This window comes from Parambassis ranga, chromosome 6, assembly GCF_900634625.1.
Source record: "Parambassis ranga chromosome 6, fParRan2.1, whole genome shotgun sequence".
Classification (NCBI taxonomy): domain Eukaryota; kingdom Metazoa; phylum Chordata; class Actinopteri; family Ambassidae; genus Parambassis; species Parambassis ranga.
The window spans coordinates 8,117,740-8,180,897 of NC_041027.1; the positions used below are offsets into that span (position 1 = coordinate 8,117,740).

The window sequence follows — 63,158 nt, forward strand, 5'->3', positions numbered from 1 at the left end:
ATACCCCAAAAGTTATTGACTTCAAACTTTCAGCACAATCACTCAAACTGAAAAGAGCTATATAAGTCATCGTACTGTAGGCCACAAACTTATCAATCCACCCCATAGAAAAGGTGGCCTGTGTCTTATTAAGTTTACAGGACACACAGCACCTGCGCTTTGCACTATTTTTGTAGGGGCTGGTGTTTAAGGCCAAATCATACATCATTGTGCACAGAAAATAACCAACAGAATTTTCCTACAGAATGACAAATCACTTTGTATAGCGACATCACCTGACCTGTGGATGCTTTTTTGTACTATTTAACCTGCTTCCACCTGAGACCTATGACACATAATTTTCTTATTACACATTCTATTTAGGCATAGATCCAACAATACTTTGGAGCATTGTTGGATGCTTTTTCAGGCAACAGGCTTTCCAAATGAACGAACAGGCCAATCTGTCATCAGATACATTTCCACAGTACATCTGATGATAGAAAAAAAATAACGATCCAAAAAAACTACACCTGATGAAGAACAGCATGTGTGAAGGGATGTTCACAGCTGACTGAAGAAGCAAGTCTGAGCTGCTAGCTGCCACTGAAACATCAAATAAACATTAAAAAAAATCTCATTCCTCATACAGCCCTTTGAGGTCATACAGCTATAGTGTTATGATGGCTAGAAGCAGTTTTGTCAAATATTTTAAGTGAGCTAGAAGAAATTGATCATGATATACCATTTTTACAACATGACACGTAAACCTATTAAATGTCTAATTAAATAAGATAAGATGTGTAGCTTCGTCTTTTTTACAGCTTCTAACACTTGCTTCAAGTTATGTTCAAAACAAATAAAAAATAACCTAATCCATCTATTCTGCCTGAATGTTTCTCCATTGTGTAACCAGTAAATGCAGGGCCACTGATGTATAATACATTATAAACTGCTTCAGGAATACAAGCCTAAGCTTAATTGCTTCCACACACTGAACTGCACAATGAGAATTAAGAGTCTATATATATTAGCTGAGGTGGATGTTTGATTCTGAACGTTAGAGCGTCAGCCGCTGAGCAAAAGTGGACCAATAGGAAACTACTACTGGTTGCACATCATCACTGCTGTAAGACTAATGGTGTAAGACACTAATGTGTGTGGAAGAGGCTGATAGGAGAAGTGCTTGGTACAAACAGGCGTAGGTTAGGGGATGCACGCCAGGGAAATTATGGTGCTTCAGTAGTCCCTCCACTGTGTGTTTGGTGATATAAATAACAAGGAAAAAACTGAAGAAAAATGAAGTACCGACTACTTAAATGTCTGCTTAATAATGTGCTTTGAGTTTTTAATAAGGCTGCATATATAAGAGAGTCATGCATTCTCTATTACATAAGCACAAAAATCACTTGAAATGCACTTATGATTCAAATTAAAGTCACACTTTAATAATTCACATAATCCCATGACTTACATTCTTTCAGTCAGCTTTCATTCAGTATTTTACGAGAGAGAAATCTGTAACCCACAGCACCACTTACAGACTGACAGAACAGAAAAGAAGATCCATCATCTGTGCCAAGAGAACATAAAACCTTCCCCTTTGATCCTCAGGACAATTACTATATTAACACCTTAGAAGCAGATCCACCACTCTGTAACTACCTGGTGTGAAATCCCCTTAACTTAGAATAAAAAAATTTATTCATCCCAAAGTTGCAAAATTCAGCAATATTGCTGAGAAACAACATATGCTAGTGAGCACATTCTTCAATTTTTAAAGTGTACTCAGATGCTGCTGGGTAACATGTTATAGCATTCTTTCAGCCTTTCTTATAGCTTACTAGACATTATTAAGGATGAGAGAGAGAGAGAGAGTAAGAGTAGAAGAAAAAGAAGAAGAAGTCAAGGCAGGGACAAGAAATGTAGACCCTTTGGCAGGACAATAATGAGCTTGTGCTTTGCATGATACATGAGATAATGCATTCTGGACATATTTATGATGGCAAGTCCTTTCAGAGCCTGTGAACAAAGGCTGCAATGTGACGGCTTAAAACGGATGAGCATACTTAGCTGGGGGAAAGCAGTAATGGAAAGTAGAAATGGACGCATCTACATATATACAGATCAGGAACAATGGGTTTTTACATTGATGTAATGTTATTAATACACATATGATAACACTACACTACAATCTAATCCTTGTTAAATCAGTTCCTATTCACATTCAAAACGTGTTGGTAACAATACATGTGATCTTGTAAAAGCTTTATACAAGACACCTCTGTATGAAATTATATTTGCCAATATTTGTGCCTCCAATCTGATCATAAATTTGAACAAAGAGCTTCAATAAGAACTGATCAGCCTTCATAAATGTAGGATTTATGGTGTATTTAACTGATGGTTTGGTTTAGTTTCAGCTAATGCAGTCTTCATTCTGGCAAGATGTTTCTTAACTGGCATTAGGGAATGTGGCAATTAGAATACTGCATCTAATAAAAATGATCATTTTCAGGTAATCTGCGTATGAACTTGGAATCGTTGTAAAAGTGCCTGCAAGATATTGATTGGGATTTCAGCAGAGCAGCACAGATGGCAAAATCCCTGATGTAAAAAATGAAGAGCTCAATCAAACATCTGTGAAATAAAAATCTGCAGTCACTTTATTTATGGCTTTTATCTTTCATTCCTTGTCATTTTGTCTTATTAAAATGTAGATCATGTTTACTTACTAGCAGCCAAATGTCATCTAAAGACTGATGTTGCTCTGCTGTTTCTGGTTGTCATTGTAACCTTAGGTTTCGGTCGTTTGTATATAAGTCACACATTTTCCAAGCAATAATAAGGCTGGTGGCTGGTGAATAGAGAGAAAAAAAAGATAAGGTACTTTTCTTTTGCAGGTTGAAGCATATTCACAAATTGAATGTGTTTTAAGGATGCATTTGTATTCATGGGAGAATATAGAAAAATGTTGATTGTCCAGTCTCTAAGATGACAAGGCTTTTAGAAAATGCTGCTCTTTACCTCTGTCCCCTATGTGCTCTCCTGTTACTTCACCTGTATGTCACCACTCACTGCCTCTGATCAGTCCTGACAGCTGTCGTTCCCTTGATTTGCCCTACACACACACACACACACACACACACACACACAGAGAGAGAGAAAGAGAGAGAGAACAAACATTACTGAGCAAGTGTAGCACTGGAGAATGCTCCTAAACATTACTAATTCAGCTGGATAGCTGTGCACAAGTAAACTCATGGCATTTTTCACCTGCGTCCATGTTCAAGACCATGTTTAAAGGTGCTTCATTTGTTTATTTATCTGCCTCACCAGTCAAGGTTTTGGAATCTACAGACAACCTCACGAAACAGCATTGATTCTGTTTTATGTTTCCCAGCAATGAGCAGTGGATAAGTCATTCAGAGAGTGATCCAAAGGGCAAATGAGGAGCTAGGAGACAGAATAAAATATCAACTGATAGTCTAAAAGAGGGAAAAAGAGAGAGGAAGGGAGGGAGAGATGGTTACTCTTGAAGAATTCCCCCCCTGACAGACCACCGCTGATGCACTGAAGGACATTTCATCTTTAGACCAACGACTGACCTCATGCCAATAAAACAATGTTAAAACTGAGGCATTAGGTAAGTGTTTTCTGTCTGCCCTGCCAGCCTGCCAAAGCCCCCTCCCCTTCACTCTTGGCTGGCATTTCTGAGAGCTTGATCTTCTTTGTGTTGCCAACAGCATCCATGCACAGGCTTTTTCTGAGCTGCAGAAACACAATTTAGGTAAACAAATTTAGCTTCTATTGAGTGTCACATCTTGTTTCACTACAGATTCCCAGCAGATAAAGAACAGATCACCTATCAGTAGCCACATATTGTAGTTTTATTGAGTGCTTATTCTAATGAATTGCAAGTCAATGAGCCTGTTAATTGTTTTTGCTTTCATGCAGAATGCAAGATGATGCTGTCTTTAACTGTGCAGCAAAGTTTAATGCAGTGAGTGAGTAAAAAAAACAACATTCCAGATGTTTTTAACATGCATTATGGTGATATAAAACAATAAAGACACATGAGGCAAAACCATGGGGGCTCTCGATTACAAATCAGATACTGCTCTGCTCAGAATCATACATCTGTTACATCCTCTGGAAACACTGTTTGCTTAAGCCACTCAGCAGGGCTTAAGTGAGTCTTATTCAGAGACAAATTTGCTTTTTGCCAGTTAAACATGTTTTCATTGAGTCATCCTTCCTGTTTATAGTCTTATAATAAATCTTTCTAGTGGCAATCTTTCTGTAAGAGCAATCCTCTTTAAAAGAGCTCAAAAACTTTGGCAAAAGCAGCAGCAGCATCCATATCGAGTGCATGCTGGAGGCTTTCTTGGAACGTGGTTCATGGTTATTTATGGCATGCCATTCATATCAGACTAACAGTCAACAATTATTTGGCAAATACCACTTATGTGAAGCCTAGCTCAATAGCCTTTTTAGATCTCTCTACAGAGAACAGCTTGTTTTTTCCTCATCTCTCCGTATCTCTCTCCAGACCTCTAATCCAGCTCCATTGTTTCTCAGTGCTGCTTTATGGAGGGTAAGGACATGCACAGAAGGGGAAGCAGACATCATAATTAGAAACTCCCCATTAACACTAGTGTCAGAATACACAATCTGTTTACTCTTCCAGCTCAACCTTTTTCTGTATAATATGGACGTGTAGCTGTCATTCATATTGATGTAATCATGTATGCATGGGCAATAACGTACTCCTGCTTCACGGATGCACATGCACACTGTGAAAACACAATGCACTCTGTAATGGGAGCACATCCTGCTTCTGCTGATTTGCCTAATCCTCCAAAGAAGCGATCCCCACACTACAAACATTGCAGTTTTTTTAAAAATGGTTGTATTGATGATTACCAATAAAACGAAAAGTCCAGAAGTATTAGCAGAACCATAAATAGCCCCTTTCACACAGAGACTGCACTGCAATGCCACAATAGGTAAACCCCATCTAGATGCCATCCTTGCTTGCTCACAAACAACAACCAAAGGCAGTGTAATGTCACATCAGTACACACTTTCAAAGGGCATGTGTACCGGCTCACCCCTTGATTCAGATATAGAAAATGCCCTGTCATTCTGCCTGTATATTGTTCACGCAGTAATGCATGATAATAGCAGCACACCCCCACTCTGGGGTTTGACAACAACAACAAAAACGCTTGTTGTTGTTGTTGTTGTTGTTGTCAAATATAATATGTCTAATTACAGACGATCATAGTTTTTTTTCACTTTTTTATCTATATGTTTATGTGTCATTCAAGGCTATTATTAGGTTTGAATTATTTAATTTATAAAGTTCACTCTTCTTAAATGTGATGAGGAAATATAAACTTTGTGAAAGAAAGAAAGAAAAATAACGAACAGCGTTAGTATCGTATACAGTAAATATCTAGATGGATAACAAAATGATTTTAACTGTGAGTATCTGCTTCTGTGCGCAGTTTCACTTTGTTTGCTCAGCTTGTCAAACGAGTTTTCTCTCCCCAGCCTCTGCGTGTCTCTGCCGTTCTCAAACGCACAGGAGACTACAAGCAGGAAGTAGAAAAAAAAGTAGACAGCAGCTGATGAAAATAAGGAAGTAAAAACGCTGTCGGGTAGGAGCTGGATGCCTTCTACTGCTACTGTGAAGTGAACGTTTATCTGTCGAAAGCACAGTAATAGGATTCAAGGTTCAGCGGCCGTGCTACGGAAGTTAGCCGTCAAGCTAATTCTTCCACATTACCTCTAAACAAGTCCTAGACCGAAAAAAACAAGGGGGACGAGGACGCAGACGAGTAAGTACACACTGCAGACAGCAGCAAAGTGAGCCGAAGGATGAGGGAGAAAATGCCGGTGTGTTGGTGCGAGGAAGCGCTGTGTGAATGTGTGTGTCAGGGACAGAAACAGCAGAGAGGGGCGGTGGGAGATGGGGGGAGTTCACTGCATTACAGCGCTTTTTCTGTCGGTTGTTTGTGTCAGCAGTGGGGAAGAGTACACACAGAGGAATGCTTCGAGGAGAAAGAGAAAGTGAGAGAGTGTGTGTGTGTTAGTGTTCTGTGCATGCAGCTGCTACCTCTGTTTTTAGGTTCACTCCTGCAGAGTGGACAGAAAGGAGTGTGAGTGTACACACAGAGAGAAAAATGATCATTTTTATGAAAAGAACAGGGCCTGATGACATATGCATGGAGATTAGAGAGTGAGAGGAAGACAGCGACTGGTCATGCTGAGGGTACAGGAGTACACACTCAGCACTTTTGTTTGTGAGTCAGTAAACAAAGTGAGTGTGTTTGTACACAAAGGCAGTTCAGTGACTGCAGATGGGGTCTTCCTGTTTATTGCCCTTGCAGAGAAATGCCTTTTTTAGCAGCTTGTGTTATGGTGTGGCTCTGACTGTTGTTTCCTGTGGACTTTGGCTCTTCAATGTCATCTGCTGGGAATATTATATCAGATGGGATTAGTCCTGAGAATCTTGGACTATCCCTTGTGCAAATATGAGATGTGTTCTCAGAAAGGTCATATATTTATAACCCATCCTCCTCTGTGTCTCCAATAAGACTTCTCTGATCCCTGGAATCTTTATCAGTCACCATGGACCACAAAGAGGGGAGACCTGAGGAAGGAGCCATGGGGCTAAAACAGGAAGAGTTGCCACAAATGGATGGGTCATGTGATGCATGTGAACCTGATGAGCCCCAGCCAGCAACACAAGCATGTCACACCTGCAGCTTCGCCTTCTGCCCTCTCCATGCTGATCAACACGCCAGCAGCACACATCACACGCTAATGCCTTATACTTATGAGGCAACACAGGCTAATGGTCTTGGCAGAGACAGAGACTCCAGAGTTGGAGGCAATGCCGAGGATGAGGCTGCAGCTGGGACAGCACCATCTGAAGAGGGCATGGCTAACGGCAATGACTGTGGTGATGGTGAGGAGGAGAATTTTCCACCTCTGGTAGCTGCTTTTGGTGAAGGAGCTGAAGCGGAGCCAGAAGCCATGGCTGCTGGAGAGGCCGTGAAGAAGAGAGACACTGTGACAGTGGAGAGACTGCGGTGCAAAGAGCATGGGCAGGAAGGCTCTCTTTACTGTAAATATGATGAGAAGATAATCTGTGTGGTGTGTGCTGTGCAGGGTGAACACAGGGGACATGAAATCATCACTCTGCATGAGGCGTACATTTGGCAAAAGGTGAGGTGCACACTCAGAACATGACAGGCTTTTATATAGTGGGGTTTACTGTCTCTTTTATGTTACCTAATCACTGGTGTGCTCCACAACATCTGCAGCTTTGCAGTGTAATGTATTCAGTGTCACCTATACCGTTTGCATTGCTAATTCAGTATTAAGTAGTATGCCAATAGCTGTAGGCTCTGTAGTCCTTAAGTCAACTCCAAAGGGCTCTGTAAGTGCTCTATGTAATATTTTAAACATAACAATATCCCATCATCGTCCACATGACTTCATTAATAAATTAATTTAATTATACAGGCACATAAATAATTTCAGTGGAAAATGGGAAATGGAAATGAAACATAAATATACCAATGTCCATTTGGCTTGGAGCCAATTATGGCTTCACCCCTGCATTTCTCCCATGTGGCATTTTTCCTCAAGCATACTTAACAGGTCCAATGAGCCAGTGGTTGTTGAGTGCCTGCAGTCCAGTAATAGGGGTTAATGTTATTTTCAGAATAGCTCTATCAACATAGTGTTAGTCATGATTACAGTACCATTTTGAGTCTGATGTTCAGCACACAAAACATTCAGTCTCTGCATTCAGAGGGGAATGATATGATCGGTTGTCTTTGTAAACATTTGAATAAACCGAAACAGAGAATTTCAGCCTCCTTTTGAAAATCACTGCATTTACAGAGCATGAGTGTTGTCCTCCACATCTGGAAAAAAAAACTAAACAAAAGCAGAGCAGCACACCTCACTGGCCTACTCTTACACCACAGCTACATATGGATTGATGAGAGACAAAGGGGGTCACATTTACAGCCCGAGGCCACATTATTTACTCTAAACGTACCCTGGCTTCTATCCTGCTTCCTGTATCAGTGTATTCATGTGTGAATAACCCTTTATCCACAGGAGCAGTGATCTGATTTTGCATCACATGAGGGGATGTGGTGTCAGACTTTATGCTGCATGTAAAATTGCAGCTTGTAAGTGTATATTAAAATGTATCTTGATAGGTTAGCAAGTGATATTTGATTTATTGTAGAATTTGCAATGGTATTGTTTAGTACACTGTATGCTCTATATTAAGTATTATTTGAGTTGCAGAGGGAAAAAAATCTTTGTGTACCTGCTCTGTTTCATGTCATGGCATGCTCTGTTGTGTTGACTTGCTTGTTTGTCTGCTCTACCTCCAGAGCAGGCAGGGTTATGACCTACTGGGCTGTACACAGCAGATGGCTGAGAAGATCAAGACTAAGTGGACCAACCCTGAGGTGAGTGAAAACTCCTGTGTGTGGAACACTAAGTCAAATATAAACAAAAACTTTTTCTCCGAAAATATCTCCCAGGATGCACGCTGAGTTGTTCTCATTTAGTAATGAGTTCTTACCAACTCTTATCAAATGAGATGGGAATTGGTCTCTAACAATTGGCATCCTTTTAAGGAATGACAGCGTACCATGCGCAAATGACTTTCATTTTCATTATGTGATTGTGCCACACGTTGTGATTGAATTTTCTTTCAATCATATCTCTCAGTAGAGTTACCAGATGTCAAATTCACTTTGCAATTTAGACAAAGATGTGTAGCACACATTGTAGTAGTATAGACAGTTTGCAAGAAGCATATGAATTAAAGATAAAAAAAGCACGATTTTAGACAAACATTTTTCAAGTAAAATGTTGCATAGGTTAATAAACAGTAGGTAAGCATCACATAATCTGTCCCACAATTGCTTGAAGGTCTGTCACTATGGATTCTTGGGCTGAATCCAGGAAAATGTCAAATATCAGTCATATCCATAGACATAATCAGGCCATGCAGCCTGAGTTGCTCTGACAAATTGACACTGCCATTGAAGGGTCCATTTTTATATTTAAATGCAAATGTGGTTTTCATTTGCCCCATTTACCGTGTTTTTAAACTTTTATATGTCTTTATAGCTTAGTGTTCATATGTTTTCAAGCTATTTTTAAGGGTTTTAAAGATTTGTATTTTCTAAAGCTGTTTTCAAACTGTAACACAGCAAAAAAAAAGTTAACCATTACTTATTTCTAATTCTGAGGGTATAGCTGTAAGCAGTGCAGCTAGACACTACAGTGGTGGAGACACAGCCGTCTTGAACGAGATAAAGACGGATTAGAAAGAGATTATGTCATAAAGGCATTCAGCAGCTAACGTGATAGCCTATTATTCCACTCCATACATTTTTTCCGCTGTCTCATTTCCAGATCATGGATGTCGTTCATTAGGCTAGGTTTCTGCAGATATGTTTCTCCTTGAAGCATGGCATCATCGTGTGAATACTGAGTCAGGATCTTTTTTAGATGTCAGTTCCACGTCTGTGAAATTTAGAGCAGGTATATTTTAAGGGACTATTATTTTGGTAAAGTCATGTATACAATAAAAAGGAACATGTATTCTGTAGATCAAAAATATTATATTCAATAAACAGAAATTGCCATAGTGATGAATCCATTCACAACATTCAGAAAGTGGGTGTGTATATATGAATGCTGTATTCCAGACTCTACAGGAGTAAGGTCAATACTGATAGGAGTTTTACAGAACCAATCCAATCCAATCCATCTTTATTTATAGAGCACCTTTTAAAAGACAACAGGGTCAGCCAAAGTGCTGTACACAGCCTACCAAGCATAGAATAATTGACTAATAAAATAGAATAAAATGAAATAAAATAAATATAAGTTGATAAAACATAGGAATATACAACCATACAATAAAAGCACCAGTCAGGGGTAAGAACAATAAAACAAGTAAAAGTCAACAACTCAAACAGAGTTAAAAGCCAGAGTAAAAAGATATGTTTTAAGTGATGACTTAAAAACCATAAAAGAATCCGTCTGTCTAAGGTGCAAAGGCAGTTTGTTCCACAGTTTCGGACCTGCGACAGAGAAGGAACGGTCCCCCCTGCGTTTTCTCTGTGTTTTTGGGACGACCAGGAGAGACTGGTCAGCTGACCTTAGAGAGCGAGCAGGGCAGTGGGGCTGGAGCATGTCTGACATGTACTGAGGGGCGAGACCATGAAGGGATTTAAAAACAAATAAGAGAATTTTAAAATCAATGCGAAAAGGAATCGGGAGCCAGTGCAATGACTTTAAAATCGGAGTAATGTGCTCACGTTTCTTAGCCCCAGTTAAAAGCCGTGCAGCAGCATTCTGTACAAGCTGCAGTCGTGCAAGTGAAGCCTGGCTGAGCCCATAATAAAGTGCGTTGCAGTAATCTAACCGATTCGTAATAAAAGCATGAATTAAAATCTCAAAGTGATGCCGAGAAAGGAACGGTTTGGCTTTGGCCAGTTGCCTCAATTGAAAAAAGCTCGCTTTGACAGCTGCACTGACCTGAGCATCAAGTTTCAGGTTGGAATCCAATTTTACACCCAGATTTGTCACTGTGGACTTTTGATATTGTGTCAGGACACCCAAATCTATATCAGCAGCAGAGGCATCACTGGGCCCAAACAGTATGACCTCTGTCTTAGTGTCGTTAAAATGAAGCAGATTTGCTGACAGCCAGGATTTAATTTCCTCAACACAGTCTAAGAGTTTTTGAACAGAATGAGTTTGGTTTTGTTTTAAGGGCATGTAGATTTGAGAATCGTCCGCATAAAAATGGAAAGAGACACCATGTTTACGGAGAATGGACCCGAGAGGAAGGAGGTATAGGGAGAAGAGGAGTGGGGCCAGAATAGAGCCTTGGGCCACTCCACAGGTGAGAGGGGCAGCAGAGGACTCAGCAGACCCCACACGGACATTAAAACTTCTCCCTGTCAGGTATGACCTAAACCACTGTAACGCACTGCCCTGGATTCCCACACAGTCTTTCAATCGAGACAGGAGGATGTCATGGTCCACTGTGTCGAAGGCCGCAGTGAGGTCGAGCAGGACCAGGATGACACAGTGGCCAGAGTCTGTGGCTAAAAGAACATCATTAAAAACCTTCAGTAGTGCAGTTTCTGTGCTGTGCTGAGTTTTAAAACCTGACTGGAACACCTCAAAGATTTTTTGTTCATCTAAAAACCCATTCAACTGACTAAAAACAACTTTTTCTAAAATCTTTGAGATAAAAGGGAGTTTTGAAATCGGCCTAAAATTTGAGAGGACAGAAATGTCCAGACCAGGCTTCTTGATTAAAGGCTGCACCACGGCATGCTTAAAACCATCAGGGACCGTACCATTTATCAGACTGCTGTTTATAATATTGAGCACATCTGGAGCTACTGTTGGAAAAACCTCTTTAAAGAGACGGGGTGGAAGGAGATCCTTAGGGGAACCAGAGGGCTTCATATGACCAACAATGTTCTTTAACAGAGGCAGACCAACAGGCTCAAATTGGTCTAATACAGCAGGGTGCGTGATCGGGTTTGATGGGTTAGATAAAGGGGGGTGTATGAGGGCTCTGGTGCTCTCAACCTTGCTAATAAAAAAGTGCAAAAATGCCTCACATAATTCATCAGAAGCTTCCAAGCAGGCTGTTTTGGGAGCATTAATAACATTGTTGATGGTTTTAAACAGAACACGGGGATTATTACAGTTGGAAGCAATAATGTCAGAGAAATATTTAGTTCTTTCAGTTTTTACAGTTTTCTGATAGTTGCGCCAGCTGTCTTTTAAAATTTGAAAAGACACCTGTAGCCTGTCCTTTTTCCACTTTCTCTCCGCTTTTCTACATTCACGCCTGGCTGCGCGTGTGACGTCATTCAGCCAGGGCTCAGGACTAGGTTTTGCATGCCTAGTTTTCACCGGAGCCACAGAAACATCTCACTGGTGGTTCGTGCTCAGGAATGGGGAGGTGACTTCAATATGTTTGTTCCACTCTGATTGTTTCAGTCATCGTGTCATGATCCTACCATTATTTCAGCATTTCGCACACAGTCACCTTTCTCTTGATGTCAGCCAAAACAAAAACTGCTCAAACTGAATTTCCATGACAAGTCAACCTTGAAATCAGTGGCTGTATTTCCATTACAGATGCCATAGTCAGGGCATGTTCTGCTGCTGAAAATAAAGCCGGACCACAGAGTTACGGGTTGTGCACTGAGAGATGTAACAATGAAAAGCTGGATTGGGAACAGCTACGGCCTCAGCTATTTACCATTGAAAGCGGCAGCACCTGTTCCCTCAACCACCCTTTTAGCCCCTGTTCTGCCTCATGCTCTGCTTTTATAACTGTGTCCGAACCCATCTGAGAGCAGTGGCACACAAGTGCACAGCTGAATACCTGCAGAGATGTGACCCGAGCACAGTGGCATAATGTAGAAGGTTAATTCGGCTGGCCTGTGAGAGATAACACTTTTTTTGTCAGCTGACACCCCACCCAAGTTCACATGTGTTATCATATTGAAATATCAATGCTGCCCCAAGGACTTCCTGGACATTTAGATTTACGTTGATTCACCACATAGGTGCAGTGGGCATGGCCAAAAACACTTACCTGCTCACTCACAGGGCACTGTGCTAGAAACCATTATGTGGATTTGTCAGCATGTCCTCCCTGTGCTCTCAAATGTCAGCGTTCCTTATTATGCATGACAGGCAGCCATCAGAGTGACTACTCCTGGTGAGGAAAGTTCAGTGTATGTGTGTGTGGTTGTGTGTGTGAGTGAAAGAAGAAAGACAGAGGCAAGGGAGAAGGTTAAATTGCAAGGTATTGACATCCTAAAGGACTTAGGAGAAGAAGAAGTCTGAACAGCTGTCTGTGAGAAGGTGAGGAGTGGATGAAAAGATTTAACCCTTAGCGTGTCTTTGCTTATTAAATCTGGCCTGCTTAATTATGTTCTTTGCCATAGGCAAGACGATTTTAATCTCTCAAACACCATATTGTCAGTCTCCACAGGGGAGTGGAATATAATGCAAAAAATGAATCTGCATAAATATTAATGGAGGAGCAGAGGCTTAACGTAACACTGAGGTGGCTGTTGTCAGTCAGCCAGTCAGAGTCTGTTACCTGTCATGAGAGAACTGGAAATGATGTGTGAATCATGTTGTGTGTTCGGACCATGACAGCAGGGAGTCGGCACATACAACCTCATCTCATGTTTTATTTACCGTCATGTCTGCCATGTAGTGTGTCATCACTGCCGCCTCTCTGCAGCTGCAGACAAGGGAGTGCAATACCTGGAAGCAGCAGCAGCATCACCCCAGTCACAAATGTGTGCAGTGGGTACATCCATTTTCCCTGCCTCATAAAACCTACAAGAGCAGCAGACACATTAAAAACCAGGGCTTCAGCTGAGGCTGAGGAAAAGACAGGAGATGCGTGAAAAAACTTGGCTGCAACTGTTAGGTTTATTCTCGTTCTGGTCTTTCTCTACTTTATCTTTTTCTTACTCCTCCTCTTTCTATCCTCCATTCTCCGATTTCTCTTTTAGGCTGTCATTCTCTTTCTATTTCAGCATTTTAATTGAATTACTTGGTATCATTCCCCAACAAGTTTCTTGGCTGACATTGCTTCACTCAAAACCAATAAAAAGCTACTGATATTGAAACTCTACTGTTATAAAACCAAATACCTCCCGTCTCATTTTTCCTCCTCTCTCCTTCTGTTTTTCTGTCTCCCTATTTTTTACGACCTTTATATTACTATTGTAGACCTGGCTTTTTTTTTCAAATTAACTTTCTATGTACCGCTGTGTTGCATTAGAGGCTAAATTGGAAAATCTAATTTCTGGGAGAGATAAAAGAGAGCGTGATAGAAAGAGAGAGTAGTGTTCATTTGGAACAGGGCCACTATTGCCAAGGGCAAGGACAGTTCAAATCCATTTACTCCTAATGTTCTATTAATGCTTTTAAGCCTTTTTAAAAAAGCATCACACACCACAAAGCATCAAAAAGCATCAGGGTCAGATGATTAGGAAGAAAGTCAAACATAGATGCCGATGTTTTCAAAAATAGCTCTTACTTTACTACTTTAACTTTGAATTAGTTAAACTTAGGTAATAATGCCTTTAATTTAAAAAGATCAGAAGCTTTTGAATGGGAAAATATTTATGTAAATTTAAGACTGTAGTATTTTAGGATTGTTGATTTTTGGTCAATTTTAGATGTCTTGACCCTTATTTAGACAAACGTATCTAGAAATTAAAATACATTTGTTATGATGCACTATGATGAGCAAAGTGTGTAGTTGGAAAGGTTAAGATGAAAAGCTGAGAAGGAAGCTTTGATATTGTTGTTAATTATTTTCAGTTCTAACTAAAGCCGTGTGACACACTGGTTGTTTTTACACTGATCTATTTTTACTCCTTTTTACTCCTGAAGTTTTTTTCATCAGTGCTAATAAGTAACACAACCTTTTTCATATCCAGTCACAAATTGCATTACAAGTATGAAGGAAATTGTGTTGGCTGTCTTGTCTTATTGTGATCATGTGGAAAAGGTTATTATTTTTAGTAACCCACAGAGCCAGCTCTCTGTTTCTGTAGAAATATTTTTAGCAGTAGGTGTTTGCACTAGTAATAATAACATGAGGCTTGTTAGAAACATGTTGATAAAGAACTTACATGTTCTAAGATGTAATCAGCTTGACTAATGGCCCACCTTTACTTGAGTAAGAAATGATTGTGTAGTCTGCCGGCCTGATGTTATCCCTGCTTGCACTCTGTTGCTCATCCTGTGCATCCCCTACTCTAACTCTGCCCTTGTAAGTGCAGTGCGGCTGTCTCTCCTGAGGCGTCATTTTGTGGCCTCTGCTTGCAGCAATGCAAATGAAGATTAGCACGCATGACTGCTCCTTCCTTGCGATCAGGACAAGAAACTCAGTCACCAACAGAAAGGTCAGGTGGCGGAGGGCTCCTGTGTCGCAAACACAAAGAACACTGATGCAGGATCACGTTCTCCATCTGCCATGTGGGCCATTGGGACTAGGGTTGGTACGAGGGCAGGGTGCTTTGTTTAGGTCCTGGAGACTAGGAGATGTGGTGATGGAATGTGTCGGATTGATGACAGCTATGACCCCAATAACACTAAGTTGGAATTCTGTCCGCCCTGTTTATATGAATGCTTTGTGCAGGATTGTATATAATGGAGTATTTATGTAAAAAAGGTATCCTAACAATAGAAAATTATGTGTAAGGCTGTGGTAAAAAAAAGGACAAGGAGAGGCAGTTAACCCAGGGCAGATTGATGGACTGGAGCTGCAAGCTAACCAGGTGTGCTTGCTAACTTGGTATAAGAGCCAAGATTAGGTGATAATTTCTTTCTCATATTTTTAATCCAGGTTGTTAAATTAATGCAGAAGTAAAATGTTTCATTCCATTCTAGTGTACAGGCTACTTTTCAATTAAATACAATAAACCACTTTGAGATTTTTGAAAATTAATTAAATGGTATTTTCAATTTATCAGCATGCACTAAAAACAACAATCCTCATGTGACATTTGTTGTCTCTCCCAGGGCTTAATAAATGTAAATGCTGGAGAACTGGATGTGAATATCAAATCTGAAAACTGTTCCATCATAGTAAAGAAGGACAATCTAGTCCCAGTGTGAGATAAAGCAAATGCATTTCTTTATGTGTTTTTTTAAGTGCTCACTGCTGATATCTAAATGGTAAGACTTCTGAAGGTCTCAATCTCTTTATATTGTAGTTTTATAGGTTTTATGCGTCAGTCCAAGTAGAATAACTTGGGAGACTTTTAGAGGCAATTCACATCAACATGTTGCTAGTCTAATCCATTGTTCCATCAGACATATAGTCACAGCATTGATTTTAACTGAAGCAAATACACAAAACAAGTCTTTTCTCTCCAATTAGATGTAACTAACTTGCTCTGTCTTATTCGGAATGAATGATGTTCATGTTTTTCTCTGCTCATACAAAGAAAGCAAATTAAAAGTTATTGTTACTCCATGCGCTTGGTTTAATGGGCAATTTGGAGAATCTGATTGCTTGTGCAGGAATGGCAAATATGCGATAAAACTTTGGGCCCCTAGGGGCCTTGGCTCTGCCAGCCTTAGTAAAGACTGATGATTCTTTGCTTGACTGGAGCTGGCGAAGCTGAGGGGAAACAAGATAAAATAGATGGAAAGGAAAAGAGTGAGGTTCTGCTCGGGGGTAAGGGGAGACAGAACAGCTGATATTCTAGATTGGAGCAATTATAACATATTCAGGAGCAAACATCATGACGAGGGGCTCTGGGTGGTTTTACCTCATGACAGCATCTGCATTGAAGGTGGGGCTAGTTCAGCAGGAAAGACTGCAGGGAGGACTCTGTTTATTGAGGTGTTTTAACGTAATGAGTCGAAGCTAAAGAGAGCCTCGATAGGGAGCAGGGAAAGGAATTCAAAAGGTGTTTCAGTGAGCAGTTCAGCTGCCTTGAAAAACAAACAGATGGCTTGTTGTGGTAGAGGGAGCCTTTGAGATCTCCATCTACAGATGGGATGCATGGAGTCTGCCTCCAGGGGATCGTCTTCATGCTATCAATTAGCTACTGCATGACAGAGACCTGTGGGCTCATTAAAATAATATTCGCATGTCAAAGTAAAAGACAGACGTGTCTGTGCTCCTACATGTGCATCTTTCTAATTTCCTTGGATGTGTTACATAGGGTACCCTTCCAATTTTACTTGTTTTTGAGTTTAGTGCCTGTCTCAGTTTCTCTGTTCTATGTATTCATCTTCAGGATTCATACCTACACTGATGAAGTTCATGCAGGTTAATTCTTGGCAGCTCAGAGTTATTTTTTTACAGCTCATAGAATTCTTTACTTACATTTTATTAATTCATTGCTCTTTCCACCTCTGTCTTCTGTAACTAATCTCCACAGATGTCTACAGAGGAGCTGGAGGAATATGTGAACAGTCAGTTTGATGAGCTCCGCAAACTGGTGCGTCTGGAGGAGAAGAGAACCCTTCACCTGGTAGACCTAAAGGAAGCATTCCTCACAGCATCAGCTGCTGAGAAAATCGCAGAGATCACTGTTCAAACCGAAAAACTGCAGGAAGAGATGGCCAGCATCACACACCAGCTTTGCTTGCTGGAACAGGCTGAGGCAGTAGGCCCTGCTATGGTAGCAGAGGTCCTTGTAGCACGACCTGGACCAGCCCACAGAGTACCAGTAAGAATCTTATTTTGGCTTCAGCTTAAATCTCACTCAATACAAAGAGAACTACAAATGTCATGATTTATGTTGGGTTATGTTATGTAAGCTTGAAGGTTATAGCTACTTTCACTTCATATTGTTAAATTCATTTGACTAATTATACCCAGAGGTCTTATTGAGATGTTATTGTAGGTTTAGCATTAGACTCACAGAAGTGCATATTTTACTCTCTTAATGACAATGTAACATCACATGATCTGTCTAAAGTACACTGACACAACACAAGCAAGCAGTCAATGATTAATTAATATAAACTTTGATTGCAGAGAACTGCTGCCAAAATCATTACTAAGCGCAACCTTGTAAAAATGGCTGCTGTTGCTCTTATCTACAAACAATTAGGAGCAGGTTTTCTAAGCAAGCACACTGCTGATCCTAAATAGCTGATTCAGTTTTCTGATTAGCAGTAGCTCCTCAACCATCTTGTGATTTCCCTGTTCTTGATATGGGACACGATGTCTTGCTTAAAGACACTACAGTAGCAACTCATGCAGCCATAGAGGTTTCACCCAGGCATTCCACTTACAGGATTAGCTTTCTAATGACTGTGGAACCTGCTGCAAACACTAAAATGAATACAGAGAAGAGGTGTCACAGCTTTGTTCCAAACAAATAGAAGAGCCTGGCTGCACCCTATTTATTCAGCCATACAGTATTTTCAGATGTTTTCTTATCATGCGCTCGACTGTGTCTGTATGATACAGGTACTTAGGTACAAATAAATTCTGCGATGTTGGCTGAAACGTAAGTGTGTTTGCCCACTGTCTATTTGTGTGTTATGAGAATAACCACAGCAGCTGGGTTCCTTCTCTTTTTACACATCAACCCTTTGGTGAAAATCTCCCTCACTGTTTGCACCTGAGTATGTGCAGCCTCACAGTAATCTGGTTTGCATTATGTAAACGTGCACAACAGGTGCACCTTATGTCCTCACTCTTATATCCGATGCTGCAGCAATCAGTCCTGTATGTCTAATTTGAACACTGAAGAGAATACTTTTCCCCCAAATTAAAATATCCATTTGGTCCATTTGTCATTTGCTATATTTTAGTCACCACAGTCAAGTATGGAAGCTTGAGTGTTCCTTGGAGAGGCACTAATGGTGGTTGCTGATGTGGTTCTCTTGCTAAAAAATGAATTCATGGCTTGTCAGGTTCATTAAAGCCCTAATTGAATGCCGATGGATGCCCTGTTTGTTCTCATTATTGCTGGAGTAAGTAATAGGCAGTGTTATTTGGAGAGGTATCGTCAGTGCTCACATGAGGACAGAGGGCTTATGTAGTAGTGCACTGATCTGTATCTAAACGTGTGTATGTGTGCACACAGAATTCAAATTTGTACGGATAGCCTGGGAATGACATTGCCTCCAGACTGCTGTATGATACATCATCTGCAGCAGCTGTGTTATTTTCAAATTTGTAGTAAGCCAAAAAATTCTCCTTCCAGCTCACACCTTCTTTTAGCTTGCCTGTGTCTTATAGGTAGGACATACAGTCCTTTATTTGACCCTTTACTGCAGTTTTGTGAAGTCAGCTGGAAAGTATACCCTTTCTGGGCTATAACTATGTTTGTGATTAATCCATCATTAATTGTTGTCATTAATTAGTTCCCATTTAGTTGAGTGCATTAGCCATTTTTTAAAATGTCAAGCTTAAAGTGCTGGAGCATGTGTTGTTTTCTTACCAACAGTGAGGGGAAAAACTTATATATAAAATATGCACTGTTTTCAAAGAAAATAGTTTTTGGTTAAGCAGAGTCATTTCTGTTCCAAATGTAATAATAAAATACAGTGGATTTTCTAGAAGAAAACATATAAGCCGATTTGACTCTGTGACTGAAAAGAACAATAAATAGAAAACAAAGCCTTGTGTTTTGTTGCATAGAGAATGCATATTTAAATATGTTTACCCTGTTTGCTGTTTATTTCACCTTCCGTAAAACCCAGTGTAACAGTATGACAGTTATACCCTCCAGCCATTTTAGAATTAGTCCTTTGATTTACAGTTTTCCACAAGAAAATAAAGACATCCAGCTTCAAAGAAGTGCTGCTCTATGTGCATATCAAGCTCAAATACTTTAGCCAAGTAGCAACAAACCTGTGTTATTTATCTCTCATTTATAAAATGTATCCATTTAACAGCTTCCCAGAGAATAAATCACATATTCCTACAGGAGACAAGAATACATGCTTTAGGACAAACAAATTACCACTAACGAGTAATGCTGACATAAGAGCACATAAGTGTAGTTACACATAGACTTAAGAGCATTAACAGGCATTTAAAGGCCATTATGAAAAGAGATAATGTTAGTAAAGACAGTTGAAGGTTTTTTTCTTTAATCTGAGGTGTTTTCTTGTCAAAACTCTTGATCCACATTGCCATTTAAAATGCCATTAAGTACAACCATTCAGTGTATTTACTGTAACGCTCACTGTATATTAATTAAAGGAGACACTGATGCGCATCTGGGCAAGAAGAAGTACACAAATAGCTTAACAAATGCACTGACGAAGAGCACACACTAAAAGAGACCATCCCTTATAGGTACACAAGATACAGGTAAAATGTAGATAAAACTGTTAATATGTGTGAATATATAGGAGTAATGCATTACTGACTTTATGTTTCCTTACCCCCGCTGCTGGTACATATGTGCACCTGCGTACATACCTGCACACTTGTGGTTATACTTCATTGTAGAGAGGTGTCAGGCCACAGCATAAAAACAAGGACAGGATGCCTCATTGCAATGTAACCTCAACCCTTAGATAATTTATGCAATACAAACCTTTCTGCAATTTGACTATTTGTGAAAATAAAATATCAAGTGAAAGGTTGTTTTGTAGAAGTAGGCCTCCTTACACCTGCGCTGCACTTTTCAATGTAGCTGAAGTAAAGAGCAACAACAGCAAAGTCTAGATTGTTCTCAGCTTTGAGAGACCAGTTTTTTTTCTGCACATCATGACTGGACAGCCTTAGGCCATGTGAATAATGCAGGAAGTGTTGAATTTGGACTTATTCAGCCTTTAAGGAATGTGTTTTGTTTTTTTCCCACAAAACTGTTACAGAGGTAACTGGTAATTACAGCTGCAACAACAGTCTTCAGCTGTCAGCTCCTCTCTGCATATTTCATTCACTTGTGGGCAGTGGCACACTTAATCTGACTAAATATAAACAAAGCATGCAAGCGGGACAAACTAAACATTAGTATAGTTGTAATGTACTGCAGCAAAACAAATATTTAAATACAGTATGCATAATTGACTCAATACTTACTTATATTATGTGTTATAGAAAAATGAAAAATTGAGTGGTGTGATAAACATTTAAAGGTAGTTGTCTGTATATATACCAGCCACATCTCTCTTGCAAAAAAAAAATCCATAACATGTCCATAAACCATTTTTGATTTAGCGATGAAAAACTTTAGTGCTGTCACCACTAGTAATGATCACACTGATAATATCATTCATACTGAACTAAAACTCCCCACAGTTTACTGTCCAGTAATGATGGGTCATTCAATATCAGTAGAGAAATTTTGTTTAGCAGCAGCCAAGATATCAGTTGATATCAGTTGTGTTCATATCAGTGTTTGACAAGGAAACCAAGAAATATCTTATTGACTTCCAAATTTTAAATTATGTGTTTGTCCAGATCTGCAGCTAATTAATTGGGAGCCAAACCGTAGTCAGTGAGGCAGACAGCCAGTCAGTGCTCCTCAGCTTCCACTCATGAGCTCTCCTCTCATCTGCTGTGTTGCCAAGGAGCCTTACTGACTTTGTTAAATACTGTCAAAATCCCTTTCTGGTGTACCCGTCTTAGCACCGGTAGTCATGGTCCTGTGCTACAGTAAATTAAGTGCTGAACAGTATTTAGTCTCGGAAAGGTGTTTTGGTCATTTTCTTAGGTGTTAGCTGTGTGTGTTTGACACCCTAAAGGTGTTCAACATTTCTGTTAGCTCATTTGTAATTTAAAACAAGTGAGAAGTCAAACCTGGAAGACTGTATAGCACACTCAGTAAGAATGAATTTACAGTGAGAAATCTGTTACTCTGGGTATAAACTTTTTATTCCAATCATGGGGGAGGTGTAGATTTCATTTTTAGAATTTCTAATGCAACATTTTTGTGGAAACTATATCTGACAAATTATTATTCAGAGCATCTTTTTATACTGTGCATCTTGCTGGAAAGTGATCTGTACAGGTAACAAAAGAGGACGCCCTGCGCTGAAGGTTATTTTGACGGAAAATAGACCAGTTGAGATTTTGATTTTGAATTTTATGACAAGCAGTTTCGCATGCCACATGCCTATCACACCTGCATGTATTGCAAGCTAAATGCTAATGCAGAGTTTGTCCTCATCTGATCTTTGTAAAATAAAGCCTTTCATGTTCACAATTTAGTCCAGTTCTTGAAAACAACCGTTAGAACAGTTGTGTTACATGCTGGCATTAAACATTGCATTTTGCCCTATTTGACATTGAAAAATCATTCAAGTCCTCATCAAAATTAAATACAAGAGCCAGCACATGAATAATGTCTGCAGTTCATTCAGTGCTTTATTCCAGATTGCTCCTTTAAAAGCTCATGAATATGCATAAAAACAACTGGTGGATGAAAGTGAAAATTAATTGGTCAGATTTAGCGCCACACCAGCTGTGGACCAAGCTGATGTAAGTTATGTTGTTTACCTTTTATTTGTGATCCACAGCACCTGTGCAAAGATTTTAAACATGTTTTATTCTCCCTGTCTCCCTCCCTCCCTCCCTTTCTCTCTCTTCCATTGTCATTGTTTTCAGCACGACATTGAGGCCAGACCAAGGTAAGACTGCCAGTGTGATTCATGTTCATCTTTTTATAGCAGGATTGTTTAGCTGCCACTAAGGACCCTTCAGTTCCTCCTCACTTAGGTTCTTGTGGTACCATCCACCATGAGACTGACTAGTATTCACCTAACACAAACATACACACACAGACATATATTTTCTCTATTCCTTTCCCTCACCAGTTCCACTAGTCAATTCTTCCTCTCAAGCATTCCCCACACAGACACATCAGGGCTGCTGTACCTCCAAACATATTCAGTCACATGCGAGTCACATCAGTGCCCCAGTGAGACAATTAGCTGCTCTCATCTGAGTCTCCTCGCTGCTATCAGAATGAGTGACAGTCTGCCTAGTCCAATAAAAGAGCTCCAAACAGTGTCTGTCAGCCTGAAGCTGTGTGTGTATGTGTGTGCACGCTTATATATGTGTGAGTGTTTCTGCATGTATATGGATGTGGTTGTCATAAGAGAACCTAGGGTTAGGTGTCAGCCTCTACTGCATAGGATTTGCATTTCTACTCTCATAAGGCTGATTTGATGTGTCTGTAGGTATACTTAAGGAAAAGTGAGAAACTGGACAGGACAGATGCAGCTTATTATTTTCATCTGCTCTCTTTATTTTTGCATCATTTTCTGGCTAGGACTACATCTTTTTACATTTGCGTCTGTCTGTGCTAGACAATCTGAAATAGATAGTCCTCTCCCTGTCTCACACATATTGATCTGTTGACACTAAAACCCTCCGTGCCTTCCCAGTCAGAGGAGGAGTGCTCTGAGCACCACCTGGTGTCTCTGCTTATAACCGCTTAGCTATATCTATGGTCTTCTGCCCTCAGTAAAAAGTTAACTCTGTAAAACTTTATTTAAAGTCACATACTTTTGATGGACAGCAGGCTTGTTTCCTGTAAACAGAAGTTGAATTTTTAATTTCAGTTTGTGTGGTTTTTTTATTTTTAATTTTATTTTGAGCTCCTTCTGTGTGGGAAGTGTGTTCTGTTTCCTCTAGGAGTGTAATATGCTTTGCTTTTAATAAGCAAAAGAAAGTCATGACCATAGCTGGTGCACTGTGCCAACATGTAATATGTTATTGATTGGTCAGCCAGTATTATGACCCCCCTAAGCTGCAGAGCAGATGGCAGCAAGTTTGGACCCAGGGGTGAGATGAAGCTAATAGGTTGCCCTTGGCCAAGGTTAGCCTCCACATTGCTACACACGCACATGCTCTGATATAATTACTCCCATAGCCCCTGATATTGCCCTAAAAAGCAGTGTGTGCAGAATCTACTGTGGCTAGTGTAAAGTGACACTTTTGGAGAGAACTGCAAGGAGAGGGGAAGGTCTGGAGCTGTTATTTTGGACAGCTTCGTGTGGGAAGTTTTTGTGATGTCGGTTCAGCGATGGAAATTTAACAACTTGAGATTTGAAGGTGAAGCAAACAAAAGTGTGAAAAGGGAGACAGGGAACATAGTGAAGGGAGAAAGAAGGAGAGGAGAGAGATTTTGGAGGATCAAGCAAAGAGTGGATGTTTAGGGTTGTGTGCAATGGGATCCAGACAGCAAATTGATTATGGAGCAGAAACACTAATCCGCTGTCTGAGCCCCATATCGCTGCCGTAGACAGAGCATCCCCATAGGACCACAATCCTGCACCCACACGCATCTTTCCTGGACTTGCTCATCAATACGAACCCCCGCCTCTCCCCAAGCCTCTTAACATAGGTACTCCATGCCTGCCAAGATTTGTCCTCCTCGGAATATAAATCTCTCTTTGCTCCCCCTCCGCCCAACCATTTCACTGCTGCCTCTAATGTGATGCATTGCAAATTTCACTTTCATTCCTTGGCTTTAATCTGTGCACCTCCCTTGCAACCCTTGTTCCTGACTTGTTGGTTTGTGTGTTTGTCTTGTGTGCATGTAGCAGGCTCCACTAAGCAAGTGTTAAGGTGTATTTGTGTGTTTGTGTGTGAATGCTCTTAATTGGCAAACCAGAATAATATTCATCATCTGGATGTAATCTAGCTCTTTGTAAATCATTCTTGTGTGTGTGCATGTTTGTGTGTATGTATACACACTACATCTGCATGCAAATATGTTTTGAAAGGTGTGAATTTCATTCAACCTATAGCATATTATGACATTCACCATGTTTGTTATACAAATGTAATTTTAGGTGCAATAATTACATGTTCTTAGCTAACATTTTGTCCCTTTCTCATAGCTTAAACATTCCTGCTTGTGTTTTGTCTTCTTTGAAGCCCTGCCATTTTTTTGCTTTCACATTGTACTGCCTTTGCCCTCACTGATCACATAAAGCCAGGAGTCACCATTCCATAGGTCGATAGAAGAGAAAATGGTGCTTCAGTCTGTCTACACACACAGAGAGAGAGGAGGGGAAAGAAAAAGGTTTAGTCTTACGTTTTAATTCCTGAAAGCCACTTTTATGTAGTCTCCTGAGGTGTCGCTGTAAAAGGGGGGGATGGATACAAATACTGTAAGACAGTCAATGACAGAAAAAGAGATGCACACTGAGGAATTTCATTTGCTTGACTTAAATTTGCTGTTCTGTTGGGAGTTTGGAAGGTTTATTCTTGTCAAACACATAGAAGTGTTTCACTGCTTCTCATTCATTTGACTAAGTGTTAAGAGTTTTGGAGTCACAGAGAACGAGTTAGGATTATTTCAGTGGTTCAAAGTCACGTTTTTTTTCCATTGCTTCAACCATTAAGCTGATACAAATTCCATTTAAACTGTCTTTTAAGTGACATACAGTATTCATGCACATACAGCTGGTTCCCTGTCATATAATCAAGCCACCAACCAGGGCTGGCAGCTGCACCAGTATAACTGTCACCCACTCATTCTTGTGATGGATTTTCTTGAACTTATAAAGATTGATGTTTCAGCCTTTGCTCAAATGTCAGTCAAGGAGTTAACAAAGTTATAAGTATGCAGTCTCTTCCAGTCTTCCAGTTTTGTTGTGTGGCTGTAAGTCAGCCCATCGATGAGCATTCCTTTGAGAAACTAATAATATGGCTAATATGTCAGAGATGTATTGCATACTGCAGGCTTTTTTATTGCTATGTATCATAGCAAAAGCTATATATATATATATATATATATATATATATATATATATATATATATAAAGCTATTCTCTTCGTTAACTTTAACGTTTGGACCACTCTACACACACACCACACTATTGCTATGTATCATAGCAAAAGCTATATATATATATATATATATATATATATATACAGTGGGGAAAAAAAGTATTTAGTCAGCCACCAATTGTGCAAGTTCTCCTATTTAAAAAGATGAGAGAGCCCTGTAATTTTCATCACAGGTATACCTCAACTATGAGAGACAAAATGAGAAACAAAAATCCAGAAAATCACATTGTAGGATTTTTAAAGAATTTATTTGCAAATTATGGTGGAAAATAAGTATTTGGTCAATAACAAAATGTCATCTCAATACTTTGTTATATACCCTTTGTTGGCAATGACAGAGGTCAAACGTTTTCTGTAAGTCTTCACAAGGTTTTCACACACTTTTGCTGGTATTTTGGCCCATTCCTCCATGCAGATCTCCTCTAGAGCAGTAATGTTTTGGGGCTGACGCTGGGTAACACGGACTTTCAACTCCCTCCAAAGATTTTCTATGGGGTTGAGATCTGGAGACTGGCTAGGCCACTCCAGGACCTTGAAATGCTTCTTACGAAGCCACTCCTTTGTTGCCCGGGCGGTGTGTTTGGGATCATTGTCATGTTGAAAGACCCAGCCACGTTTCATCTTCAATGCCCTTGCTGATGGAAGGAGGTTTTCACTCAAAATCTCACGATACATGGCCCCATTCATTCTTTCATTTACACGGATCAGTCGTCCAGGTCCCTTTGCAGAAAAACAGCCCCAAAGCATGATGTTTCCACCCCCATGCTTCACAGTAGGTATGGTGTTCTTCGGATGCAACTCAGCATTCTTTCTCCTCCAAACACGACAAGTTGAGTTTTTACCAAAAAGTTCTATTTTGGTTTCATCTGACCATATGACATTCTCCCAATCCTCTTCTGGATCATCCAAATGCTCTCTAGCAAACTTCAAACGGGCCTGGATATGTACTGGTTTAAGCAGGGGGACACGTCTGGCACTGCAGGATTTGAGTCCCTGGCGGCGCAGTGTGTTACTGATGGTAGCTTTTGTTACTTTGGTCCCAGCTCTCCGGAGGTCATTCACTAGGTCCCCCCGTGTGGTTCTGGGATTTTTGCTCACAGTTCTGGTGATCATTTTGACCCCACGGGGTGAGATCTTGCGTGGAGACCCAGATCGAGGGAGATTATCAGTGGTCTTGTATGTCTTCCATTTTCTAATAATTGCTCCCACAGTTGATTTCTTCACACCAAGCTGCTTACCTATTGCAGATTCAGTCTTCCCAGCCTGGTGCAGGTCTACAATTTTGTTTCTGGTGTCCTTTGACAGCTCTTTGGTCTTGGCCATAGCGGAGTTTGGAGTGTGACTGTTTGAGGTTGTGGACAGGTGTCTTTTATACTGATAACGACTCCAAACAGATGCCATTAATACAGGTAACGAGTGGAGGACAGAGGAGCCTCTTAAAGAAAAAGTTACAGGTCTGTGAGAGCCAGAAATCTTGCTTGTTTGTAGGTGACCAAATACTTCTTTTACTGAGGAATTTACCAATTAATTCATTAAAAATCCTACAATGTGATTTTCTACATTTTCTTTTCTTATTTTGTCTCTCATAGTTCAGGTATACATATGATGAAAATTACAGGCCTCTCTCATCTTTTTAAGTGGGAGAACTTGCACAATTGGTGGCTGACTAAATACTTTTTTTCCCCACTGTATATATATATATATATATATATATATATATATATATATATATATATATATATATAGAAAGCTATTCTCTTCGTTAACTTTAACGTTTGGACCACTCTAATTATCGAATCTTTGGTATGAAATGTTTTCTTTGCCCCTACTGGGAGAAATTAAATCATTAGTATAAACCCAGGTAACAACCTGCAGTGATATAGCCTAAAGACTGCAATAAAAACAGTGATTCTAAGTATTTTTGGAAGCATTGTCATCTTTAAGTTCAGTCTTGAGATGCAGCTTGCTGTTGTTTTTGCCTCCCACAATGAGCTTTCCCTTGTGTTTTCATATCCTGTCACTCTGACCGTATAAGAATAGCAAATGAGAAATATGAGATTAGAGATTTCCTGTGAAAATAGAAACAAAGTGTTTTACAAAATGTTAGTTGTCATTGACTGCCTGCTTTTACTTAGATGGCTGTGACAAAAAGCATGATTTTTTTCTTCTGTTGGAAGTTTGGGTGGGTATAGGCAATATGCATAGTGTTTATTTTTAATAGCAGTCAGCAATGCTGGATTACTTAAAAAGAAGAGAAGAAAATAAGAAGTACAAATCTGTGAAACACAGGCACTTTTGTGCCTAGGTGTTCATACATTTGTCTGTGTCAAGATTTTATGAATGCACCAGCATCTCAACTGTGCATGTGTGTCCTTAATATTAAAATGAAAAAAAAATGTGATCAGTATATCTTTTAAAAGAGAAAACGTGTAAAAACCCTTGCTGCATGTGGTAGGTTTGCGTACCAAGGCTTATGCAGGCTTGTTGAGTGTATAAATCACACAGTGTAATTACACAAAAAAAGATAACACTCGCTGGGGAACATAACAATTCTAATTACAATGTGAGGTCCCCCCATTCATCGCTTTAATCATTCACATCTCCACTGTATCTCAGGAGCTCCTGTCCCTGCTTCACTCACTTTATCATGCATGCATAGCCCAGAACATGCACAGATGGGGAGCTACACATATAGTATACCCTATTAATATACACCAGTATATCAGTGATGAGCTGTACACTCAACTGCATGATGTATTTGGCATTGCTGTGATTTATGGTTTGTACATTGAGGCATTTGTGCAAATACATTTAGAGAAGGAAAACAAAAAATAAGACTTTACACTGGGTATTAGAGGTGTCTGGTTTTGGTTCTACTCAAAGAATGAGGGCAAATGAACAGTGTGCCTGAAGTGACATCACCACATATTAGCACCACATAATAACACTATAAGTTGTCCCAATCAGTAAAGCTAACAATAGATTACATCAAGCACAGTCTGTTTACATCCACCCAGTCCTGAGAGGTGGTTTAATCAACCAAAATGACTGAATTATCCCCTATGAGTTTACTTAAAAGAATGATGAATGGTAGCGTTAACAGAGTTAACCTAATGATCTGTCTAGGCAGGAGGTTTTGGTTCACTCTTGGTGCTCTCAGCGGTGTCACTTTTAGTGACAGCAGGCAGCTGTTTTCTGTAAAAAAGATTTAAATGCCCACTGTTGGCCACCTGTGCAGCTAAAGAAGAGGCAGACAAAATAAGTCACTAGCTGGTAAACAAACTGGAGCATTTAGACAACGAAAGTACCTGATTCTTGAGTCAAGGTTGTGCCTCCAGGATAGTTAAAATAACTACAGCAACAGTTGTTGTTTTTTCCTGTCCACAAGGTTTCCACTGGTCACTACTTCCTCTATTCTCCACTTTGAATTTTCTAAAACCCCTGCTTGTACCCTGCCATCATTGCATACAGAGAGGGATGAGGGATGCTCACTGTGTTGCTGGGTGAAGGCTGCAGACCACCCACAATCATGGCGGGCATTCACATGAACACACAAACCAAGGAAAAGGGGGCTGACAGAGAAGCACCACGGGTACTTTGGGACAGAGCTTATCTGTCTGAGCTGCTTGCCCTTCACTGGGTCAAATAGATGTGTTGAGTGAAGCAAGGAGGTGTCAGAGGAGCGTGACCAGAGGACACAGGACAGAGCCCAGAGATGAAGGCATGGATGGAGGCAGGGAGCTGCATTTCCTCTAATCAAAAATTTACATCACCTCCTACAAAAGAAGCCACTATGCAGGCCCTCTCTCTTTTCTGCCAAAATGTTAGTGTGTGTCAACAAGCCCTCATTTAATAATTTAATGCATCCAAATCTGTTTTCCACTGTGTGTATGTGTGTGTGCGCACTTAGGCGTGTGTGCAATGGCCAGCTGCTTGTTATGACTATACTAAACCCTGTTCTATTATACATCCTCTCTCGATCTTTCCATCTCTCGATCTTTCCATTTTTCTCTATGTCTTCCAGTCTTTCTGCCTGTCTCTCTTTAGATCATCATCATTCCACAGGGGTGGATCAGAGGTCCTAAATGAATGCAAAGCACACACAACCCAAACTGACAAATACATACACATGCATTTAGATGATAAGAGACTATAAGCATACATAATTCATGGTACAAGCACAATGTTCTACCAGTTTTTAGGATGTCATTCATTTGTGTTTCAGTGTGTGGGCACATGTGCATGTGTGCTTCATGAACACCGTCAGAACTAGCGTGACTCACATCAAACAGTGTTTGGAAAGGAAAGGCGTGTGTGTAGAGGTGTTAAAGAGAGAAGAGGAACCGTCTGTGTGCCTGTGTGACTGTGGACCTCTGTTTGCTCTTGTCTTATTTGATGACTAATGGCAGTTATTTGTTCCTACTGAATCTTTTCTTTCTATGCAAATTAGACAATTTACCAAAAAAAAAACACAGATTTAAAAGAGTTACTTTAGCATCCAGACCTTCTATTGAAATAACAGGGCTCAGTTGGATGTGGAGGAAATGGAAGCTGTCTTATTAAGTAGTCAGTTAAAATGGCTACAATCATGACTGTATACCGCCTGTCAAAATGCGAAAGAGACTAGACAGGTCGAAATGTATTTTAGCGGAACTGACGTGACAGCTATGAATATATTTTCAAACCCCTTCTTTTGATATTGGATTTGAACGTGGGGGACTGCCACCTGATAAGTCTGATGCTTCAGGATTTTGAATTTCATCTGAAGCACTGCTGCTCTACTGGATTTCTGAAGTCACTCATTTCCTGTAGTATAGCCATGTTAAGGCCAGGGGCCCAGTGTTTTTATGAGCACTTCTAGTATTGATCTGCTGTGTAGATATATATAAGGGCTTTACTGAGTGCTGTGTGTGTTGTCTATAATCCCAGGGAGCAGAGAGTCTGCATTAAGTGCCTGTGATGCATCCAAGGTTACAGCATGCCAGAACCAGGTTACTGCTGTGTTTGTGCTGACACTTTCTGCGTGTTGTGCTTATCCATGTATGGAAACTACATCTCTCCCCCACATACCTTTCTATTGCCTTGTTGTTGTATGTGTGCATGCTGAGGTGCTTAAGAAATCAGTGTCAGCATGGTAATTTTACACGCTGAGGAAAGGAATGATCGTCAGTTTTGTTCCGCCAACATCGAAAAGCAAGAAAGAAAGAGAGATTTAACAATTTAACAAGGAGCACCGCGGGACTCTTTAAATATTCATATTTGTTGAACTTTGCCTTAAAGTATGAAAAAAGATTTTCAGAGGCTAGATTTAACAAAGTAATGGGTTGGGATCCTTTGCAATTTATATTTTACAAATCAGGATAATACTGTTATCTAGGGGAACTTTGAGAAATGTAAATGATAAAGGCAGTATTAACACTTTTTATGAGCCATTATTACAGTGCATGTAACAGGATGCATTTCATATGACCACCTGACGCTCAGTCCCCAGATCTAACTAGATTATTGATCAAATCAACATGAGGCAGAACTTATCTGTGAAATAGTAAACCACGTAAATAGTATAAATGTTTTTAAAATAAATTGTTGAATGCTGCCATGTATTACCTGTGACACTGGCTATTTCTTTGTTGGTCATTTTGACAAAGTAACAATACTCAATTGTGCAACCATCTGTCTTGGTCCTGCTGGTTTCTGTTGTTGCCTTTCGACCTTATGAAACAAAAATACTCCATTGGGGCTTGTGGCAGTGAGGGCATCAAAACAGCCCACACTAAAATTAATGGCAGCAGAAGCATTGAGTTTGTGTTGGCACCAGAGAATAATCTGAGGCACCATAGTACACTGTTCTCTGGTGCCAACACAAACTCAATTGTGTTTGTGTTGGCCTTGGCCACTTTTAGCTGGAATATGTCTTCCACCCTGTGTTCCTTTTCTTCTGATGTATACCTCTGTATCTAGAGCACATTCCCAAAGGCAGACACTGCAAACCCTTGTAGTGCTTCCAAAAACCAGTGGTTCCTAGAAGAACTGACAGATTCTGAAGCCAAGCCCCAGAGACACAGAAAACATAAAGCACTGTTATTTACACTATGTCCTGAATTCATATGGTGAAATTGAAAAATTGCAGTGGTCCTTTAATATCAGACTAAGATTTCTAATAAGGTCTTCTAGTAAGGTCATGCAAGTAGAGAAACAGCATTCTATTAAATAGTGGAAGAAATATTTGTAATGTTGAATTTTGGAAGAGAAATTGAACAGAGGGTAAGGTGTCACCAGGCTGAGACGAGCATGAGGTGCCTGTGGAGATGTATTTTCACTCCATCAAGGAAGATGTGGGCTGACTACTGAAGAGGGAAGAGAAAAGCTAGGGAGAGTTGAGACTGTGGTGAGTTTTCGGGCAGGTGGGTAACACAGGAGAGAAAGGCATGAAAAATGAAAGACAGCTTGGCAAATAATGTTTCAGGCGGCTGCAGTGCACAAGACAGCAACGATAGGTTAGTCTGGTAAACTTCACCAAGCTCCTGGTATGGGTGTGTCATCTTTTTTTTCCCCCAGTGGCCCCTTTTTTTGTTGTATCTGCTTCAACAAATACCCTTTCTGATAACCTTGTGCTGTTTAAGCCAGTGTTAAACATCATACTGAGTTACTTTTTTAGGGATTGTCTTTCTTTGCTGTCTCCGCGACAGTAAATTGAGCTGGAACATGTCATCTTTATGACACATCATAAAACGTGTTGATGTGTGATTATCTGCTTATTATTTATGAATACAGTACAGTGTTTCTGAGTTTGCTGTCCTTCCTTCCAGCCTGCTTTGTTATTCTTTTTTTTCCTGCACCTGCTCATTAAATTACCCATCCACACATTCCAAGCTGTCCTATCTAATAATCACATTGTCACAGCTTCTGCAATTTGTTCAATTTCTCTTAGGAGGAATTAATAAAAAAATAAATCTGAACTTGTTAATTATGGCTCACTTTCCTCCTCTGAGAGGAGGTACTTCCTGTATGAGTGTGAACGTGCGTATGCGCACATGCAATTATTTGAAAAGAAGAAAGTGAAAAGACAAAAGGAGTGAAAGGAAAATGACTGAGAACGTGCAGTGACAGAGAGAAGGCAGGAGCTAGATTGCTGCATTTGAGATGCAAATCGTTTCACATGTCAGAGCACATCTGTCGAGCGGAAATGAAATGATCTTCGGATTCTGTTATTAACGCATTATTTTATAGTCGGTCAGAAGATATGTCTGCAGGGTATTTTGCTGTCAGAGTGTGAGGCATTAGCTGGGTATAACAGCACTAAAAAAGTTGTTAAAATACATAATTTTGTATGTAATTGTTGAATTTTAATCAGTAATAAAAAACTATGTATTTTTGCAGCAAAACTTTAAAGTCTTCAGCTACCAGTGGCCCTTGTATTAGACGCTAAGTGCTTTGAGGTATATGTTAAAATGCTAACACACTGGGGTGTGGTAATGTTTACTCTTTTAACTTTATTAATGTTACCATGCTGTTATTTATTTAAATTTACAGCTGAGGCTGATGGGAAATTTTCACAAACAAATTTTACTTCCAAGTATTAGCGAAAGGAAATAATTGACCCAATTATGCTCAGAAAAGTGAAGTTAGGTGGATGCTACCTTTCCTTGCAATCCATGCAATAGATATTTCAGTTGTTTATTTGACAACAGTAGCTGAGAGGTTCTTTAGACTGCATTTTTTTCATATAATCTATGCACATTCCATTTTTTCGCACAGCTTGCACACTTGGAACATTCAACATCTGGCCCCCTCTTCTCCTGCCTTGTTCTTCTCAGAGTATTATTTACAAACAGGAAAAAGTCTTTTTTAAAATCTCTTTCTATATTCCGTCTCCCACATACACTCATTCGCACACACACACACATTCATTCTTCCTCTCTCAGTGTTCTATCCACAAGGCAGATTGTCATATTGGATCTGTAGAGATTTCGCCTTGCACCCTATCATGCATGCAGTACTCACACACACACACATACACAGTAAAAGCTCTGAAAAGATGTCACACTGTGTATAAACATTCATTATTCATTCTAAAACCACACATAAACACAATGCATGCAAACAGACACACACATTCACATAGTTTGGGTAATTAGTGCAGAGACGAAAAGAACTATGTCTCTGCACAGACAGGAAGATGCCTTCACGCACAGATGCCTTCCTCATGCTGTCTGACCTATGTCCCCTGTAACCACACACACACATGCATATAGCGGTGTGTTAGCCTTTGGGTGGAATTACAGGTCTGATTTCAGCTTGGTGGAGATGTACGAGGATGATAGTGGCAGGCTGAACCAAGGGGCAATGAATCAGTGCCTTATCAAACCTCTTGCTTTAGGTATGAACTGTCAACACCAAAACAGCACACACATACACACAGAAACACACACACAAACATCCCACTGGGAAACATTTTCCTTCCACAGTTGGACACAGCAATAACATCGCAGCTCACGCAAGGCACTGTGCCTCTTCCAGTCACCACCATGTCCCTCTGATCAGTTATTCTCATGGTGAGAGGAAGGCCGAGTGCAGGAAGGTTGGCATGTTTAATTCAGGAGTCTCACGACAAGCCCTGTCACCATGTAGATTTATAGTATTGGGTAGAGAGGAATGAGGAGATGGTTGGGATTTAACTACCCTGGGATTCTAATAGGAGATTTAGCATGCACTTTACAAAATCACCTTAATCCAGCATTGTTCCATGAAGGGAGGGATGTGAACAAAAAATTAATAGCTTTTTCAGAGGTTGGTCCCATTTGCACATCTGCATTTCCCTTTTGAACAAGACATTTGCTCATTCTCCATTTTAGATAGAAATTGTCTTTTATTCAACAGCGATTGCAGATAATGCAGTTTCCAAGATACCTTCTAATTTCAATAATAAAAAAAAAATCAACAGTAATATTGGTTCCAATTTTACTGATGATGAAATATCAGGGGGCATGTCACCTTCAGGAAATGGCAGGTTTTTATGACTGATGTTTTACAGGAAGCATTACTACACATAAAAGTTTATTAGTCAGGCATCACCGGGGAACCTTTAAGCTCCCATGACTCTATTTCACTGTGTTGCAGTGCTGCATCCAACTCTGCCACTTCAGTAGGAGCATAACAACAAACTTTAGTTCAGGCTAATGAAGCCCAAACACCATCTATAATGTCTGATATTAATACTCATGCACAGAAGCAAAGGATTTGCATTTTTGAACTGTAAAGTTGTTTTTATGTTAGAGATCATAAGTGTTAATCTTTTTTGTTTGTTAGAAGCAAAAAAAACCTCTGTGCTGCACCCCTTGGGGAATCCTTTAATTCCACAGTGTGTTTAACATTCTGCAGAAGAAATGATATTGGAGGGATGGGGGGAGGCATATGAGACTTTTTATCAGGCAAGATGAGAGTTGTGACAGTCAGGAGTCCGGGTTTTCTAGGCTGTCTGTCTGGGTGTCCTTCACACTGAGGGGTTGGATGACAGGCCTTGGATGGAGGGGAGGGGGAGTTTTTATGTGACAGAAGGCTTTGCCTAATAGCCAGTCTGTTCTCCAAGTCTCTGTTTTTCTCTGTCTCATATACTAACTCTTTCTTTTCTCTCCTCCTCCTGTTCTCTGGCCATATGCACCCATGGCATTCCTCCATCTCTAACAGAGGAGAGTGCAGACAGAGGAGGATTTGCTATTATTGCTCCAAGTGTGGTGTAAACAGGGTTTTAATTTTAAATTCTCTCCAGAGCAATCCAGACCCTAGGACAGCTCATCAGGGCACCTGAGCAGGTCACTGATTAAGGAGGCGTCAGCATTCTGCTGTTAGACAAGGGGGCTGTTTGAAAAAGGCAGCAGGGGGCAGCTCTGCCAGCCTGCCAAATGTGTGGGCACTGCTGTGACCAGTCAGTCTTCATAATGGCTGTCTGCCCCTGGGATGGAGCCAGCTCAGTGGCCACATGACAGACTGTACAGATCAGGCAAGGAAGGACTCCTTTCAGGAATCCTGGATCGATGGTGCCTATGGAGACAGCAAAGGGCAGACAGTGACAGAGACTGGAAGGCATCAGAAACATGGATAAAGGGAGAATCTGGATGATAAATTAAAAAAGGGAAGGGAACGAAAGAGTGAATAAGAAAGTCTCAAGTAAAAGGGAGCACTGACTGCTTTATTTTATGTAATAAAATTAATGAAATAATAAATTTACTTTGGACCCGCAAAGAAATTGCGATTGCCAAGAAAATCAACTTTCCTCTGTGATCGCTAATATAAATTGCTTTTGCTTGCATGGGTAGGAGAAGTGAATTATCTTTTTGTTACAAAAAAAATCATCTTTACCCAGGGCTGTAGTTCTTTGATTATGTCAACAGGCAGCCTAATCTGGTGAAGTGTGATACATGATATGTGAAGTGGCTTCTTGTAGTTTAGTACCATTCATCCTCACTCATTCATCTGACAGATCACCGAACATTAATTCCATCATTCCAATATCAGACACAATGCATGTCAGTATACATTTTTAACATTTTCATATACCAATGCTCACAAAAATGTAGACACTGATTCAGTCAAAGCTTAGGTTTGAGTGCCAAGTAAAGAGATATGGAAAGAAAGGCAGAGGGGAGAAAAAGAATATACACTGACCCCTGTGTGTGACAGGATTGATCTGTGCCTTCAAGACAAAAACTGACCACATTGTAGAGCTAATTACGACAGAGATAAAAATGTGTTCTTTGGTAATTGAAGTGTAACATTGAGACTCAATTTAACTACATTACAAAAACCTTGTGTAATTATATTGTCATAACATAACATACAGCGTTTTCCTTTAGGTTAGAAACATCTGCATCACTCTAATCCCAAATGACCAAGTAGTTCAACAAAAAATGTTACGAAATTATCCTAATGCAGTCGATGCCCAGTGAGTAGTCGCAAAAAAAGAGTACAACCGAAGATTAAAAGCAGAGAGATAGAAGTAAAGAGACACAGAAACTGAGCTGAGATAATGAGCCCAGGACACAAAAAAACTCAGAAATACAAAACAATCCCAGCAATACTGCGGGAGTGGAAAGAAAGGTGGTCTCCTCTGTATTTCCAAATTCTAAATGTATGTATTGTATCTTTAATAGCTATTATTGCAAGTGTCGAAAATACATATTTATACATTGTGGTAATATGCCCCTGGACCCTTCTCGTATTTGGATAAAGCCATGAAAGGTAGAGTAAGGACAGTTTAGGCTCTCACTATTCATTACCTGCTGTGTGCTTTCAGAAGGACAGATAAACGTTTATCTCTTCAGTGTGTTTCTCCTTTTACTTTCTCTTGTGTGCAGGAGATTCAAACTTCAAAGGAGTATTAGTTCAGAAATTTCAATTTAAGTCAAAGACAGGGTGTGTTAAAAGTTTGCATGTTTGAAAAAGAAATAGAAAGAAAAAGTAACTTTTGTGAAGCTTGGCATGTTTCAGTTATCCCTTGGTTAAGTGAGCTCCAATACACAGATTTCAAAGTTTAAGAACCTGCTCCAACCTGAACGATTGCGTCAGTACAAGATGTCATCAGAACAGACAATAAAAACAGGAAAAATATCTATTTGAAAGTCTGTGAAAGAGCACAAAACTCTTAAAACCAGTGGCATATGATTTTTCTTTAAAAGATCACTGCCTTTTTCAACCTCATATTTGAAACCTGTTTCTGTTTTTTTCCATTGTACGGTGTGTCTCTGAGGTTCACCTTCAGAAACTGCTGTACCTCCAGATTCCATTGACACTAGAAGAACTACAAGCCATTTCTCTGGGGATTCAGGGGCATGTGGTATATTGCTCAAAATCAGCCAGTTGCTTGTAGTGCTATCTATATTTTTAACAGCAGGAGTGGATAATATCTTAGATATAAGTGAGTATAGAGTAAGAAAATATATATGAAGATTCTTTCAACAGGTTATTTTTTATTCGTGAAATGCAGTGGATAGATGTGTGGGCTGTAAGGCACACAGACTCCTTGAGGCAGTCTTACAATGCCTGTGTGATCTTAAAAGAAGATTTCCAGCTCACATCTGTCCAAGTGAACCACCTGGACCAAGAGAGCACTATTTAGATGATGTGTGTTGTTTTGTGTTTCTCAGCCCACACAGTAATGAAGCCTACAGGCATACTGAGCTTTACACATGTACATCTCTGTGCTGGGCTGCTTTTGAAAGGCTTTGGTAATTGAGTGTGTGTCGTGTACATGTAGACATTGTAATAACAGCAGTGCAAGCAGAGCAGCTCATAAAACGCAGTGTTCTATGTCAATAGTCTGGCGAATACTCCCTTTAAACAAGTCATGGTGTGATATGAAGTAAACAAGGAGACATCAGAGGCTGAAGTCATTACAGTTTAACCTACAAAAAGGAACATTGATTTTAACTGGTTGCTGTGTACACATGCATATGTTTACTGCCTGTATTTAGTGCCGTAGGCCTTCCTCTGGATAATAAAACTTAGTGACTCATATTGTAGCTAAGTCTTCTCTGAGCATCTTGGACCTTAAGTTTGGCACCCTCAGTAGATTTCAGTCTAGAAATGAGGTATGTTTATTCTGCAGAGATACATTTAGTTTATTTGAATCTGGTGAAATGATTGTGTTTTTTATTTGGTTCACAGTTGTGTTTAGCTCCCTCATTGACCCATCCAGTTTTAGCAGAAAAACATGCTGACCATTTTGGCAAAGAGTACTTTGTCCAGACTCTTAACAGATGGCTGCTTTCTTTTGTAAATTGAGCTCATGGTATCATCAGCTAGATTGGGTTTTGTCTCTGTCCCACTAAAATGCCAAACAATAGCTATTACTTTTGTCCTCTTTGTAGATAAACAATTTGTACTAGACCTCTTTAAACCATTCATGATGAACACGGCGAGGCTTTTAGGGTTTTCAAAATAAACAGCATTTGTGAATGCTTTTGATGTCGAAAATTAAGATAAACATCCTGAAGAGCAAGCCTCCTGCTAGCAGATTTCAGCCAATAGATCTGTCCTCTTTTTCCTTTTTGTACTTTGTGGAACGATTAGGGTGATTCCATTATCTCCTCTTTGCTCTCCTCTATGGGATCACCTTTCATTGCCATTTAATTTGTGACCTAGAGTGGCTGTAGAAAATTGTAAAGAGTCAGTCCTTTGCCTATAGGTTTGTGCTATTGAGGGTAATTGTTGATTGTGAATTGATTAAAAGCCCCCTCACTGAAGAGCTTTTTTAAAGGAAGATCATAAGTTCACGTGGTGCCATTGGTCTAAAGCAGGTGACAGTAGGAATTCTTGTTCAGGATTATTTTAATTTGACATTCACAGTAATGAGCAGGTTTATTTTTGTGGGCTAGATGAAAAGAATTGCTGCAGTTCTCCTCAATTAATTCCTCAATTGCCCCCGTGGCCACAGAAACTGTAAAATCACTAAATGAGCCAATGTAAGATAGAGTCTTTACAGTGGTTTAATGCTCTTCTCTGAATGGCTCTGCATTAATTCCTCCATCTGATTAACGGCAGGTACCTGTGTCGAAGAGTGAGAATTTGGTTTATGGAGGGATAACAGTGTTCATCCATCTCCTTATACATGCTGAGGCACAGTCAAACCTGTGTGATTATTCTGATTGGCTAAGCATCAGCGCACTATTTTATTCTGCATCGCTGACCTTTTTCCGCCTCACTGCACAGTCTGCATGCTGCTGTCGCCAAAGAGGGCATTCTCACCAGAACACATGTATCTTGTTGTGAGCTGCCTTACTCGCAAATCTAAGTTGGAGGGTACGCACCATGTTTCCTCATGTACATGTTTAAAATAATCGCTTGCATGAACATGAGTTTGAACAGGGTCTACTTGAGGCGATATATCTGGTGGATGATGAGATGGATTCATCCTCGCCTCTTCTATTTTGTTCTGATGAATAAGCTGTGGTGCACACACAGGGTCATATTAAACAGCCCCTAGCTCTCTGTCCCCTGTACCATGATGCATTGCCTGTTGTTGTGCCTTGTCTCTTCACTTCCTCCATGAATTGATTAAGTCTTCCGAGCAGTATGGAAACACCACAGGGTGTTGCATTGTTTTACAGAAGGGGGTTGGGCAGACCATTTCAATGAACAGTGCATAGACCAATGACTCTGAAAAAGCATACTGTCACTGTTAGTAGCAATTAGTGAGTCAGCTTATGTACTGAATGATGGTAGTTTCTCTCTTTTATCATAAAGTTTGTTTCGCTCTCCTCCGCTAATCGTCAATCATTAAGATACAGTCTAAGTTGTACATTAGCACATTTTGGAAGAGTTTAATCTCTAAATGAAATGCTATTACAAAAAGCTCATGTGCTTAACTTATCATTAATAAGGTAAAAGATAATACTATAATGTCATTTTAGATATGAAATTAGACATATTTTCTTCCAGTGTCTCTGGTCAGTCTAGGTATCATGAGTGCAGGCAGACATATTTCCAGGGGAAAAGGATGTGTTCAGCCCAATAAATCATGATGTAAACAAAGCCAATACCGCTGCAAGTATGGTTTAACAGGGTTTGCTGCCCACATGCTGGCTGTGTAGAAATATACGGATTTGTCTTTAAAACGCCTGGGGAGTTTTGACACCCGTGTAGATTACTCTCCCAACTCATGGAGGAAGAACAGTGTTTTGGTTGTTTTCTTTGTCTCAAGGCAAATCACAAACAGCATGAATCACTGTGTATGTTTTACAGACTATGTGCATGATGTATCAAAAACATAGCTTCTAAACAGACCTCTATTTTTTTAGTTAAGCTCCAGACATATTTAATTGATAAATATAAATCTATGCAAACCAGAAAATTTTTATGGCAAACAAACAATGAAGCACAACCCAACCTCCTCCCACTGGTCCTCTATTTGTATGTCATTATGTTAAACTGGCTGTCACATAATCCTATTGCAAGGCATATTTTGCATTTCAGGACGTTGAATATAGTGTATCAAATACAAATCCTGTGTGTCAGTGCTTTAAAAACACTAGAACTGTCATAGAATCCCAGCTGTAGCTCATCCTGTCTGCCCTCAACCTCCGCATAGCTTCTCACTATGGAATCGCCATCAAGTCCTCACACTTAAATAAAAGTTGTTTTTCTCTCTCTGACAGGACAAAAACACTGGTATGGTATATAGGGGTATATTGTACATGTTAGAACAAATTAAAAACATCTACTTAGTTGGAAATGGATCATTGGACCGTTAAATGAAAAGCAGTGATCAGCCTGATGCTTTGTGCATGTGCTCATCATATGTTTCTGTTATGATGATGCCAGTAAAGATGTAGACTAGTTTAACAGCCAGCCTGGAGAAGTTGGGTAAAACAGATTCACTCATCAAGATAATGTTTTTCTACAGTTGGCATGATAACCATCTGAATCAGCAGGTGGGCTAGCATTAGCTCTGTACAGAGCTCCTGAGTGTGCATAAATGTCACATCCTTTGTATCTTCAAGTTCTTCAATAACTGTGAAAGGACCTACAGTAACACTGCAGTCTAATCATACATTTACATAAATGGCAAATAAATCATTTAAATTGGTTTACATCTTACAGAATCGTTAAAGACTATGTGTAGCATGAAATCTTGAATAGATTTACTCTAAAGTATCACAGTCCTTTAGCACAGAGCATAGGTACCTTTTTCTCTTCACTCGTCTATAAAAATCTGCCTTTTTACAAATACAGTCTGAGCAACTCAAATGATGTCGAAAGGTCTGTGATCTAGCGTGGGGGAAGGTGCAGCCATACTTTGAAATAAATCACTTTCATTTTTAAAATTCTAAAAATGGGAGGAGCAGGACATTATAAAGAGTCAGGGCAAAATTCCTATGTCTCTTTCAAGGAAAAGCTTGAGCAGCTACAATTGGAATAAACTGCAGTGATGTGAGATAATTTTACCAGAGCTTGTTATAATGTGTCACTGAAAAAAAACACAATTCCACAACATGCTGCTCCCTTGTGTTATTTTTGTATATGTACATAGCATTACATGATGGAATATGAATGCATTATGTGCAATGTTACCGCCCAATCCCAGCACTTATCCCTGGGGTACTCCAAACATCATGTAGGTGCATCAAAACTTTCCTGGTTATCTATAGATGTTTTGCAATTATAGAAACTGCAATTAGAAGCAGTGTAAATAATTAATCACAGTCAGCCAGGACAGACACAATTAGTTAAGTAAAATGCCCCTGGAAGAATAAAACTGATGAATTCCTTGTATCATTAGGTAAATTAGATATTATCATCACAGGCATTAACCCAAAGGCTAAAATATACAGTTTGTGTTTATATAATGTTTATATAAAAGATTAAATTGTCATTACCTGCAGAGTTGTTATTTTCCTTTGTGTAAACATGTGCAAATGGGAAATTAGTTTTTGATGTATTTGTTATAAAGTTTCAGCTTGATGTAGAACATATGAAATTGGGGCTTTTGTTAGTGGCATTGTTGTATTTTACAGAAAGAAATAATTTCCGTTTATGTGTAAATGTTCCCTGTTTCTGCTGCTACCTTTTGGCCAGGTGGCTCTTGTAAAAGATTCTTAAATCTCAGTGAGTTTTTAACCATGTTAAATAAAGGTCAAAATAAAATAAGAATACTAAAAACTAGTATATTTGACCACAAGATACAGCAGAAAAAAATGCTAGTCATACATCACCTCTCACATTTTCGTATTTCAGCAGCAAGTTTGGATAAAGATGATATCACTTCCTGCCATCATTTTGGCACTCTTCCTCTTGTTCTGACATCTTCACCTTCCGAGAGCTCTGCTAAATAGTCTTTCCCTTCTTACTCCACCTCTCTGTGTCACTCCTTTGCCCTTCCTTCACATCTCTCCTCATTACGATACATCTATATCTCAGAATTTTGGCTGACAGGATCATCGCAGTGCAAAGTGTTTGGAAGATCACAGGGGGTGCTTTTAATGAAAGGTGTGTGTGCAGGGGCTATTTCTAAATTACACATCTCCTGACGAGGCTGTCAGATGAAAGGGAAGAGCGTAAATCCACAGAGAGAGCAGGGGCCGTTGGCAGACAAGATTGCAAGAGAGAGAAATGAGGAGGATGAGGATTTAAGCCTTTCCAGGACAATGTGCAGTTAGATCCAGCATTAGCACAGAGACAGCAAATTACTAATTATAGCCTAAAATATTTCTTTTTTTAAACATTAGTTTTCCATCCACGAATCAATGACAGTTTTTTCCCTCCTGTCCTCACATCCTTAATGTTCTACGTTTCCCCTTTCACTACTTCACATGATCTATTTTTCCATATCACAGTCATCTCTTGTCAGAAAGCTGTTTGCAATGTTAAATCATCCTGCAGAAGCGACAAGTTTTACTTCATTAAGTAGTGGCAGAGTGCACTGCTTCACTGGAGAGTAAGGGTAAGAGTCTGTCCTCGTGGGCTCTATCAATAACCATTAAGGATCCTCTCTCATTAGACCAAACCTCATAGGCCCATGGGGCTTGAGAAATTGGCTCAGCCATCTTATATGATGGAGTATGCTTAGATGGCATCACCACTGTTTGGAAATGCAAATTGCAATAGTTTTTTTTCCCCTCCGGATGATTGCCATGAAGGCTCTGTACACAGCCTTATTCTCATTCAACCTCTTTGCTTAATCAAGAAGAACCTCAGTCCCCTATCAGCAGCCCTCAGTTTGCTCTTCAGCTCCTCCCTCTTTACTCACACACACACCACTCTGGCTCATTCAGTATATCCAAGCTACTGCAGTATGATTATTCATATGGCAATGAGGCTGGATCGAGCTGGCAAGGCTGCCACAGCATGATGGAAGTGTTTCCGGATGATGACTTAGGAGTCCCATAGCTTCTCTGCCAAAAGCAGGAAATTCAAACTTAATCAAGGCATGGACCCCTCCCTCCTCCATCTACCAGAGGGCTCCACAGGGTTGAGGCCGAAATAGTAATAGAAAGAAAGACACAAAATTCAAAGTCGTAGTGGTTGCACCGTCCCTCTGTTTTCCTGACAGGGAGTCAGAGGTGTTCTCTCATGAGCGAGGGGTTCATTTTAGAGGCCACTGGAGAAACTTTCTGTTTCACTCAGTGAGCAGACATTAGTACAATTAGCTATGTTCTAAACAATCAGTTCTATCTTAATTCTTATCTCCCTTACTTGGTCACGCACTCAAAGACAGTGTTTAAATTCCCCCACACCCTGATTGTTGTCCATCCATCACATAGAAGCACAGCCAGTATGTTTCAATAAAGCCCAGACCAACCCTCAGTTATCTCTCCATTCTGCAGGCCATGGTCACATCACAAGGGGGGCAGAGGGACGATGATCAGTCCTAATCAATAAAACATCGACTGCATTAAAGCTTATGAATAAGTCATGCACTAGAAAGAACCCAGTCATCGTCAGAACACACACATACACACACCCAGCAAAGTGATCTTTTACTTAGGCCAGGGGAGATGAACAGACAGAAAAGAGAACAAAGCAAAGCCTTAACTTGTGGGGAATTTATCACCCACCCACTGACATTTTGTTGTATGTTAAAGCTCCACTTTGCCTTTACTTTCCACCACATCTCTTCTTTCCTTCCCCCTCTCATTGTAATGGCCTTTTTCCTGCGGGTGAAATAAATAAGTTATTACATCTATGTGTCCTAAGGCTTAGAGAAGACCGACCATCTGAATATAAATAGTTCATTTGCCTCCGTGGTGTAGGCCTCACTTTGTGCCATATGAATATATTTGTAATTACATTTTTTTCAAAGTGCAGGGTGACTGTTTTGGTTGACTGGAGATGCAAGATGAAATTGCCTTACACAAATAAGTCTGCCAACGTTTTACCCCAAACACCATCTCAGTCAGGATGGAGCTGTGTGAGGGGCTCTGCGCAGACTTTTGAGTGCTGTGCTCACAACAAAGGGTGAACAGCCGGTGTGATGCTGAATGTAATTTGAATATGGAGTAAAATTTTCGTAGTGTATGGAAGTGCGAGTGGTAACTTTGCCAAGAATTTGAATGAACATCACTGTTGAATAATTAATGTCTCGACTGTATACTTTAGAGAGATGGTATAACTATAACAGCAACTAACCCTTTATGTGTGTGTATACGCACAAAAACTCAGTCAGTGAGTTGGCACTTATTTCCAAGGTGTGTCTGCATGTTGCTGTTTTGTTAACATTTAAAAATACCCATTTTGGAGTTGTGCCATTAACATTTGAAAATCTAACATTACTGCGCACAGGTGTACACTCGGGTGCAACCAAGCATTCATGCGTGTGTCATGTGGATGCTCATCTTTGATGAGATGCCATGTTTGACTTCGTGATGATGTGCTCTAAGAGGAGGTACACAAAAGGGAGAGGAAGCTGGTCTTTGTTTCTGCCAACAGAAGTGTGTCAAACAGGAATACTGGAGGGAGCAGCACTCACAAAGATATTGCCTGCCTGTTAACAAATGTGTGGATTTTTTGACTCAAAGATTGTGCTGCATATGGCAAGGGCAGGAAGACGGAGGCGGTGGAGGTGGAACAGTGTGGGAGAAAAGCTTTAGAGAAGCAGAGTTGGATTAAAAAGTGTCCTTGATGGAGGGAAGGGAAATTACTATCAGTTAACGCCCACAATACCAGCCTTATGTGGTATCTATTAATTAGCTGCATGTTTATAATTTTTTCTTTATCAATATAGGTCACATCACATGACTACAAACTTTACCCGACAGCAATATGACTCTATATGTCTCAAAGTGTATACAATCATATTTGGACAGTAAAGTATGATCAGTTGTTTATAGTATTTAATGTTTTTTATGTCTTTTTCTTAGCCACAGAGTGCAAAGCATTGATATGTGCAGTTATGTAACTGCAGCTGTATGTCCTCAAGTGTGGTGTTGAGTTCATATTCTGAATATGTGCTGATCTTCTACTTCTACTATAAATACATTACCATAAACACAAAGAATGAATACGTATGTCAGAACTGTTACTGTATATTTTAGTAAAAACAAAACTGACTTCCATACACATACCTTTGAAGCACTGTTATATACTGTATTAACCTATCCAATACTGCATAAAATCTTATCCACACACTGAGTAAAATGCTGCTGACACACTAATGCATCAGTAAAAGTAATTCTATAAATCTAGAAAAAGAGGGCATGGTATTTGTATAGGTTTATGTTGATACACCTACTGATGTTAGGATCCTTTGCTGCGACCATTAAAAAAAGACCTACATGGATAATAACATGCACCTGACAACATTTTTTTTTGTTTTTACTGGTTACCCTGACCTATTGCTAGCCAACTTTATTGACTGGCAGTTGTTTAGGTGCCAGGTATTGATTAAACCATTTACTCAGTATTTATTTTTACTTTTGTCTTTGCAAAAAAAAAAGAAGTTTCATGGTATAATTTGTATAGCATCCACATCACACACTGAATGCACTCTTGAACTGACTGTTCTTTCAATGACAACATGTTTCATCTGGTGTGTGAGTGTTTTGTTTTGCTGGCTGTGATTGTCTAGGAAATTATTCATTTGCTTTATTAACTCAGCTGTGATGCAATTTGTGTGAGAGATAATGTTGCTTGATATTCAAATTACCTGTTGCTTTATTGGTTGTCACGAAGATAATAACAAAAAGAACAAAGCATGTATTGTAATGAACCAATCAGAAAGCAAATGACTTTAGAGTCTTACATTCAGATACATCTTTATTTTACTATTTTATTAAGTCTGACCCTGAACTAGAAGTGATATCAGTGCTTATAGTGCGTGCCATGCGCATCAGAGGTTTATGTGGAATGGTCTCGTCTGTGGTCTTTTTTAGCTCTGATAGATGAGAGCGATTCACAAGCTATAAATGCTGACTGACTGGCTGTAGGACTTGATTGATTTAATAAGAACCGCATAAACTGAAATGACAAAGCTCTACAGTGTAATGATGGCCACCAAATTTAGCACCATCTGTATACAGTGAGTAAGAGTGCATTTCGAAAACATGCTGTCATATAGTTATTTTTGTAAATGGATGTAGTAGTATACGGTGGGTAGTTTACAGTGAGAAAATCATAATAAGAAAGATGGAAGGGCCAATGAGGGGAAGGTACTGAGTTGCTTCTCAGGGAGCAGCAGTGCTCTGTCACCCCTACGACACTGTCCAATTAGAGCATATGATTAGTGTAGACTGTCTCCAGTGAAATTGAATCTATCAGCCAGGCTCTGGGATTACTGCAGGTCCCTGCAATTTAGCTATCACTTTGTCTCTGTCACTGCAGAGCTGCTAATATAAGACCGACAGAATGGATGATTTCTACTTAAGGTGTCGCTTGATTGAAGCTGATTACATTTCACAAGGTTTATAATGTTTCCTTAATGATTCAGTGTGTGTGTGTGTGTGTGTGTGTGTGTGTGTACAGTGGAGAGTGTGTGTGAATGCAGGTGTTTGTGAACGAGCTGGAGGAATGCCACTGATGTAATGTATGTTTTTGTGTGTCTTTCAGGTTGCCAGAGCCGCGGGCAGACCCTGTGGATCCACGGGACTTTGAAGACAATGATTCTGGCCCATCCATGGACCACGCCCCCTGATGCAAGCACACCCAAGTCTTATTACATCCACCTGTCCTTCACTGTCTGCTCCAGCCAGCCGCCAGCCCTACTGAAGTGTCAGTCCAGTCCTCTCCCTGTCAGTCGTGTCCTCTTACACCCCCCACCCCTCCTTCTCGTTCTTAGTGCCTGCTGGCAGTGAACTGACCTTGAAGAAGCCTGCTGTGACAAATATGGATGGCCATGTCTTTTCTACTCTCAAACTTTTTTAATTCCTCACTAGCTACTAACTTTCTTTAATTGAAGCACACAAGTAATGTGCAATCAATTACCATCAGTCTCAATTTCCATAGCCAGTCAGATCCTTGGCTTACTGGTGAGCCTGGCTGACTCAGAGAGAGGGGGAGGGGAGCTTGGGTAGGCAGCCGAGCAGAGCATTTGTTAGGCCCAACAGATGTCAGGAATGGGAAATTCTGTGATACAGTGCACTTCACTCTTCATTTATTTGCAATATCATTTTGGTTTTGCCGTTTTGACAGACACTCTGGACATAGAAAAGGAACATTTCTCAGATGCCACAATGCCTTATGTCGTCGAGAGAATTTATTACAAAGGTGTTCTGGGTATTTTGATTGTCAAGAAAAAAAATAAAGAAAAGAAGACACAAGTGTCTTCTGTGCTCTCCATCATCTTGTTGCCTTCACCCCTTCACGTCCTTTGCCCTGTTAATGCTTGTAGATGCGTGTGCACTTCCTCATGTGCTTGTCAGATCCATTATCAAAAGCGGGGGGACATTTTGACACTATTGATTGCTGAATGTTGCTGAGTCTTTGTTAGGTGAAAATCGAACTGCAATTTGACTGTGCAAAATAGCACCCTTGCAGCATCAGCTTGCCATGTACTGTAATATAAAAGGCTCATTACTCCCAGCCAATCTGCAGCATATGACGGATTACAGTCCAGACAGGAGTGTGCACTTTCTACCTTGACCCACTCAGCCATGGCTCTCATTCATGATATACTGCCACAGGTCTGTCTATATCAGCAGTTTGTTTTTAATGTGATTGATTCTGTTGCCTTAAATTCTGAATTGAAAGTACCCATAATATGTGGGAGGGGTCTGACAGCAACATGACTTCACTACTGTAGCACAGCATTAAGATGCACTGAGACTTGTATACCTACACAAGGGAAATGTTGATGTGTCAACAACATATTGGGGGAATAAAAGCTTATTCTTTATTCTAGTGTAACAACAGACTGAAGTCTGACTGTGATGTATCCTGTTTTCTTGCGTTTGTCTATTTTTGTCTTAAATCTATAAATAAACAGCTTGTTTCTTAGACTGGATGTAGAAGATAGACATCCATGTCTCCTTTTTAAGAACCGTTCTTGTGTTTTTCTCCAAACACCTGAAAACTATCAGTCGCTCAAATCACTATTATCAGAAGACCTTACAGGCATGTTTTTTTTCTGATGGATGGAGACAGGAAGAGAGATGAAGTGCCCTAAAGAGGGAATTTCACGTTTTGCTTCATTAAAATTCATCACAGCAACCCATCCAGATACGACTGGGAATAGAAGGTTTGGGAACAAGGGTGGTGATGGAAAGAGAGACTCTTTAGGGTCTCTGCTCCTTTACACATGCATTTCAATGCAGACTGGTTTCTTGCCTACAGACCCAGACAAGTCTGCACCCACTTTGATCAACTGATAACCTCATTCTGAAAGCCTTTGTCCCTCCTGTCGCTTATTTTCTCCCCTTGCTTTCTCCAAGACATGCTATGCATTAGCTTCACACCTGCCTTATACCTAAACTCCTTCATCAAGCCGCGAATGCCCCCTCGGCATATGATCGAGGTATTGATTCAGAGGAACACTGAGATATTGACCCAGAAAAACTCATTTGGCCACTGGTCATTGCTATCTCTGTTGTAATGTCTAGTTCTGTAATCTCTAGTGAGTTTGACTTTTGATCATTAGCGCTCGCTAAGCCATAAACTACTGACTGAGCCACAGAGCACTTACACCATTTCTTTTCCTAAGAAAGTGTGCTGTTCTAACAAAGGGAAGCTAGTTTCAGTGCATAATCATTATCCCTTCATGTGCGTTGCTTTTGTCATGGAGCAATAATAACAAACCCATGGGGGCACAATGTGCCTGTTGTCAGGGGAGGAAATGGAGAGGAGAAGATTGTCTGATCTAATTTAGCCAGAGAGACCACAAGCTTCCCTTTTTCCACACCCAATTACACCTGCTCTTCCAGGTTCACTTCACTGAGCATGTTCACACAGAGACACAAAGATGCACAAATAAACAGAAGCTCAGCTGTAAGACCGTTTTCCTGATGGGGCAAAAACGACTATTTGTGCGTTTGTATTGACATGAATTAATTGCTTCATGGGTTGTGAGATTGAATTAGCTACGTGACATGCTTGCTAGTGGTGATGCAGCTATGATTGCAGCCTTTAATAGAGCCTATTTCTCTGCCATCATTTAAAAAGACAGTCAGAGTCTGTGGTTTCACAGTAATGGGGCAGCTCCACCACCCACCAACTCACTATGACATGCCTTAATGATTCTGTTTATTAGCATGTAAGAGCTAGGAGAGAAATAGGAAATTTCTCTAATAACAGACCCCTCATTGCCATGTGTATGTGTATGCGTGTGTGTGAGGTAAAGACTGCGTGTGAGCTTTTAGTGTTTGTGAGGATGTGCATTAGTCTGTGAAAAATGATATTTGCAGAGACCACCTCCACCCTTTCACAGATTGCATGTTCTTGTACCATTCAGGAGAATGAATTGCTTATCTCACATTAAATGCACTTTCTTATTCATCTTTCCCTTTGGCCTTTTTACATACATACACACACACTCACTATTATTACTTTTTAGCAATTTACATATATTTAAATCATTTTCTAACCATACAGCACAGCACACCTAGCCCTAAACTGACGTCCCACTTAGGCCACATCGTTTTAATAAATGCTTGCGAACACACAAATCCACACAAAACCACTGATAGCACTGTAGTACATATGCCAGGCCTGGGTGGCGCTGTAACGTTACCGTAAACACACGCCAAAAACAGAAAAGAAGACACGGGGCATACGCACAGAACTCCTGCGATGTAAACAGAATAACATGGAACTAAAAGCTTCATAGTTATTGTCCACTTGCTGCTCGCTGTGTTAGTAGAAGAGCAGAAGATTTTGTTGTAAAGGCAAAAAATAACAAGTAGTTTGTTGTTGACAAAGTGAGAGCATGCGGCACCATGGCTTGGGAATACATATGTAACCACACCTAAACACAGCATCACCTCAATATAGGCTAGCTGAGCAACACATGACTTCCTGAGCATTTACAATCAATAAGCACACATTCACAATTAAGAATGAGAAGCTAAGATCACAGATACTGTCAAACATCCAAAATAAAGAGATAAAATAAAAAATAAATGCTTGCACTCACCAACAGGTATCTCCTCCACAGTGTCTGCTTATTTGAAAATAAAATACAGCCTCCTTTCTTTTCTTAAGAAGTCTTCAATGGCTCTGTTGTACAGTTATATGTGCATTTCAGTTCCATTAATAGGTCCTTTTCTCTTTCTGTCGTGTTTCTGGCATATGTTTTAAGAGGCTTTAATGCCGAGAATGACCGCTTACCAGAAGCAGTGGACACAGGGACGTCACAGCTAGACAGGCGAGTCCTTTCCCCTGCTGTGACAGGCTAGCTAGCTAGCACATGGGTTGGCCACATTTTTATTACAAGATCCAGCTTTTCGTAAAAGGTCCATCATGAAAATGGTGTCGTGAGTATCTGCAACCAGGTCCATCTCTTCTCCTCCTTCAGCCATCGTGGGTTAAAAACATAGAGCTATAGCTGTTGGTAGCAATCGGGTCTCCGGGTTTAGTTCAGACATTTTGCAAAGTGCCGCCATTCAGGCTTGCGTGAGTGCTTATCCAATCACAGGACTCGTTCATGTCCAGCTGGCCTTGGTGTCGCTGACTCGAGATCTGATTGGCTATTGCAACTGACCCTGTCTGTTCATTTACAGCGCATGGGAGCCTGCTCTGTTCTGAAGGCCTGAAGGTAGATTGCATAGAACCTGACAACACAAGCTTGCTGAAATATGATTGGATAAAAACTTTGCCATAACATACAACACTGGAAGCAGCCCAACCAAGCATAGGGATGTAATGTGTTTTTTTTCTGAGTATGCTCAGGCCAGCAGAGGAGGCTTTAGGCAAGGCTACTTGCCTAAAGCAGGAGATTTAAAGAGATTTAAATGACTAATTTTGGGGTTGCATCATACACTTCAGGAGAAACTTCACAGATGTTCTCTCCAATCTCACACTTTATGATTTGAAAATAATGGCACAGCACACAGGATATTAAGATTATTGTGCCAGAGGGAGCTGTTAGAGAGCAATGCACATCATTTCACGGAGAAGCAGATGTAAACAAAACATTGACTGGGTACAACAACAGACAACTCACTCTGGAAGATAAATAAGTTAAGAAACAAGGACTGGCTGTTAACAGCTGTGTGCTGGCTAATGATAGCCTCAAAGGCTGCAAAGTCATTATATATAGTTATATATAGCCTAACTGAAAAACAACAAAGTTTTTTTTTTCATTCTTTGATGCCAAGAATTGTTTCTCTGCATGTTTGTATTTTCAGTCACCGCCAGTGCCCCCAACTTGTCTCTATTGCATTTAAAGTGTTTGACAAAAGGATAAAGTATCATATGTATGAAAAATGGTAACAGGTACTGAATCAATCTTTTCCCCCAGTTGTTGATTTTTTGGCTCATGTGAGATCCAGGCAGCGAGAAGGTGATGCAGGTTGTGGACCATCCTGGACTGACTGACAGCAGGCATCTGTCAAAGGTGGCAGGTACAGACAGCTGTCTGGCAGCCCTAGCTTATGAACAATGACTGGGTGGAGACGAGACAGGCCGAGGAATCCATCTCTCCCCTAGACAGCTTCCATCACTCTTGCATCCGCAATCCAGCAAAGACACCTTAAGGCTTCAGTTTCTAACCTCTGTGCAATCTTTTCCTGTCTTGGCATCCTGCTTGGACAATTATAGAGTAGAAAGGGCAAAGAGAGGAACTGAGTAATGAGAAGGTTTATGCCGGTGTTGAGAATGAAGATAAAACTTTCTGAGTGCACAGCGGGTCACCTGTGAGTTGGTGATGATCGTGATGGCATGGCCGCAGTGGAAAGGAGCCGGGACGCCTTGGTTTCCTGCAGCTGATAATGGAACGTGCCTCTGAATAAAATGAACATCCCACCTAGATAACACCCACTGCATTTCCTTCTGGGAGCTGTAACACATTACACTCTCTCTGTCACAGCTGTGATGAATCATCCTCACAACCAGGATGAATGCTGAATGTAGAGAAGTGGGAAGTAAAATCTAGCATTTGCAGACTCACTCACCAAATTCTAAAAGTACGCAGTAGTGAAAAAAATATGTGTAAAATTAAATCAGAATATTAAATATCAGATGTGCATGACACACATAAATTACCTGTTGCATAAAAATCTTGCTTGTTTTACCCATGTACGCTGCCCATGGTAACTGTCCACTAAAACTTGGCAATACTACTTAAATTATTGTGTTCCCCTCCATCTCCACTCTGTTCCCCATCCTTACTCATTCCTCTCATCATTCATGCTGTGTACATAGTCTGTCCCTTTCTGGTTGCCCAGGCACCTCAGGAGCTTGTTAATTGCGTTGGTGACACAGGTCTGTGTGTGAAGCAGCAGTTAGTAATTGCTCTAGTCTGGCCTGAGGGTAGGAAGGGTGCGGCCATCTGGCCTTCAGGTCTGCCCCAAGGCTGTGAGATTAGATACATGCTTCCATGTTTGATGAGATGGATGGCATTAGCAGTTTTGTCAGGGACAAAGTCTGCATTCAAACTTGTAGTTCTTTTCTCATTGGGCTTGTTAGACAACACTGCAGCATGGGCTGAATGATGGTCTGAAGGCGCAATTTGCAACAATGCAAGGTTTGAGTGAGAGGACAAAGTGAAATAGGCAAAGTTTCCCTAAACTTCTATTAATGGATTGCATCATACTAATAATTTTGTGAAATGAGATGCCCTGATTGGTTATTGTGTGCACTCTAAGGAGCCCAAGCAGTAAAATAACCATGCTGACACACCACAGTTGATGCTTGCTTCGACAGAAATCATCTCTAAAACATGTGTGTAGCCAGAAAGCACAAAGACACTGTTTTATACTATAATTGCCAAAAATAAAATAAAATGTGGTTGCTTTTGTAAATATTTTCGCTGTCCAAATCTGTTTGCATGTGCACCTGACTGAAAGCAGAATAAAAGCATCATGGTGTGACACATGCCATTAAAAAACAATTAGTTTCAGAGTGCAGCTGCATCATTGCTTTCTGAATCAAAGCCTCATAGTGTTCGAGCTGAACACAAACACTGTGATTAGCAGATACACTGTACATGAACACAGTTCACTAATCCTAATTAATCCTGCTAATGTGACAATAATACACACATCTTTTATATGAACTTGGAATGCAATTGTAATTCTAATAATATTCTCTGATAGTATTATTCAAATAAAAAAAATGTATTTTATGTACAATCGCTGTACAATTCAGGAAAACCAACCACTGATAATTACATATAAAATGTAGCTTAATCTGCTTCAATTCAAGCAGGCGTCACCTCATGCTCTGCTGCTGGTGCAAACCTTTAATAACTCTGATAACACAGCACTTGCTTGATTTAACCAGGCACTGTTATCTGCTTGTCAACCATTGTAGAATGGAGGAAAAGTGGGCTAATAAAGTGGTTTTACAGACATACACATAATCTAAGACAGAAATAAATAGGAAGCAGTGTAATGTTTTTAAATATTATTAATTTAGCCAATCAGGCGGGTATTTCTTCATTTGGAAACAAAAGTATTTTAAATAAAACACTTCAGAAACTTTTTAAATTACAAACAAATTAGTACAGCATGTATGACCACACATAATTTTTTTCTGTCTGTACAATTCTAATATAAATATAAATATAAAAACAGCAGTAGGGAATGAATATTGTACAGGAGGGCTCCATGTTATCCCTTCAGTTTGTTGGATTCTCTCCACTGTAAAACACTGAGATCAAATGCTATCACTTTGCATAATATGTAGACCCACATGCATGAGAGTGGCAGACCTAAAAGCCTGCTGTTGTACAAATAGCTTTCTCACACTTAGCTCAGTGTCAGTGGCCCCCATTCATCAAGCTCCCTCAGCATGGTCCTCCCTGCTCCTGTGTGAGATTTCTTCAACAGCGATTATGTTACATACTCAAAGCTACATTATATAGATAGTTCATAGACATATAGACATTTCTTTATGAGGAATACTGATTCAAATTCATTCATAATGTTGAAGAGGAAAATATAGTCACAGGAGTGTCAATATCAAAGAGATTTCATACAGTCAACATGATTTTATCCATTTACTTCTCTTCTGACATGCTGTATTAATGTCTATCCTTGTACTTCCCGCCCACACAAAACGGTTCTTCAGTAGACACCCTGTGGTGACGGCTTAATCAGGATGACAAGCAGCTTAAAAAAACAGATCCTAACTGGAAGCAGTTATGATAAGACATTAACTAAACAAGCGCATGTTTATGTATTCTTTGAAAGAATACATACAATTCTAAGAAGTGTTTTCTTCCCTGACCTTGATGAATGATGATGATGATGATGCTGATGATACATTTTCCATCTCTGTGATACTTCTTTATAGAAATCTGAGATTTCGCTGCTGAGATCAATACAGTCAATATACTACTCTATTGTATTTCTGTGTGGCTCGCACTGTAGCCATGCAATAAATCTACTCTCTAAATTTAAAAAGATATAAGCCACAAGAGGAGAAATCAAAAGAAATGAAAGCGAAAATGTGATTTGTTTTCACCGGGGGGTCTTGGAATCTTTAATGGATTTCTAAACTGCAGCGACAAATTGGTAGAAGTGATATTTCAGTCAGTTAGGTTTATGATTTTACTTCCTTGTTGGAAAATGTCATCTCACAGGGTGATATTTTTCTGCTAGAAAAGAGAACTACATTACAGGCATGTGAACTGAGGTGCATTCTGAAAGGCATGAAGGTAAAGAAACAAAAAACAGTAAACAAGTGGCAGATTGTGTGTGTGTGGATCTGAATGCTGCTGTGGGTAGAAAATGTCCTATGAGGTGTAGATAGAGCTCAAAGCTTTAGAATCCGCTTTATATACTTTTCCAGCGAGGCCACTACATGTCTGTAGGCCTGTATTCAATCGTCTTCTAGTATTATTGATGCATTTTTTTTTATCTATATGGGACAAAGAGCAGAAAATGTGGAGATGGAGCAGAATGAAAAGTAATGCTATTCTCCAAACTGATTGCAGTGAACTGACACATCAGGGATAGTGAAACAATGCGCACAAAAAAAAAATACGATTCACTTTTCAAGGCTAAGAGGAGGCTGTTGTTGAATTCAAATCATGTATAATATACACGGAAGCACAGAGGGATTAAATGTGTTTGTGTTTTTCACTCATGTCCACAGGAGCCTGAAATCGTGTCTTTCTTTGATTTCATTGTCTCTCCAAAACAGGCCAACGTCCATTAGTGCTGGCAGGCAGGGGATTGAGATGAATGTGTTCCAATTTTAAGCACCCCTCTGAGTGCCCTGCAGGGTCTCGCAGTATACAGGAGGACTGTGAAGTGAGAGCTGGAGCTTTCCCAAGGTAGTTTAGACTGTTTCAGAGTGGCCTGGCGATCTCTACCTGTGGTTGGAATACTTAATGCACCTATGAGTGAGAATATACTAAGTTACAGACAACTCTTTCTTTTTCTGCACTCTGCCCTTCTTTTCTACTTCTTTTCACATCATCTGCACCGTCTGCAGTGGTCCATGTTAGCACTGTGTCAGTGGCCCTGCATTATATCCACAGAAGGTGATTCATCAGCGTAAAAGAAACTACATTTTTCAGCATCTCTTTGATTATGCATAAGATTTAAAGCCAGGAACCTTTGTGATATTTCTGTTTTAGTCAGCACTGTGACATGGAAGGGTCACCAACCCTCCGGACTGCTGGGTGTACCCGCAAATGAAGAAGCTCCATTACCACAATTATGACAGTGACGACCATATGACTCTTCTCCGCTATTGCTACGGACTTCCTGAAGATCCACAATGCTGGCTTCAAATGCTCCAGTACAAGACTAGGTGTGTAAATGTAGTAAGGCCATGCTGGGGAAAAATGTGCTAGGAGCCTAAAAAGAGGCTCAGTCTACCTAAAGCCACAGACTTATCAATCACATCTTGATACAGATTAAAAGATGGTGATAATTTGTGCCTGCACATTCACTCCCTCACAGCCCTGCAAGATAAATACCAGCCTGTTTATGAGAGGCAGTGTATCTGTGTATCCACACAGAGCATGAGTCACAGTTCCAGTGTATACAAAATCTGTTCCTCATGGTCTGACTCAAATAATGAGTGGACACGATAAAGTGCTTTTCCCTTCCTTGTATTTAACATCATCTATCTGTGGTTGCTTTGAGATTATATTTAAAAGTCTTACTCAAACGTAGCCAATCAGCGTGCTTATTTAACCCTGTGCCCTCCTCGCCACACATGAGGCCTCAGCTTGATGAACATGGTTTGACTTTAACCATGATATATGAGTCGCCATTAAGATAATGATAATAAAGTAGCCATCTGATTAAATGAGCATTGAGTCATGTTAATTGTTCCTATGACGAAAGGTCAGATTCAGCATGTGTCCTATCCCAGGCGCCGGCAGCAGTGGTATTTAATGAGACTTTCTCAATTAAATTATCCACAGGGAAACAAAGACGAAGGCCGACGCTTCATGCTCCTGAGTGACATTTATAGGACATGCTGCGTCGAACACTAGTGAGCAGTTTGTTTCCCTATCAAATGAGGATGGATCATTCTCCACCTTCTTTAAATACCACAAAGCCCATATATAATCATTTTAAGAGTGTGTTTGTTGTTTAAAACTATTGTATCCACAGTTCAAAACACATAAACATGCACCTCCTCCTTTTTTGCTTAAGTGCTAGATCTGGCCTGTCCCTGCCAGAGTGCTCCGGTCTCCACCCCTCCCACCTCCTCCTTTGAGGATTAGAAACGATCAAAGCTATGTTCATTCCATACTCACATTTCCTCCCTCCAAACAGCAGGTGGGAAACCCCCCTCAGCCCACACACACACACCTCTGTATCAGCTTCAGGCATGCTCAAGAAAGCAGGGAAACACTGTTTAGATGCTGCTGAGAAATGTTCTGTGTATTTTGTGGCTACGTCCTGTGGGACTCATTTATAGGTGAATCACGCTGCTTCACAACACTCACTTATTGTTTTGAACTTAAATGGCTCCAGTGTTGCACAGTTGACAATTAAAAAAAAGTTTTTATCTGCTATTGTTTAGATACTTCTGACCACCTGCCTTTTTTCACCTCAGTGTGTCAAACTGTGGCTGGCATAGAGATGCTTGTGTGTGATGAATGTCATCACCCATTGTGTGTCATAGTCACACTGCTCCACAGCAATGACTCTAATGAGAATTCGCCCAAGGCGGGTCGACACAACAAAGTGAGTTGTTTATTGCGTGTCTGTCAATGTGTAGGCTGTGTGTGTTTATGTGCCTGCCAATAAACAAACCACATGACAGCCAGGAGTTATTTGAATATGAACGTTTCCCATAATGCACTGGGGCTGGGACCCAACCACAGCGGGCACTGAGCTGGTAATTCTTCACCCTGTGATCAAAGGCCCGCTTCTCAGCAAGCTCCCCAGCCACCCCCACCGCCCCTTACTTTCCCTGCCCTCCCCTCTCCTCGCTGCTCCAATCATAGCCCAGAGCAGCCAGGCGTGAGTTATAACCCTGTGGTGAAGTTGCTTATTATCCCTGAGAACTGCAGATCTTACTGGTCCCGCCTGACTGGTAACCTCTCACTGTGCTGACTCCTACCCCTAATGTCCCCCTCTCATGGTCAATCTGCATACTCTAACTGCATCATTGCATTGAGTCCTTTTTAGTAACCTTTAAGCAGCCGCTCTACTTACTGCTTTCCTCCCCTGTGTTTTGTTTCTTGAACCTCACACACAATCCGCTCTGTCACGCTCTTAACGGAACTCTCTCTTAGCATCCATAACTTTCAGTTATAATTAATATATTTCATTCTGCCATTCTCTTAAAATTTCTCTTTATACAGTTATCTATAATTATGCACTGTACTTACCTAACCAACTCTTTCTTGCCTACCTCTAACTTTCCTATGTCCTGCTCTCCGCCATGCTTCCTATTCTTTTTAGCCCAGTAGCTGTGTGTCACTCACTGGTCCTCTGCACATACAGACTTTCCTACATTTGGTAGACATACAGCATGACTGTAATATTCTGAAGGTTACTCTCAATGTTACCCTCCCACAAATCTGGGTCTAACTCACATATATAGCCCAGAGCATTTTGATGAAAAATGCAGGATAAGGCTAGGGCATGGCAGGGAAAGAGTGGCCCACTTTGGTCAGTAAAAAAACACCTGTGACAGTTGGTGGGCCACTAAATGAAGGCAGCCTGCCGGTGTGAGCACTGGGCCAAGCCAAAATGATTGCTATAAAACAGGCCAAGCCTGCTGGGAGCACTGGTGCTTCTTTTCATCCTGGCCTATCTCCATCACATGACCTTTTTGCCCTGATGCTCCCGCCTGTTCTTCTGTTTTGCTGCAGTCTCTTGCTCCCGCTCTGTGATGTTCCAATTCCTTCTATTCTTTAATGAAAGCAAGCAATAGGGCACGTCCAGGCTTGTGTACAGTAGGTAGTAGAACAACAATGAATCAGTTCAGTTTCTTTAATTCTGTTTAATCCGAGGCCCACTTTAATGTTGCATTTGATAAAATGTGTTGTTGAAACAATGTGACCCCATTTTTTGCTTGCGAGCTGCTGACCAGGAGGTATTTTGACCAACAAAAACAACCCTAAACAATTTATGGCATCCAGAACTAATTACATGGCAGAAACCCACATTAACTAGGGGCTGGGGCTAAGTTCCTGTACCAACACGTTAGTGCCATTACTGTATATATTCAGGTTTGTAAGATCACATGAAAAACTTCTCTGGCTTTAAGAATTATGCTCATGGCAGACACACAATAATTCGACTAAGCTCTGACTGTTTGTCTGCTTGATATGACTATATCACTCTGTAGCCTACTGGCAACACCAGAAAACAGTTGTCTGGGGTTAGTGTGTGTATGCACACATTTTCCCTACAAAAGATGACAAAAAAATGTCTCCTGTGATTCTAATTACAAAGCTAGCTGCTACCTGCTTACAAATGTTTGGAGAGGATGAAGTCCTTGACTTTGTAAGTGACATCACCAATGACTGTATATCAAGATGGACACATGACAACCAGTGAGGCCAAACCATCTTGATTGTCCCGTGGTGGTTGGCTGTATCTGTGCTAAGCCCCGCCTCCCCCATGTTAGTGTATGGGACGTGGACCAAACTGAAAAACAAAAGGTACCCCTTAACAGGCTTTGTGGCTTGTTTGATAGCACTGGTCTGTGTTCAATTTTTGTATATGTTCATATTCAATTAGTTGTTCTTGGCTATAAAAGGAGGAAGTTACATTGCAGTCAGCACCACTGCACCTAAATGGATTCTCACGGTCTCCTTCTGCTGCCAGCTGCCCCTGGTGAATCTGTTCTCTCTAATCAACCATCATTTAAACTCAATTGACAATAATTTCATAATTTGGAATCACATAGAGGGTTGTACACATCGTCTTGGTTTAGATACCACCTAAAATGAAGGTCACCGTTTAAAAGATGAAACCTTGATGACTGCTAAGACTTAACTGTCTACTAATTATGAGTAAGTGAGAGAAGAATGGCCATTGCTCAGCTGGATTTGACCTTGTTTTATGGCTGTTATTTAGAAATGCCTCTGCCTGTTTAGGGACTGGATGTGATAATAGATTACTGTCACCTTGAAGGCTGGTTGATCCACTTCTGAAGGCCACAGAAAATCCAGCTCTATGTATATTCAATAAATGACTAGCATTAAGTCATTTTTCTTGTTTGTGTAATCATTACACCTAATTATTAAATTGCTCCGATTGTGAGATAATTAACTTTATTGCCAGGGGTCTATTTTTCTGCTATTTAATCCCTTTTAATGAGAATTTGCCATTAGGAGATACGCCAGCTGAAAAAACAGCCAAGGTATTGATCTTCATTTCTGAGTCACTTGTATTACAAATAACATGATGCTAATGCTACAGTTGTCGTATTTATTATTACCCTAATATTTTGCTACGCGATCCACCACTCTGTACATCATTTTGTTTAGATTAATTAAGAAAGTAATTGCTGATGCCTTAGGCATTTCTCCTCTCAACTGTTATTGGCCCTTGCTTTTGAAATCCCAAATCAATATCTTTTCCTCATTTGGTTCTCAGCCTGAGCTCTATAGATTGACACACACACACAAACTACCCTATCTCCCTCTGATTCAATTGCTGATGCCTATCTGGCATCCCTGCAGTGCCAACAGGCAAGACGTCAGCTAGGCTAAGTAATGTCAAAGGAACACGCCATTGATCACATAATTGAATGATTATTTAATTAATGTATTTAGAAGAGCATGAAGGAGACTCTGAGTGTGCACAACTACTTTACTCCATGTCTTATGAGCATGTGCAAGTTTTTTTTTTATGGGAAGATGTGTGTTTCTCTGAATAATCGCTGCTAGAATCAACTAATGGGCCAACAGAAACATTTGCTTAAATCATTAGTATGTTGTCCCTTGATTTGTTCTCACTCTTGATTTGTTTATCCCTCTCTCTATTGCTTTGTCATACACTGACTCACAAACAGCGACGACCTTCATATCAGCACACTGGTTATTAAATGTAAGAAGAATGTCAAGAGACTCACACTAGAGTGAACCTGCCATTGCCAGTCCTTGAGGGGCCTTGGCATTTTACAGCTACCTTTGTTGGCAGCCTGACATGACAAGGACATGTCATCCCCAGGCTCTCCAAAGCTATATTATTGCTCCCTCGCCCCCCCAGTTCACACTCTCGTAAGACAAAATGATATATTAGCTAACCTCACTGTGACAGGAGATACTCTTGTTAGCAGAGTTACAGTGTATTTACTCTCAGTAACACCCTTCAGTAACAGCTTGCATGCAGTTTCCTCTAATATGAGGAAAAGCTTTACGTGTTAAGAAGGCTCATAACACCTCCCTGATTTTTCCACTGCATGCACTCTTCTACATGTTGTTTTCTTCATCCTTCTACTGATGCCTCTGTTGCCATGGGCTTCCTTACTCATTCTCTTTCCCTGCTGCTTTGCAAAGGTTTTCTCTGTCCACAGTCACACAGTCACATCAGTGTTTCTCTTACCTCTCCACTCCATCTCTGTCTGAATCTTTCTTCCAGTGCCACCACTCACCCACAGGCAAAGTCATCCCCGGTTGCTATGCTCTCTCTTGTTTCCGCCAATCAGATCATCTCGCTACCTCAGAGTCATTTTCCAAATTCACCCACTAATTGGATTTCTCCTGTGATTAAGTCAATAACAACCTTCATATTAGAGTTTAATGTCCCCTAATGAGTCCATTTGTTGGCCAGTGGCTAATTAGGTCTGAGCTGTTTATAGATAGCCCAAACTAATTGATGGGCATTACTGAAACACTGTGTGTCAATCAGTAATGTATTTGAGCACATTTGTGCTTTTAGCTTGCAGCCCTCTTGTGCAGAACCACCCAAACAGATTATAGCGTTTTGGTTCATGGATCAGCCTGTATAATTTGTGAGACGGCTCAGCATTAACATTAATGATAACTCCAGGGGAGCAGAGTAAAATCCATTTAACATTGACTGACAAATCTCCTTCCTCCTCAACAAGCATTTAGTTTTATTAATGTTGATTGTATTCAGGATTTGTGTTTAGGAGTCTTGTGTCTGCCTTTGTTAACTGTGGCAATCTTTAAAACATTTATGTCTGCCAACTGTGGAGTTTTTGAGAGTGGTTACTCTGTGCAAAAGTACATCTGTCTAGCATCAGGTCTCATTGTGACAGAATGAAGTACGTGAGGCCCTCCAGGCAACAGTTTGGAGGGATGTGAGGACAACAGACCCCTGCAGAAGCTATCATGCTGGAATCTTTGACAAAGTTTCAACAGATCCGACTGACATGCCAAGACCCTTGCCTGGAGTTAGAGTCTGCACGAGGCTTTGGCTTGATAAGACAGTGTGTGGATGAATATAAAGTGAGCTGCAGGAGTGCGATATTGGGACTCATCCCAATCATATGCCTCCAGGTTACCATGCTATCAAAAGAAGGGGGTTTGTTTGAAGCGAGGTTGTCTGTGTGCACACAGCTGCAGTTCAATGATAAAGCGGAGAGGTTTGATAGGTGAAGCCTCCTGTCCCTCCATCCCTCTTCCCTCTCCTCTCTCTTAATTGAATCCAACATACACTGGCATGCAAACACCAATAAAAAGCAACTTTCTTCTTTGCTTTCTGCCTTGTATCTCCGTAAACACAGAATGTGTTGTGTTTCCGTGCTTGGACAGCAATCCAGAAGGGTTGTTAAATAATAAAGTCCTCACAGTGTGGCAGTTCCTCGAGCTAGGTTTGGATAGGAACACCAAAAGTACAATGGGGAAGAAGAAATTTGTTCCAGTGTGTGTTTCTTAGCTTCTGTGCCAACACCATCAGTTCTTTCATGCTTTGATTTTTAGTATTTGCCTCTTTTAACTTCTCATCAAGGCTAACCATCTGTTAAAAGATTGCTCCAAATAGTTTTCCCCTGTGCCATCTGTTGCCTTTAATTTCTTAGACTCAAAATATTTTCATTCCCATCAAAACACATATAGGTCTGCATCACATGTTCTAAAGGAAAGTGTTTACTATTAGTGCCCTGTCTTGGTTCTGATTTATTTATTAATATTTGTGGACTGGTAATCTCTGCACATCATTGTTTAATGGGATTTTGTTATTGAGCTTAATTGTTAGAAATAGCTGTAGCTATGCTTGGAGCCTCACTTTGGGTGACATAAAAATAAAACAGCTATAGGCACTGTTAAAATGGACTTTTAGGATAAAACGCATTTTCTTAATTTCATTACATTAAAATTGTCCTTATATGTGTATTAGTC

At 40.3% G+C, this 63,158-nt stretch overlaps 1 protein-coding gene across 2 annotated transcripts; it reads left to right on the forward strand.

Moving 5' to 3' along the window:
• Window positions 1-5,547: 5,547 nt before the first annotated feature.
• Window positions 5,548-48,305, forward strand: trim44 (tripartite motif containing 44). Of its 2 annotated transcripts, none has more exons than XM_028408617.1 (6): window positions 5,548-5,825; window positions 6,585-7,218; window positions 8,409-8,486; window positions 17,001-17,291; window positions 22,142-22,164; window positions 46,877-48,305. In XM_028408617.1, exons 2-6 carry the CDS (start codon window positions 6,619-6,621, stop codon window positions 46,959-46,961), a joined length of 1,077 nt encoding a protein of 358 aa, XP_028264418.1. In that variant the 5' UTR covers window positions 5,548-5,825; window positions 6,585-6,618; the 3' UTR covers window positions 46,962-48,305. The 2 variants fall into 2 exon arrangements, with proteins under 2 accessions (XP_028264418.1, XP_028264419.1); XM_028408618.1 differs by having other exon boundaries at window positions 6,614-7,218.
• Window positions 48,306-63,158: the final 14,853 nt, after the last annotated feature.

Excerpts from the sequence above, each read along its gene's own strand:
- trim44 (XM_028408617.1), top strand. The coding sequence starts at position 6,619 with ATGGACCACAAAGAGGGGAGACCTGAGGAAGGAGCCATGGGGCTAAAA. Across the intron at positions 7,219-8,408 it reads AGGCGTACATTTGGCAAAAG|AGCAGGCAGGGTTATGACCT; the intron begins GTGAGGTGCACA and ends CTCTACCTCCAG. Across the intron at positions 8,487-17,000 it reads CTAAGTGGACCAACCCTGAG|ATGTCTACAGAGGAGCTGGA; the intron begins GTGAGTGAAAAC and ends TAATCTCCACAG.